This window comes from Ochotona curzoniae, unplaced genomic scaffold (genome assembly GCF_017591425.1).
Source record: "Ochotona curzoniae isolate NIBS_2020 unplaced genomic scaffold, NIBS_Ocur_1.0 scaffold_2476, whole genome shotgun sequence".
Taxonomy (NCBI): domain Eukaryota; kingdom Metazoa; phylum Chordata; class Mammalia; order Lagomorpha; family Ochotonidae; genus Ochotona; species Ochotona curzoniae.
The window spans coordinates 13,707,845-13,779,933 of NW_024467095.1; the positions used below are offsets into that span (position 1 = coordinate 13,707,845).

A 72,089-nucleotide genomic window follows, 5' to 3' on the forward strand; every position below is an offset into this window, starting at 1 on the left:
AGTTTAAAAATCAACACAAAAGATTAATCATACAGAGTGTTGGTTTTTGACAAGAGGAACTAAATTGACAAACTTTGACCAGAAAAAGAAAAGATGAAAAAATTCTGTAAAACATAAATTCAGAGAAGAAAAATACGATATCACAACTAAAATCACAAAATACAAATGTTCCTAGGGTTCTACTATAAATAAGATCAAGATAACTTATTAGAATAATCTAATAAGAGAAAATTCTCTGGCACATTTAATTTATTAAAGCTGAACTATGAAGATATATAAAACCTGTTAAGTAATAAGTAAAAGAGTTGGATCAGTAATAATGAAGATTTCCAAGATGAAACAACAATTCAGTATCTTCAAGATCAATTTTGTCGAAATCATAAAAAAAAAGAACAAATACCAAGTTGTTGATTTGAAAGCATGCTTATATCAAAGAGTCAAAGAGAAAGAGGGAAGGGGTTTGGGGGAAATAGAGAATGAGAACTCCCATTTTCTGATTCCCTCCCCAAAATGGCAGCAAAAGCCAAAAATAGGCCAAGTTGAACCCAAGAGCCAAGAACACCATCTGGGTCTCCCATGTGGGTGGTATGGAACCATGTACTTTGGTCAATGACTCCTGCACTTTCAGGCATATTAATAGGAAGCTACATAGAAATAAAGCCGCAATAACTTAGACAACAAGGTAAATATGGGATGACATCACAGCAAGCAGCAGTTGAAACCTTCTGCCACAAAGCCAGTCTCACACCTGTTCTCTAACTATTCCAAGTATTGAACAGGAAGGAATCCTTATGGATTCAAACTAAAAAGATAATTTCTCTGACACCAAAAGCTGGCATGAGCGTGCATACACACACACACACACACACACACACGCACAACATGAGGACCAATGTTCTTGGTTAACACACATGCACAGATTGTCAACAAAAATATTATCGGACCAACATCAGTTTATAATCTGCATCTAGTGAGATTTAGCTCAATGATTCCAGAAGTATTTATTCAACATATGCAAATGTTAAGTATGATACATCCTATTGATTGTGCCACATCAGGCTGCTACTCCTCCTGATGGTCCACAATGTCAAAAACCAGTTCTGCTTTGATATTCCTAATTTACACGTAGGTAGGCAGAAGGTTATGGCTCAAGTACTTTGAAAATGTCACCCACATGGGAGACTTCGATTGAATCTGGGCTCTTGTATTTGTCCTAGATATTGCAAGCATTTGGACAGTGAACTGATGATAGAATCTCTCTCTCTGTCTAACTCTTTGTCTTTCAAACAAATAAAAATGAAGAAATGCCTAAATTTTTAAATTCAGAAAAATACGTTTTTAAAAAGTGGTGACAGTCCACGGCTCGACTATTTGCACATTTCAGAGGGAAATATTGGCATATTTCATCTTTGATTGTGACGATTAACTAAGATTGCTGTACCTGTTGAATGAGAAACATAGGCTTGCACAAAGACCTGACTGAAAAGCAGGCTCCCATGTAAGTCACGTAGAGAACAGCTTATCCAGCTGACAAAGAGAGATGAGCTAACTCTGAGTCATGATAAGAAGTGCCGGGAGCTGTGCAAAAATGTTTGGGCAGCTCAAGGCCAATAGCTGAGTCTCTTCTGTATCTCCTTGCTTGCTTGTTCCTGCTCTCTGTCTAAGCTGAGGTCAAGAGAAAGTAGGGGTTTGGCCACTGGAAGGAGATCTCAGCTGATGCCCTCTAAAGTAAAGGTGACTTCCTTTCCACAAGTGACTATGGAATCTCTGATGGTCTTATTTCTACAATAATATTAGTCATCAGTTGAGAAAGTTGCTTTCCTATTTTCTAAAATATTTTACTGAGTAAACATCGAATTTAATAAAAAGCTTTAATCAACTACTGAACAATCATGGCTTTACTTAATTTATTCTGTTAACATTTGTGAGTTCATTTAGCAATGCTCATCTAGGATGTAAGAGCAAATGGGAATACTTTCGCCCATTAAACCATGAAAATGGCCCCTGCACTAGATGGAAATTTAAAATGCAAGTCATGATGATTTGACTTTTGGAATTAGGACACTTGTCTCAAGACAAGCACTGACCCCAGGAACCCTGTGAAAGATTACACGAGTAACTTGCATTCCCTCATATTAGGGTGTATTTCTTGTGCCTCTCACCAAAAGTAAAGCCCCCCAATTCATAGTGTCCATTCTGCTGCTATCTGGACAGAAGCAACCTTCCAACTTCCCAACAGAAAATCCAGACCCTGAGGAAAGACAGAATTTGATTTTCTGCCAAAGATATTCTCCTAAGGAATATGTCCAGAGGTGATGCAGACCTTCCTTCTTTCATCCGTTTTGTTACAGCTATTCCCTGAGCATTTGGCCATGGTTCCCACTAAACGTCACAGGTGTGTGATGACTCCTTCTGTCCCTGGGTCACACACTGAGGCAGAGCATGAAGCAGACAAGTGAGGATGTTAGAATGATCTGGGGAAATCTCTGAGTCCAAATACCTGAAGTGTGGATTACTCTCCCAGACCCTAAATGTTGCCCCACATACTCATATTTTTAAAAAGGCAACTCAGAAACTGAAGCTCCAAAACACATCTTTGCAAGCATGTTAAATGAAACATTTCCAATGAACACACACAATACATCCAGAAGAAGTACATTCTACTCTGAGAAATTTCTTTACCTAAAACTACAAAAAATAATAATCTTTAATTTTCTATTCTAAATCTTCCTTATAAAAATTTGACTCTTAGATTTGATCTTCTTATTGACAATAGTATGAAATAAAATTCCAATAGTTTTAACACAGCGGAGTGTCTCTCAGGTGGTATGAGTGTCACCCAACCAAAAAAGGAAGCAGGAAGCAGGAAGCAAGCTGTGCTGAAAGGTATATATGGCCTCCAGAAGACACATTCCTTAACTCTGCAGAGAAGCCTCTCTGCTTCCCAGGAGACCTGACCAATTGACTGGAGTCATCTGGGTGAGCGCTTTCTTACTGTGTCCAGAATGTGAGTTTGCTGTAGATGGTGAGGAGGCTGGGAGCGAGTGTGGTGCATGCCAAGTCGTTCCTTTGTGTGTTGGAGCCGGGAGTTGGGTGTCAAGCTTGTCATAATATGGTGTCTTATGTCCTGTAGGTAGAACGGATTGCTTGGGTGATTTACTAAGGAATGAGATTTGTGGGTCCTCAGTGTGGAGACTGAAAGGCTCCAGGTTGCATGGCCATGTCTGGTGAGGGCCATAGGCTGCTTGGCTTTGTGAGGAAAAGCAGAAGAGTGGGGCCAGTGTGTAGAGAAGAGAATAAGAGGGTAGACTTGGTTTATAGAAATGTGCTTGTGCAATAAGTAATCTAGTCAAAGCAGTGCAAGGATCCCATCACTTCTCTGAATACTCTCCAGTATTGTGAGAAAGGCACAAACTTCTCTTAGGAAAATAAACACCCCCTTCCAGGCCCATCAGCTGTCAGTATGTGGCATAGAGAATCAAGTATCAATTTGAATTTCAGAGGGGTCAAACTAAATTCATATCACATTTCATTCCATGAAGGAAAAATGAGCTATGGGGCTGTTTTACCTGTACTTGCTTTCCTTGTGGGGACCAAGAGTGTGACAGAAATGTTCTTGTTGATTCTTTGGTTCTTGACTATCTTCACACTCTGTTTCTCCCTCTCTTGTTCATATCTGAGTCCTTCCTGAATTGCATCATACAGAATGTAATTTCAGCTCTTGTTCTCATGACAAGTGTGGTTATAAGGGCTCTGAGAGATTTGGAGACACGTGCCTAGTTATCCTATGGTGGAATCGACTATGACATAAGAGATGGAAGCATTGGCTGTACGTCATGATGGATTTTTATTCAGTACGTGAATTGTGGCAGTAGCAAAAACACATCCAAAATAGCAATGATATTTTTAAAAGGACTGCCACATTGATATTTTCCATTTCCTGAAATAAGAAGTCAGTACATGGAAAGACAGGATTGTGTTGGCATTTCTCTGGATAGGTAACTCTGTGGTTTTCCTTTAACTATCTATGTGGAAATGAGCAGAAGGCATTGTGTCCAGGCAGGGTTTGAAGCCCTAATGCCATTCACTTGGCTCAGAGAGTCTCAAAGACCACAACGTTGTTTGCCTCACCATATTCTACACTCCTCAGAGAGCCATCTCCTCCCATCAAAAGGAACACTATTGGTCTGAACATGTTTCCATTTGAACTAACAAGAAAAACACTGCTGATCACTGCAGATATTTGAATTCCCTAGTAAGAGTTGTTAAACATGTACTTAAATTTCCTCTGGCCTTTGCTGTACACAGGTTATAGTTGAAAAACCCATATTTGAATCCCCATTTGTAGTGGATTCCAGAGGTTCTGCTGTTTTCTTAAGCTGGGGTGTCTTCACAGTGAGGGCATCTCAAGTGGCTGTAAATGCAGTTGTCACATGTTTCCCTGTCATTCCTTGAACACCCTTTGTCCGGGTTCTTCTCTGTCTCTGGGGACATTTTAAAATGGGTTAAAAGATTCTTCATATCCCCCCTTTGAAATTTATTCCCTCATTTGAAAGGCATAGTCACAAAGAGAGAGAGAGACTGTGAGAAAGAATCTACCGTCTTCTGGATCTTTGCACAAATGTCAACAGCCAGGCTGGACCAGACTGAAGTGAGCAGCTTGCAACTACCACCAGACTGTAACAGCACTGAGCCTGTGGAGGTGACCTTCTCTGTTCTTCCTCCAAAGTACCCAAGTACTCAGCCTCTTTGGAAAGCATTCTCCCACTCTGGCTCATTGTAACTAGCTTAGCGCCAAAAACTGTAATGTCTTTCCGAGGCCTCTTGCTTGTCAAAATGAGCAAATAAGGCTCCTGCTTGTCGTCATCCGAGCAGTCAGCTGATTGGCCTCACTATGGTTCATTGCCTCCATCAACCTGGATTTCAAAATGGACCACCTGTGTATCAGGCTCAAAGGCCCTCAGGCCAGTGCTTTCTGCAAGAAGGACTCTAATGTCAGAATAAATACAGAAGCTGTTTCAACTGACATCTTAGAGATTTTTACAACTTAGTAGTCAGAGCAGGCAAAAGTTCAAGGAAGGAAAGCATAGAATTTCACAGAAAAGGAACTGACAGAGGCTAGAACCTGTAGGTCCTGCTCAGATTTCCAATGGCTCAGGTTTTGCTGACCAATAACACAAGACAAAGTTGGGAAGAGTATGAGGAGACAGATCCTGAATCTTTAGCACCAGGTTGAAAGAAGCACTCACTTTCTATACATGGTACAGTACAGCTTTGTGCGTTTACTCTGAAGTGTGAGAATGAATGAATTATAGCATAAAATTTGGCCCTCTGTGACAATGCAGTGGCTAAATCCTTACCTTGCATTTGCTGGGACACTTTTATGATCTGCTTGGTTTCCTAGCAGCTTCACTTCCTATCAAGCTGCCTGACTGTGGCCTGAGACAGCAGTGGGGACAGTCCAAGGTCTTGGGACCATACTCCCACATGAGAATCCTGGAAGAGGTCACTGGTTCCTGCATTCAGCTCTGCCTGGCTCTAACTACCGTGGCCACCAGCAGAGTCAACTGACAGAAGATGTTTCTGTCTGTAGTTCCTTCTTTCTGTAGATCAACCTTTCCAATAAAAGTAATTAAATAAGGGAAAAATTTACATGTGAGAATTAAAGACTGAGAGATAGCAAATGATTTAGCTTAACAATAAGTGCTGAGATACAAAATTGACTTAGTAGCAATAGAAAAAGAAATCAAAGCTTCTGAAAAACTGTGACTAAATGGACATTCAAAGTGAAGAAGACACAGAGGTTGCGATTTCTAGGCTTCAGTGTACACTTTCCTTCTGAGAAGCCACTAAAAACGATAGAAGGACCAGATATTGATTTTGTTATCAATGCTTACAATGCACAGATATTAGCCAGGCACAAATTGTGTCAATTTTTGCATGAAACCAATTACAAGTTGAATGTGTATATTGCCTGTACGCATGGAAAGTAAAAGATCGATTAATTTTTCCTAGAGAAACAGCCGAGCAAGTAGAGATCAGCTTCCTACAGTCACAGTGTGCTGTTGTAATGCTCCACATGTAGACAAAATAGAGCATTGTGTCCATTAGAGGCTCCAGGCTGGTAGCAAACAACGGCGACCAACACCATGCATTGCAAGTGAAGGACAGGTTCAATGATGCTCTCATGGGCAGCCTGGGTGTGGTGGAGAAGAGAGCAGATCAGTGGAGGACAGTTGGTGGAGGAGAGGAAAGCGAGCAAGGTGATATATGAGTAATGAAAATGCATCAGGGGAGTTTGATTCCTATGAATCTCCTACATGAAGAGTAATGGAGACTGAAAACCGGTGGGAGGTGGCTGCGTGTGAGTCATGAGTCTGGATACAGGTGCTGCAGGGAGGGACAGTGTGGAAGAGGGGGAAACTGATGCTTTGATCCTCTTTGTTCATGTACTGAGTGTTCTGTATCTTTGCTTAACTTGTAGCTGCTGATAAAGCATGGCAACTACTCATGACGCTGACTTTCAGGCCCTCGTGAAGGGAGTGACAGCCTGGAATATTCCTCCAGATCTGCCCTCTGAACTCCTTCTTACTAGAGAAGCTGCCTTCCCAGTGTTGGTGAATGAGGAGGGCCAGGTGGTCATTGCTGCCTCGTCCTACTACCAAGGCCGCCTTGTGGTCATGGGCCATGAAGAGTATTTAATGCATGCACCCTTGGCTCCGTTTCTGCTCAATGCAGTGCGCTGGCTCTGCAGTACCCCTGGTGCTCCCGTTGGAGTGCACCCCTCCCTAAATCCTCTTGTAAAAATCCTGCAGGACGCTGGGATAGAGGTAAAGGAGCAGGAAGAACCTAATGGATCCCTGGGAGCTTACTGTCTTGACCCTTACTACTACATCACACCCGAGAAAATGATCCAGTTTGTGGAACGAGGAGGGGGCCTGCTCATTGGGAGCCGTGACATGGACTGGGCCTCGACGGTTGGAAATGATACATTTCTCTTTGAATTCTCTGGAAACCAAATGGCAAGTGTGGCTGGGGTGCACATCACCAACTCAACTGTGCTCAGACACCAGTGGGTGGTCTCTCAGACAGTGCCCACCGTCCCTCTCCACATCATGTGAGTTCATCCATGTTGAACAGTAGGCTTGTTCCCTACTGTTAAGGGCCTTTTCTGTGTAGTGGAAGAGATGTTGGCCACTTTGGAATGGAATCATTCCAACAAATACAATTTTTACAATAACTTGCCCTAGGCAAGGAGCACTGTCTTCTCTTTCTACTATGAGTTGAGTATGAAGTGCTTAAAGGTAACACATTCTTCTTTGCATAAACTTCTATGTTCATAATGATTTGAATGGGTAGAAAGAGATTGTTGGTGAGGGAGAGTAGACAAAGTTCACAAAATGAAAAGAAGTATTTCTTCTGCTTGGTGTTGTATCTTTCCCACATAGTGCAATGCTGGCAGAGTAGGTAGGAGCCACTGAATGAAGCTGGGAACTATGCAGTCTAGGGACAGAAGCGTGTGAGTGACAGAGCCAGGAGCCATCTTTCAGATCCCTTTCCTAGGTAGAGCAGGATGGCTTATGCCTTGAAATATTTGAAGGATACTGGACATGTGATTAGAGGAAATGAACTGTAACAGTTCTAAGATCTGAATTCTAAGGAAGGTACTTAAAGTTCTCTCTCTCCTGCCCAACTTCTCTATACAAACCATTCACTGAGTTAAATTATATATTTATGTTATATCAATTGTTCTTTAGTTTTTTATGCCATATAATTTTTGAAAAAATTTTAATGCAAGAAGTTAGAATGTAACAGTTACATTAGATTCTAAGTGGCACAATTTTTGAATTATAACTAATACAGGACAGTTCCCAGGATTCCTTAAAAATACTGAGATTTTGAGGTGAATTATACATAATGTAAGAATATCTGAGAATAGGAAGCAGACTGATATGAAATGTACTGATTTAGCAATTACATATCTGTCTTCATTTACTCAGATATTCGATATATATTCCTTGTCAATTTCTGTTTCACCAAGACTTGAAAGATCATTGCTGTTTTTATGTAAGTTATCATATTTGTAATGATCAGTATGTGACTAGCATGTGAATGATTGTACTTTTTGATTATATGGAATGTAACCATTGTGCTGAACTTTTATCTTGGTTACATTTTTTACAATTGGGATCCAAAATTTTTAGTAGCTGTGATCTTGACATGACATTAATACTTATTAGGGCATCTTTTAATGTAATATCTAATCACCGTAATAAAAAGTGAGCTTGCCTTTTCTCAGGATTGTATAGGAATGTTTCCAACAATCCATTCTCCTATAAATTTCCTATTCATGTAAAAAAGCATGTTTTTCCTACTTATGATTTTATCTTCCTGTGCTTGTTTAAAATGGGATTAAATGTTCACAAATACTTTCTTGATTTCTGTAGGGTTAGGAAAGTTGTTTCCATTCATGTGTTGGTGCTCTGCATCACATATTCTCTGGAATCCAAGTTCTTAACCACTAGCATGTTACTCCCCAATTAGAAGATGGAACTCAGAGAGGTGCTTGGAATTTTGTGCATACTTTACTTACCAAATTATTTTTCACTCATTTTAACAATATCATTTTAACACAACTATGACCATGTGAAACTACACACAACTTTCTCACAACTTCTGGACTGCAATGTAAAATAAAATGCAATATAGTACTGACATATGTTGATCTTATTATAGCTCAACATAATCAGAAGAACTTGACTAAGCATTGCTCTTGATATACTATTTACAGATACTTGAAAGTTTCAAATAATCAGTCTAGAGCTTTAACAAATAATGTTCAGAATTTCATGAACTTTCCTTATTTTTCTATGTAATTGTGTGCCTATATTTCAAGTGTAAGGCATCAAAACAGATAGGATACATGTGAGAGAATAATGTGGATCTCCAAGCTTCATTTATTTCATATTTTTAGATGTCACATACATAGCTTATAAATCAGAACAGTGGAGGTATGTCTAAGACAGGAGATCATTCTGTAAAATATGTCCCTGGGAGGATTTATATGCACATTCAAGTTATATTGTGTCTATGAATAAAAGTGCCAGAGTTCTATGATATTAGTTATTCCTAGTGAAAACACATTAAAGATTTACAAAGTAAGATTACAATATCATTCTCCCCTGCTCTTTCATAGTTTACTCTAAATGTACTCAGGACTTATGGGGTCTCTTTCATGCAATTTGACACGCATGTCACTAATGGAAACTAATGCATGAAATTTCTCTTTTCCAGGTGTCAGGATAATGTCACAAAGGATCAACAGCAGCTCCTGCAAGGGATCACAGAGCTGGACTTCAGTACAGGGGGAATACCCTCACAGCTTTTGGTGCACGGGCCCCTGGCCTTTCCCCTGGGGTTTGATAGCTCACTCAACTGCTTTCTAGCAGCTGCCCGTTATGGCCAAGGCCGAGTGGTGCTATGTGGCCATGAGGGTATGATAACTAATGAGAGAATGGACAAGTTGATGACTAATGCTCTACTCTGGCTGAAAGGGCACCAGAAAGGGAAGATTGCGGTGAATTCCAGGGTGAAAAATCTAGGGCTCTTGTTAGCAAAAACGAACTTGCAGTGGATCATCACAGACATTAACTTTCTGACCAGTGACCTGAGTGTCTATTGCTGCTCCTCACTTGACAACATGGATGTGCAGAAGGTTGTAGACTTTGTTGCAAGAGGTGGAGGTGTACTGATTGGCAGCCAGGCTTGGTATTGGGGGATTAGAAACCCAAGTTCTAACTGTATGGCTCAGTATCCAAATAACAAGTTCCTTAAGCATGTTGGTCTAGGCATTTTAAGGGAGAAAGGCAACAGAGGCTGTTTCCCAGTCCCCAAGCCTGAGATCCTGAATTACCATGTTCGAAAAGCTCTCTCCCAGTTTGAGTCCATGCTGTTTGACAATGGGAAACTTTTGGAAGACAACTGGCTGGAACAGCTGAAAAAAGACTGTTCCTATATGCTTCAAATCCCACATGATGGGATTCCCATCTATGAGTCTGTGCACAAAAACATCCTGAGAATCATCCAAAAGGGTTTACCAGTTGTACAGAAGAAAAACTCGATTGTCAGGGGTGGCCTTGAGGCAATATTGAAATATCTAGCAGAAGGACTGGTCAAAGCAGGAACTGCCAGCTCTGTCTTGCTCAATGAATTCTCCTCTCTACCGGCCATGGGATCTCCTGTCAGCATTGAGATCAGCACAGGTACGCAAGGCAGAAGAGCAGAGCTGGGGATGGGAAGGGACAGTGTGGCTAGCCAGGTCTACTGCATTCCAGAAGACTTTCCAACAGAAAGAACATTCCTGAGCTTCCGATGGAGTTTTTAAGATGAGGTCTGTAGGACTTCTAATTGATTCTGAGGTAGCTGAGTTTTAGGATTGACTGGGTGAGTTAAGGTGTGCAAGGGTGTCCTAATAGCTCTGGCACAGACTGTGTGAATACTCTGCGGAGGGTGAGCCAAAGAGATGGGAAAACAAACCTTTCCTGTGGTTCTTATCAGACAACAGCGATTCCTGGGTGAGCACTGGACTCTACTTACCTGCAGGAAAATTTGCTGTGGTGACACTGCCCAAGGAAGCTGTTGCTGCTCAGTTGCAGGTAAAGCTTTCTGCCCTGTATGAAGCTGATCTTTGGCATTGCCTGGTTGTATTTGCTACTACTTGTAAGCATTTCAGGGAGGAGGGATTCTCTCAACAACTCCAGGAGACATTTAGAGTGGGTATCACCTTCATCTTACGGATTGAAAAGTGATCCGTGCAAAGCAGAAGCTTTGAGCAAAGGTAACAGGCAAAACCCATAGCGACCATGCAGAATTTGGCAGGGCACACATGACAGAAAATGTTAGTTCCCTTATAGTTTTTGTCTTTTCCCCATATCAGAGCTTTTCTAGGAGTCTTTGTTGCAGCACCTGAAATAGGGTATCAATGTACTGCACTATGGGTGAGGTCAGGTCCACAGCAGCAGATTGTGAATGTGGCCTTTTTGGAGAGGCCACAGGCACAGGCAATATCTGCTTTGAGTTGTCATCTCTCAGGACTCATTAGTTTAAACTAAAGAGAGGACTATGCAAACCCTGTGTAAAACAAGGATACTGAGACCTCAGGAGAATCCTCTGGACAGTGGTCAAGTGATTGCTGTACTTCCCCTCAAAGAGATGTCCTCAGTGTGCTGTGCTTCTGCACTCCATTGCTGTAGACAAGGGAGGATGACACACACACTTCCAATCATCACCATAATGACTCCTCTCCTCTCTCCCTGGTGGACTCTCACTGTGACAGGTACAGGTTGGCTGCCACACAGATGACATCAGTGATGCAAGCATTTACTATCGGCCTCCTGTGGTGACACGCAGGTACATCTTAAATGAAACAAAGACTTCCATTGCTTGGCACTGGGGAGGTCTCCTCTACATCCTGGTGCCCAGAAACTACAACCTGGGCACTGTGCTGGTCACCATCAGTGGGGCAGCGCCGGCTCCATACTTCAAGCTGGGTGAGTAGGGGCTTCCTCTTCAGGTGGGACTCAGGGTAGAGAGAGGCAATGAGGTGGACAGTGGGGTTTAGGGAAGGAGGCCAGGAGGCTGACAGCCAGGAGGAAGGGTTGAGACTGGGTCTGAAAGTGGGTGGGACACCAACATTCTGAGAGATTTCACATTAGGATGAGCAAAGCTAAAAGACTTGAGAGAAGTTTGTAACAAAGAAACATTAATTAGTTGTGAGATTATCACTCATTAAGTCTGAAGTGCTCTAACTGAAATCTAGAAGTTGTTGAGCTTATTATATGATCTTTATTTCTAGGGAAGACTTCCCAGGAGGAGTGGAGGCGCTGTCTCCAGGGAAATCCAGCTCCCTGGGGTGAGCTGGCCACGGACAACATCATCCTGACAGTGCCAACGGAAAAACTCAAGGCTGTGACAAACCCCGAGTCCCTGCTTCGACTCTGGGATGAGATGATGCAGGCTGCAGCCAAGCTGGCAGCCAAACCTTTCCCCTACCGCAGACCTGAGAGGATTGTCACAGATGTGCAGAATACAGTGGGTGGGTACTCCATGGAAATATTCTGACAATTTCTCTTACAGTTGAACTCATGTAGTTGATTTGCTACCAAGATCATTCGAGGAGACACTGCATTAATCTACTGATGATCCTGCAAACATATTCTCAGGAGAAAAGCACTTAGATTTCCCAAGGGACATTAATGTGATTACATTAAAAGCACAAAATTTAGAAGCTGCATATGTAGTTTTGTTCAGATAAGATACTTGAACAGGTAGGACTTGGCTAGGGCAAGTTGCAAAATAAAGGGCACCATAGTTTTAGCAGGATTAAGAGATCTTAAATTTCTTCAGAGAACTTAAGGAAACACAGGTATTTGAGAAAAAAGTGTAAATTGGTTGTTTTGTGGAGGCTTTCCAAATGATGCCATTTAGTGGACTAAGGAAATACTAAAGTGGGAAGAATCTCACTTTTTTCCACTTACATATTCAATAACATGATTCTGAAACACCCTTCACAGCTAAAATGAAAAATGAATCATGACACTCACCACTACAGTTAATGTACACAGAATCTTCCAAGTCTAGTGGAGGGGTCACTTCTAAATTCCATGCCAAAAACTCAGAAGACCAGCTGCATATAACATGCACAATGGATAATTCCACATAGCCTTCTGAATAACATTAAGGTATTCAAACTATTGCAGGTCTTTGGGATAATGGGGTCGAAGAGTCCACAGTGAATATCAGCACGTGCTTAGAACTTGAATTCTGTTTCTTAGGTTTACTGCATTCTGGATACCCCATCATGGCACAAATGCGAATTCTGCCAAGACTCATTGATGAGACTGCTATAAGGTCATCAGGTGTTTGGGGTGCTACTCATGAGCTGGGCCACAATTTCCAGCAACCCGCATGGCAGTTTCCTCCACATAGCTCTGAAGCTGACTGTAACCTGTGGAGTATCTACGTGCACGAGGAGGTTCTAAAAATCCCCAGGGAAAGGGCTCACTCTTCCCTGAAGCCTGAAAGCCGGAGGGAGAGGATCAAAGTGCACCTGGGCATGGGAGCCCCCCTGAGCAACTGGAACACATGGACAGCTCTGGAAACATACCTTCAGGTACTGAGCGGGAACGCAAGGAGACTGGCACCACTGAGTCATTTGCAGTTGACTCCCTGTAGTTGGGAACATTCTGTTGTTCTCAGGATTATCACAAGCCATTTATTTGTCCCTTGTCCCTTGTCATGTTGAAATTTGTCCCGAGGGCCTGAGCGACCAGCACTGTATGATGGTGTCTCTTGGTGGTCCATGTTCAAAACCTAAATTGACAAATGCAAAGAAGAAAAAGTCCTATGCCTTTCCTCTTCTCCACCCCAGAGCTTATAGTTGAAATTATGAGAAATTCACCGTTATGAACTAACAATAGTTTGACAAATATGAACAGAGTCTTAGAATAGCCAGATATAAATTTCTTCTCCTGAGCCCTTATTGAACTCAGCTGATAATGTATATCATCTTTTTCTCTAAACATAGTAAGAAGTCATATTCTAGGAACCGGGACAAGTAGATAGTTCTTCATGTATATCTCCTTCAAGCTCTAAATGTGGATGAAAAATACACAGAGTTTTTAATAGCTTTTTAGAATGCCTTTGCCATTTTCATGTTAACTTTGAAACTCAATCATAAAGTGGAATATTATCTTTTATTTTCAAGTTCATATACTTAGTATTAATTGACAACAAAATCTTTCTATCCACATTATATTTATTCAGAAATCACCAAAGAATTCAGGTTCATGGTCAGACTTTCATTTTAGGTAATGTAGAGATGAGATTGTCTAAGCATGATGCCCTACACAATTGCTTTGTAGAGATGGAGACAAAGAAAATCACTAATCTGAATGAAAGCTATGATAAAAGCTGGTTTACAACCAAGCATCACCATGTCATTTGAGACGTAGTGAGTAGGTGGTGACTTCTGTAGACCTGAGTCTTCATGTCTGCCTCTTCTTTTCCTTTTCAGCTCCAAGAAGCCTTTGGCTGGGATCCATTCATCAAGCTCTTTGCAGTCTACCAGACTCTTTCCAAGTTCCCTCAAGATAATCCTGGCAAGATGAATCTATGGATGGAGAAGTTCTCTGAAATAGTGCAAAAGAATCTGGTTCCTTTTTTTAAAGCGTGGGGCTGGCCTATCCAGAAGCAAGTGGCTGACGGCCTGGTCTCCCTGCCAGAGTGGCAGGAAAATCCCATGAAAGCCTTTATACCTTAGAGCTAAAAGTGAGGGCATGTGGGAATGTTCTCTCTGGAGCAGTGTCATCAGTTAGATACACCAAACCCTCCTCACTTAATTTCAGCCTTGGTTTTCAATATTTTTTCGGAATGATCCCAAGTCATTTCAAGAAAATTACCTGACAATTCACCTTTCAAAAAAGATATACATAAATAAAAATTGAATACTTAGAAATTGAATACTTACCTTAGGTAGAATCAAATGGGCTTCCAGGATCCTGGCTTGAGCTTAGCCCAGTTATAACAAATTGGTAATGTACATTGTACCACATAGAACACCATGATGTTTTCATTGGACTTCAATGGCCATATTTATAGGTTCTATTGTTCCGAAGATTTCCTTGCTTAGCTTCCTTTTACAGTATGGAAGTACCTCACAATAGGGTACATTGCTTGTGCTTCTCATCAAAGGCCAAACACCCAAATCACAAGGAACAGTCTGACTCCATCTTCCTCTAGCTATGCAACAAATCCATGATCCACAACCACAATAAGTTATTACATGTTCCATCTTTGTTTTCTTTGGAGGGCTCTCGTAAGATAGGAATTGCTTGTTCCTTCAATATTAGAAAATTTCAGGAGACACTGTGTCTCAAAGGTTTTATAAGAAAGAGTTGCTTGTGTTTACTGATCATCTTTCCTTGACATTACTCAATTATCAACCTTCATCTCAGTTCATTAACCTATTCATCTCGATTTTCAAATGCACTGGCTTCAAGTTTTTGACATACTTTATTATTACTTAACTAACCACTATATCATGTGTAATTTGTCTATTAGGTATCTGTTTCTTCTTTAAATTCAAATATTTCCACTACCAAGTTCACCACCAATTCTTCTTTCCAGCATTAAAAGATGGAAAAATAGAGTAAGCACAGTTTTAAACAGAGGGAGAAGCATTAGCCAAGCTGAAGCAGAGAGGGTGCATTCCTGGGACATAGGACAGGACATGCCAACGGCAGAGCAACACCTGGAGACCCACTGATGTGACTAATTGGCAGAGACAGCAAAGAGAAGTTGCAGTGACCAGATACCCAAGTTGCGATCAGCTACCTGAGCTCCACTAGCAGCAGGTGGAAAGCAGATAGATGTACCAGGTACACTAAAGGTGAAACCAGACATATGCTGATTTGCTTAATCCACCCATGAACAGAAGTAAAAAGGCATAGCCCAAGCTACTGGATGGAGGACAAGGGTAGATTTCACAGTGCAGACACTCAACCCGGGCCTATTGGGCTCCATTTTGTCTCCTGAGGAAAACACTGTGGGGCTGCAAGGACCAAGTGAGTTGCACATGCAATAAGTCAAGTGAAAAATCATTTCTGGCTCAGTGCATTGCACTGGGCCCACAGATCAAATAGTCCCCACTTGGCATCCTACAGGAACCATTCAAAATAGGTCTGAGTATGCCCCAGACCTAACAGCCATCACATTCCAGCAAGAAGAAAAATATTTGCATTTCACCAGCACCATGGTCAACCCTGTGATTTATGACAGCTGGTGTTTCCTTGATGCTGGGTACTGCTTAAACAAGGAATGGGAGAAAGAGTGAGTAGGCAACAGTGTGGCCATAGCCTGGGATTGCACTGGGTGAAGAGTGGTGAGCCAGGAGCTGGGGCCATGGAGACTGCGACAGAAGACTAGCACAAGAACCTGGTAATCAAACTCGCTGGAGTAAGTAGAGCAAGCAACTCGTACTGATAGAGAAACAGAAAAGAAAATCAATGGAACAGAACAGAAATCCCCCCAGAAGGCAGCCCATACTCCTACAGAAGACTGATTTTTAACAAGAGAATGGAAGATTACCTAAGGAAACAGGTCGGTCTCTTCAACAACGGCTGATGGAAAGACTGGCTATCACTGTGCATAAGTAACAAACAAGACCTCCACCAGTCACTTTATCTAGTCCGTATTTTCAATAATATTTGGTTTTGACACCTCCTAATTACATTTGAAATTATAAAGTCAATTCACAATGTAAGACTAGCGCAAATAAACAACTAGGACAATGACATTCCTCAATAGGAGATGAATTCTGAAATTATTTAACCCTATAGATTATCGTGTGAATTGTCTTTAAAAGGGCAACTTTCCTGACAACAGACCAATGGCTAAAATGATCAGTCCTCCACCTCCAAGTGCCAACATCCCATAAGCATGCTCATTGTGACCCTGCTGCTCCAGTTCTCATCAAGCGATGTGCTTATGGCATAGGAGGGCAGCAGAGGGTGGGCCAAAGCCTTTGGACCCTGTACCTTGAAGGGTAGATTGACAGGAGAAGGTAGACTTATTTTACTTTGTTTTAGAGTTCTTTAAATATCCTATATCTTGGTTCCCTATGAGTTGTGTAGTGTACAAAGACTTTCTCCTACTCTGTTTTTTTTTTTTTTTTACTTTATTGATTGTTTCCTGTGATGCACAGAAGCTTCTGAGTTTTGATGTATTCCCATTTTAGTGTTTTGTAATTTTTGATGGAGTTTGACTTATACTAGAGAGGATATATGATACTTCTCTTGGGATTTACTCATTTCACTTAGCACATGAGTGAACAATTGGGATCTTTTGGTTGCAAGTCGTAAAATTTCATTGTTCACTTGCACATGTATCAGCAAAGAGGTGCCCTAACACAAAACATGTGCATTCGGCCAGGGCACACACCCACGGAATCTTATGTCTGAAACCAGAAGTCTTAATGTGCCTGAGGCTAACTACAAGAGAAAGCACATGGTGCTTTCTGACACATAACACCATCAGTGGGCACACTCAACCCAACTGACTCAGCCCATAAGAATAACCCAGACAAGCATGGGCTCCTCGGGGACAGCAGTCCTGAACATTTCATTACCTCATTATGATGCTTAACACAGATTTTTGTAACAAATACATCACCCAGTAAAGAAGTATTGTGCTTTTAGTAATTTTCTATGATATTTTACTGAGCAAACTAGAATAAATAATAAATATATTAAATGATAATATAATAATAACAGCAATAAAATAATAAAATAATAACAATAATAAAATGCAGAATCGCAACTGAAATTATACCTAGTGTTTCCTTTTTGATGCATTAATGTAGATAAATTCATTAATCATGTTTCTAATATTAAATCCATTTTGAGTTAGGGTAAACCCACCTGTGCTACATAGAAAACACTGTTTATTACTATGATATTTTCCTTGACATTTCAAGGCCGTATTTTCAGGTTCTACTATCCTGTAGATTTCCTTTCTTAGTTTCCTTTCACAGTGTGAATACCACACAGCAGTACTTTGTGCTGCTCACCAAAGTCAACCATCTAATTCACAAGAAGCAGGTTGGGCCAATCTTCCTCTAGCAATGAAACAAATTCCTGATCCACAACCACAATAAGTTATTACATGTTCCATCTTTGTTTTCCTTGGAAGACTTTCATAAGAGAAATTATTTGTTCCGTCAACTTGCTTCTTAAATATTAGCTTTTAAAATAAAAGGTTTTCAAAAAACTTTTCCTTCTCTCTTTACTCACGCAAACACTTTATTCTAACTATTGGACTCCTGATAGTGTAAGAAATCTTAAGAGAAAGGACAATAAGAAACTCACATGCTGTCATCACCTCAAACAAAGCTAGCCAAAATATAATCAACTGATCTTCAGAATTAGCACTCTTCTAAATGAAAAAACACCAACACCTAGAATCTTATGAGTCACCAAGGACTAGCTTGCATTGTGTCACAGCAGTGTTGCTTTGTGCTCCTCACCAGAGAAAAGATCAAATAGCAATGACGAGCAGCATCCAGTCTAGCCCTAACTGATTGACAGCAGTATTTCAATTGCAAGACATAGAATCAAAAACAACATGAAAGCTCAAAGAACGAACTTCCTAAAGGAACACTCTTACAAACATGTACCAATACTCATCTACCTTACTACTACTGTTCCTTGTGTTGAAGGCTGTATCATTCACATTTACAAAAGGTTCACACTAAATGTGCCTCACTCCCTACCCACAGAGCAACACTCTCACGTGAAAATAAAGAACACAAGTGGAAAGAACTGAAAGGGTCTGAAGTCTGGATTACAAATTTGAACCTTGTTAGACCTGGACTATGAATGCATTACAAGTAGACCAATTACAATCTCAGCTGAAAAACGGTATCTACAGGACTACCATAAGAGGAAAAATGCCCTGTTAACACACACACACACACACACCCCTGTAAGTCAGGCATTTTTACTCCACATCATGAAATTATTTCACTAGAAAATAAAACAGTCTTTACAAATATCTGCTTCTATTTTATTGCTCTGCATTTTCCTTAGCAAACTCTTGAGACTCCTTGCAAACATTACGCTCCATTCAATATGAAGTAAAGTAAAATTTCATGAAACCTTAAAGAGCACCACAGCATTGTCTGTCACCACTGGAGTGTTCCGGGAAGCAGCACAGCCAAGCACCACCCTCCCAAAAGGAAGCAGGAAGCAGGATACGCTGAAAGAGGCCTTGTGCTCAGCATCATATATATTAGGCCTCCCGAAGATCCCCTCATGCTTCTGCACACATTCCTCTCCCTCCCAGAGACTTACACAATAGTCTGGAGACATCCAGGTAAGCCTCACTAGCTATTTTCAGGAATGGGAGTTTCTTGCTATGCACCATGGAGGGAGGGAAGGACAAAGTGGTTAAGCAAGCCCTTTCCTTGAATAAGGAAAGAGATCTATGTCCTAGGGTTGCTGGCAACAGCATATTTTCTTCCAATTTCTGCAGCTACAACTGCATTTCTGGGTGATTTATGAAACAAAGAGGTTGGCCCCAGTTCTGGAGGCTTCAAAATCCAAGGTCATGTGGACACAGCTGGTGAAGGGTGCAGGCTCCTTGAGTTTCTGCAGAAAAGGCAGAAGATGGACCAATGTGTACAGAAGTGAGAAGACAAGAGGACGTCATACTGAGGGAAAACTGCCCTCAAAGTAATGAGTTCAGTCCAAGTAGGGCAAGAATCTGCTCACTTGCTTGACAGTGACTGAGCACTGTGAGATAGGCATTACTTTCTCTTAGGAAACAAATCGCTTGTGAAAGGCCTGTCCTGCTCTGAAGAATGTCCTGTTGGGCATCAAGTTTCAGGCTGAGATTCACAGTGGACAAGCCATCTTCAAACCGGTGTCCTTACACTGAAACAATATGGACTACTGGGTGCTTTTACTTGTGAAATATAAGTGATACGCATGCTTTGACCCTGGGAAAAAATTCATGGGAGGGGTATCCTTGCTGTTTCTCTTTGGTTTTTTATTTTCTTTGAACTCTGGTTCTCTCTTCTGTTACTCTTGTGTGTCCTCTTAGGGTTATCATGGCAAGAATCCAATTTGCCATCGTAAGCAGTCAGAGCATTGAGCTGCAGGTAATTTCAAGAGACCACATCAGGTTTCCCTGAAGGTAGCTAAACTATGTGCTGGGAGATAGAACAGCCATAGGTCATTATGGCTCTTGATCCTGTGGGTGAGCTAGGAAGCAGCAAAGACCATCCAAAACAGTACCAAAATTCTCCATATGGATTTGCACATTCAAATGCTGTTCCAAAACATTAAGAAATGGTGCTTCCATTCACCAAATAAAAAATCAGACCATTGTGTTTGTATTTCTTGATAGTTTACTCTGCCATTTGCCTTTTAATTGCTCCTGGAATCATGCAGATGATACTCTGGAGCTCTAAGCCCACTCAGGAGGCCCTGGGAGTGTCGAGGAGCACAAATGTCTTCACATAATCCTTACTCTGCAATCCCCAAAGGAAAAAGAAACATGACATAGGATATCTGCTTTAACAAAAGCAATCTCACTGCTCTGAAAATACTGTCTCTGGGAAGTAACAGGGAAATCACTGTCTGCTAAGCACTGGATGTCTAACAATCCCACCTCAGAATTCTGCGAAAGTACTAAACATTCCTCTGCCCTTGGTTCATACTGGCTGTGGATTAGATGTCCTGAGATTCCAGAGTGCTTTAGGCCAGGCATGAAGGACATAAATCCTCAGCCAGTGTAACAGACATAGAAATAGAAGCCAAAGACAAATTTTGGAATATGTGGGCATTCAGAGTGCATAGGGTATATACCAACCATACTTCATAGGCTGTCAGTGTTCTCTACTTTTCTTGGAAGTCAGCAGGGATCAAAAAAGTGTCCGAAGTTGGCGTTGTGATCACAAGCACCAATCCCTGAGCAAACTATCTGTACCTGTTGATTCTATAAATCTTCACGCAAAAACTGCTTCAAGATTGATAGTGTATGCCCTCCATGCTAAGAGGAAATGTAAGCATTGAGAGCAACTGTTGAGCAGGCAGAGAAGAGTTCAGTTTGTCACTGAATGATCAAAGAAAAGGCTTTATCACCATTGGAGTCACTGATGCCGATAGTGAATAATGTTGAACGTTTCCATGCATTAGATTAGAAGGCCAGGTGTGAATGGACTCTGATGGCCAGCCTGGGGCTTGTGGACAGGAAAGTCGATCAGTGGAGTTCATCTGGGTTGGTGGGGTTGAGGAAAGCTAACAAGGTGCTGTGTGAATAATGAAAATGCATCAAGGGATTTTGGTCCCTAGAAATCTTGCACATGAAGAGCAATGGAGACTGAAAGCGCAGTGGGAGGAGACTGCAGGGTAGTCCTGAGTCTAACTGTAGGCTCTGCGGGGCAGGACAGACAGTGAGCCAGAGAGGGTGCCTGATGCTTTTATCCACTTTGTTCATTAATTGACTATTTTTGTTTTCATTAATTGATTGTCTTTGCTTGACTTGCAGCTGCTGATAAACCATGGCGACAACTCATGATGCTGACTTTCAGGCCCTCATGAAGGGAATAACAAGCTGGAATATTCCTACAGGGCCTCGTTCCTCTGACCTCCTTCTTACCAGAGAAGCTGCCTTCCCAGTGTTGGTGAATGATGAGGGCAAGGTCGCCATTGCTGCCTCCTCCTACAGCAAGGGCCGATACGTGGTCATGGGCCATGAATGGTATCTTGAGTGTCCATGCTTCACTACATTGCTTGCCAATGTAGTGCGCTGGCTCTGCAGTACCCCTGGTGCTCCCATAGTTGTGCACCCCTCAGTGAAAAACCTTGCAGAAATCCTGAAGCTTTCTGGGATTGAGGCACAGATCCAGGAGGAACCTCCAATGGAGTCTGTTGGCGTTTACTGCCTCACTGCCTTTATAAGCAAAATGGAACATAAGCTGACCCAGTTTGTGAAAAGAGGAGGTGGTGTACTCATTGGGGGCCAGGCCTGGGCTTTTGCAGATGCTTATGGTATTGAAAGTTTGTCAGAGAAGTATCCTGGAAACCCCATTCTAAGTACATCTGGAATTTTCATCAGCCAGACCGGCATAGACAGAAAGCAGTGGGTGTTCTCTCAGAAAGTGCCCACCATCCCAATCTATGTCACGTGAGTAATGGTTGTTCAAGGGGATGTGTTCCATGTTAAAAGTTGACTGTTCCTCATTTTTGAGACCTTTCAGTCTTGCTGTGGATTAATTTGCCACTATGAAATGGATTCAGTACAGACTACAAATGCAAGTATAAAAATGACTTGTTTTAAAAAAAAATGACTTTCTAGCCAACCTTTTTTCCACTATGACTTGAGTATTTAAGGCTTTAAGGGCAAAATATTCCTTTATTTACACATGTTTCCCCACCCTCACCATGGTTTTGAATTATTGGAGAGATGTACAAGTAAGCATATTAACATTCTTTATTCCTTTTCTATCTCTCCTATGTATAAAAACCTACTATATTTTTGGCATAGGTGGATATTTGCTAATAATCAACCTTTCAACATTAACATATCAATGCATATAAATTCAAGAGTATTTTGACATGCAGCCCCCAAAACATGAATAGATACTTCCAAATTAGGTGTGTTTGAAATTGACAGGTACAGAAAAATTGCCATTTCGAAGACTGTACAAAATTGTGCTCATATCAAAAATACAGTCACAGACCTTGGCAACCACCGATGTGATAAATTTTTATTTGATATTGTTTTCAGCTTAGAATATGAAAAATATAATTTGATTATTAAAAGATCTTATCACACAGTTCCATAGGCTCTAGGATTTCCTCTTCCCCCTCTCCAACATTTCAGAGTTGACAAATTTGACATAATTGTCCTGTAGCATAATCACTGAAACCCCATGTATATAAAGGACAAAATTTAATCGTATAGAAAAATATTTTAAAGCACAGTGTTGATACTTTCTTGGCCAACACTGATAAAAGAAATGTGCTGAATATTTTTCTCCATGTAAAGTGGCAGAAGTATATGAAAGGCATATTTAAAAAAATTATAAGTCAAATAGAGTTTGGAGCTCTAACATGAATAATTTAGAATTTTATACTCTGTTTTACCTCTGTGTCCATATGTGTACATGCACCTAGCATACAATCCTTCCAAATTCTTTCCCATGCAATTTATTTATGTTTAATTGAAAGACATATTTTACAAACAGAGAAAGAAAGGCAAAAAAAAAAAAAAAAAACATGCCTGTGGCACAGGTTCACTCACCAAATGGCCGCAATAGCCAGAGCTGAGACAATCCAAAGCCAGGAGCTTTTTTCACTTCTCCCACCTCGGTGCATGAGCCCACGGTCATGAGCCAAACTCTTCTGCCTTTACAAAACATAAATAAGCAATAAGCTGAATCAGAATTGGAGCAGCCATGGCATGAACCACCATGCCAGTCAAAAAGTGCCAAATTACTAAGAAAAATATTTTCTGGATCAATTAGACAGACTACTTTGCAAAACTTGTGTGTTTCACATTTTTAACTGTTAAGCAACTCATAAATGAGAACAGTCAATAGTGTATTCACTGAGACAACCAATCATCCTGGAAAACATCACCGGAAGAATCTGCGTGCACATTTGAGACATACTGTGTCTCTGTAATTAAAAATCTCACAATTTTATGGCATTAATTGTTCCTAGCTAAAACTGATCTGAACATGAGAAAAATTAAAATATCACCCCTTTCCTTCTGATTGAGATTTATACAAAATGAGCTCACGTTGTAGTGTTCTCTTCAGCTCTATGGTCCCTCACTTACCAAATGGGCACTAATTTGGGAAATGTTTCTTTTCCAGATCTGAACACATCACCAAAAGGGACCAACAGCAGCTGCTGAAAGGGGTCACTGAGCTGGATATCAGCAGAGGACAATGTCCCTCAAAGTTGTTGGTGCACGGACCCCAGGCTTTTCCGCTGGGGGTAGATTACTTCTTTAACTGCTTCCTAGCAGGGGCCCGCTATGGCCACGGTCGAGTCATGCTGTGTGGCAATGAGAGCATGATGTTTGATGACAAAATGGAAATCCTTATGATAAATATTTTACACTGGCTAAAAGGGCAGCAGAAGGGGAAAATTGGGGTGCATTCACAGCTGCAACCTCTGAGCACCTTGTTAACAAAAAATAACTTGGAGTGGAGCAGCACAGACTTTCCAACCAGTGACTTGAGTGTCTTTTGCTGCTGCTCACTCGATGAAATGCATGTCAAGAATATGGAGGAATTTGTTGCAGAAGGTGGCGGAGTACTGATGGGCAGCCAGGTCAAACAGTGGGCTAAACAACACCCAGACTCTAACTTTATGACTGAATATCCAAATAACAAGTTTTTAAAGCAGGTTGGTCTCTGCATCATTAAGGAGGAAGGGCAAAGAGGCCGATTCTCAGTCCCCAAGCAAGAGCTGCTAAATTACCATGTAAGAAAGGCAATACCCCAATTTGAATCCATGCTGTTCAATAATGGAAGAGTTTTAGAAAACAGCTGGATGCAGATGCTGAAACAAGATTCCTACCTTATGCTTCAAATCCCACATGACGGGATTCCCATCTATGAGTGTGTGTACAATAAGATCATAGATATAATATCACGGAAGGGCTTAGAACCAGCATGCGAAGAAAACCCCATGAGCAGGGGAAGCCCTCAGGACATACTCACAGCCTGGGCCCGAGGACTGGCTCAATCGGGAAAGGACAGCTCTCTCTTCATTAATAGTAACTCCTCTCCACCTGCTACTAAATCTACTATCAGCATAGAAATCAACACAGGTATGCAATGGGGAGGGACAGGGCTAAGTTAAGAGGGAGCTGGGTAGGGTAGGCGGCTGGCAGCAGGCAAGTTCAACAACCTTTCAGGGATTTTCTTCAAGATGACAGTCTCTGTCATCTTGGCAACATGAAGGACTGTTTGGAATTCTAACTAGATCTTAGACACCTAAGTCAGGAAAACCTGGGATAATTAAGGCGAGCATGATTGATTCCATTGCTCTGGGAGGGGCAGTGTCAAAGACCCAGGAAGATCTCAGCCTTTCCTTTGGTTCTTCCCAGACACCAGAGATTCCTGGGTGAGCACTGGACTCTACTTACCTGAAGGACAAGTCGCAACAGTTACATTGCCCAAGGAAGCTGTCACTGCTCAACTGAAGGTAAAGTATTCTGGCCCAGTGTTAACCTAATGTTGACATTTCCTGAGCATGTTTGCTTCTACTTGCAGTGCTTTCTTTTAGATTTTCTCAACAACATCAGACAAACACATCAGGCATCCTGGTCATGTTGCAGGAGAAGGAAATGGTCACAGCAGAGCAGACTCCTGCTTTGAGCACCAGGAGGGAAGGGTGTAATACCAAGGACAGCCGAACACATAACACACAAAGAGATGTGACTTTGCTGTACCTCTTCCTCCTTTTCTCCTGCTATGGGAGCACATCTTCCAACACTCAAACTCCACTGAGGGTAGAGAAATCCAATGCACAGGCTCAGAGTGAGTTCACAAATTGACAGGAAATAGCAGAGGCAAAGTCATTGTCTGGCTCTAAACCACCATTGACAATGGCACTCATTGTATGTCAACCAAAGAGAGAAAATCTTCAAACTATACAGAATGAGGAGTAATGATGGACAGGAAGGGATATGCTAGAGCAAGTCAATGAATGAGTCCTCCATTATTCATTCAAGACCTCTCAATCTGAGGAAATTTTGTTGTCTCTAACTGCTAGTTGGACAGGTTGGAAGCACACACAGGCACATGAAATCACACACACTTGCACAGGCATCTTCCAAATGATGATGGCCCCTTTCCTGCACCTTTGATTGACTCTCTCTGTGACAGATACTGATTGGCTGCCATACGGATGACATCAGCGGCTTGGACACTCAAAAACGTGCCCCCAAAGTGACACGGGAGTACAACTTGAACAAAACCAACACCTCCATCTCCTGGTCTTGGGGGGGCCTCCTCTATATCCTTGTGCCTCAAACCTACAACCTGAGCAATGTGTTGGTCACCATCAGTGGTGCAATGCCAGCTCCATACTTCAAGCTGGGTGAGTAGGGGGATGTGATTCAGGTGGGAATCAGCATAGAAGCAGGTGTGGAGGTGAACAGAGAGTGGGCTTGTTGGGAAGGAGGTCTGGTCCTTGAGTTCAGGTAGAAGGTGTTGCATTGAGTGTTGGAAGTGGACTGAGGAAAATGGACACCCTCTTCCAGGAACTGTGAGTGGAGGAGGAGGAAAGGAATGAGACTCGAGAGGAGTTTGTAACAAGCAAAAGTTAATTAGTCACCAGGTTACCTCAGAGGGAGGCTCAAGTGCTATAAGGAATCCAGGCAAAATGGAGTGCAGCAGGTGACACAAATTTGGTTTCCAGGGAAGACTTCCCAGGAGGAGTGGAAGCGCTGTCTCCAGGGAAATCCAGCTCCCTGGGGTGAGCTGGCCACGGACAACATCATCCTGACAGTGCCAACGGAAAAACTCAAGGCTGTGAAGAACCCCCACTCTCTGCTCCAGCTGTGGGATGAGATAATGCAGGCTGCAGCCACTTTGGGGGCTGAGCCTTTCCCCTACCCCAGACCTGAGAGGATTGTCACCGACGTGCAGCTTCAATTCGGTGGGTGCTCACGGGAAACGCTCTGAAAGCTCTCTTCCGGTTCCAGCAGTGTGTTTGAAACGCCACAGGAGTCAGGGCAGGATATACACACTCTTCTACAATCTGGAGCCATGCTCTAATGTAAGCAGGAATGATATCACTTACCTCCATGAGAGGAGAGGACAGGAGGAATGAAACAAGATGACGAAGCCTCACCAGTGGCTTTGGGGTGATTAAGAATTGGGTGAGGTGTGAATTGACCTTGAGAAGTGGCATGAGTTGGGGGGCAGAACTGCTCTATAACTTGCAACAGAGCCAGGAGGACTTTTCCAAGAGGAAATCTTGTTTCTGAGTAAACAATGAAAGCCTGATTCCTAGCCTCAAAAAGTGCATTCAGCTTACCTCTTAAAAGTGAGAATCTTGCTGTCCTTAGAGATCCAAATATCAAGGCATTGATACACATCCCCGACGACGATGAAAAATGGACGATGAACCCCACCTGTTGCCTGCCTTGCACATTGACCCTCCCATGTCAGGTAGAGGGGAAGGCATCAAGCTCCATTATTGAAACTGAGGATATCACTGATGTTGCATACATGTTTGGGCTTCACATAATGTCAGAGGCTCCTCTCAGTCCTTTGCAATCACTCAGAATGCTGCAGTTCCTTTGGGATAGTGGAGAAGGTGTGCCTACCAACATTGTCAGACATAAGCTCACGTCTTGTGCTCTGCTGCTTTTTCCAGGTATCGTACGCACAGGATACCCCATTATGGCACAAGTGGATTTAATGTCTGAGCTCATTGATGAGAAGACAATAAGGTCTTCTGGTAGTTGGAATGTCTTCCACATTTTGGGCCACAGACACCGGCATGCTGGTTGGCAATTCCCTCTGCACAGTACTGCAGCCGACTGCAATCTCTGGAATGTCTACCTGCATGAAGAGGTTCTGGACATCCCCAGAGCAAGGGCTCATCCTAATCTGACTCCAGAACTTCGGCAGGAGAGGATCAGAAAGCACATGGATGTAGGTGCTCCCCTGAGGTTATGGAATTCCTGGACAGCTCTGGAAACGTATCTTCAGGTATTGAGCAGACGTGGAGGTGGGGACTCCTGGGTCATACTGTCCTTATCCTCATCACGCCTACAACGCCACAACGTCCTCACTTGTCTAACTGCTTGAAGGTGCATTTCTCAATCTAAGATTTCATGAGTGAACAGTATGATGCATAAATAACCAAAGGTGTTTTCTCAGTTCCTATTCAGCAGGACCTTCTTACACAATTGTTCTGGAAGCACATCCTTATAGCACAGCTCGATTTTAAGTGTCTGAGAGAGTCACATCTTTGACAAATGAAAAACTCTGATCTTTCTTTTCCTACACTATTTTTAAATGTGGGAGAGTTTCTACTTCATTATTAATGAATAATATCTACTGATGAAATGATTAAATTACTAGCACTCCAGGGGTCCTCACTATTCCTACCCATCTGTTTTGCTTTTCATTTCTTTAAAGATTCATTTTTTTCTCTTTTGTTTTTGGAAAATCAGATATGCATAGAGAAAGAGAGACAGACAGAAAGATTATCTGGGCCTGTTGCGATAGCGTAGTGGTTAAAGTCCTCACCATGTACGCACCAGGATCCCATATTTTCACTGGTTCCAATCCCAGTGAACCTGCTTTCCATCCAGCTTGCTGCTTGTGGTTGGAAAAGCCGTCGAGAGTAGCCCTGCGTTGGAACCCTGCACCCATCTTGGAGTCTTGGAAGAGCTCCTGGCTACTGGCTTGGGATTGACTCAGCTCCAGCAGTTGTGGTCCCTTGGGGAGTGAACCATCAGATGGAAGATCTTACTCTATGCCTCTCCTCCTCTCTCTATATATCTGCTTTTCCAATAAAACTGAACAAAACAAAGCAAAACAAAACAGATCTTCCATCTGCTGGTTCACACTCCAAATGGCCAAGACACCCAGAGATGAGCCACAAATGAAAGACAAATGGCTCCAACTTTCTGCTCCTTATGTGGATCCTGACACTGTTGGCACAGGAAGCAGTGGAGATTCTGATTTATTGTTGTCTAGATATATTTAGAAGTTTCCTTGTGGCCATTTCCCCTCATTCCTTAGTAGAGATACATTCTGTTGATTTTCTTTGATTCCTGGCACTCTGGTCTCCATTGCATCCTTCGTTGGTGTGGTTACACCTACCATTTATTGAGAATCGCCATGAGTCACACAATGTGCAAGAACAAATCCCAAGTGTGAGATTTGGTTGAGGAAGACTAAGGTATGCTACCAGTCAGTGGAGCGGGCAGTGGGAGAACCACTGATGAGAATTAAAGTCAGTTTTAAAGGTTGTGTGTAACCAAGCATCACCATATCATTTTAGGTATGGTAGGTGTGCAGTGATTTTCTAGACTACAATCTTTGTTCTGCTTCTTTCTTGTTCTAGCTCCAAGAAGGCTTTGGATGGGAGCCATTCACCCAGCTCTTTGCTCATTACCAGACGCTGTCTAACTACCCAAAAGACAACACTGGCAGGATGAACCTATGGATGAAGAAGTTCTCTGAAATAGTGCAGAAGAATCTGGTTCCATTCTTTTATGCCTGGGGCTGGCCCATCCAGAAGGAAGTGGCTGACAGCCTCGCCTCACTTCCAGAGTGGAAGGAAAACCCCATGAAAGTATATATAGTTCAGTGTGCCAATTGTGGAATTGCCCCAGTGTTCTATCTAATGTAGGATTGTTCATTGCCTACAAGAAATTAATCCTTACTTGATCCACCATTCTCCTCTATCTTATTTAGATTCATCACAAATGTTTTAAGGAGAGAGATTGAAATAGACCCTTGATCTTCAAATAAATAAAATAATACAATCAGACACTTGACTTTCAAAATAAGTCAAGCATATAGCTCTACCAGTTTTCCCTACTTCTATTTATACACTGAGTGATTTGTCTCTTTATCTACCTGTTATCTTTTCCATGGCTTTAGTGAGTGCCAAGAGCTGCACAGGCCAAGAATTAACTCCAAGAATGTCTTTCTCTGAATCCATGTAGATACTCTTTCTTCCAAGACTAGAAGCACTTTACATATTTTACAAGTATTTGGTAGGTTATTAAAACAGCGGCTGTGGTAGAAAAATACTTACTGAAAGTCATTAATACACTCATAATGGAAACTTCTCCATGTGGCATCTGGGGCTTTAAGCCCCCCTCTATTGAATAAAATCCTTTTCCTGTTGCAATAACCCCACGTGTTCAGAACTATTACAGGCTGCCCAGTGTCCTACTGGGTGCATGTTCCTATGAATCAAAGCTCTGATGAAACAGGTTAAATTTTGTGGAGTGCAGTCCATGAATAACTCAGAGGCAGGGGAGAAGGATTTGAGTTGGGTATTTATCTACATTCATTTTTAGTTTAGTCCCTTATCACAGATGACCATATACCTTCCCTCACATATATAGTTAGCACAGCCTACCAAAAGCTCTGTGGTACTGCTTGGAAAAGAATCAGTTGCCTAATGTTTTAGAGTCTGTTATAATATACAACTAAGTGATTCTATCTGTAAGAAAAAATGTGGCTAGAGAAAGAAACAAATATCCATTTGCATCACAGCCTTTTTTTTTTTTTAATCAAGGCACTGCTTCTAGATCAAGAACCTATACAGAATCTTGTGTTCTAAAGGATCAATATCATTGCCAATCCATGATGAATCAGTGCTGTTATGTCAGGTATATTTATACAATTTTCACTGTCAATCAAATAAATGTAATTTTCCAAAGTCACAGACTGATAAGAGGTAGAGTCAGAATTTGAAACAGAAAGCTGGATTCAAAATCCAGTGACCTGAATGGAAGAACATACCAGAATGTGTCTTCCTCCCCTAATTACAAAGTCGCAAGAATATGCAAATGGATGAAAAAATTAATGAATTTGCGCTTCTTCAGTGGAGTCCCTCGTATTTTAAGCTGCCCCGTGCAGCTTCTTTATGAATGCTGCTTTAATCTTGCCTATGATGGAAATAAGTTGGCAAACAACTCATGGAGCGCTCCTCTCATGACATAGGACTCCACTCCCCAGACCTGCGGCTTGACCATGAATTTTCACCTTGACTAAGTGAACCACTCAGGAATCTTTTTGATAAAAAAACCAAGGCATGGCTGGGGAAAGAATGTTTTTCTTTCTGAGTTCGTGCTTTTTGTATTGAATTATGTTAGCTTATAATTAGTAATAAAGCAATCATCTTTACCTGAAGACAGCCTGATGGACAAAGAAAACGATGCAATGGAGTAATGACCAAGCATAGCAAAGCACCCTACCCTGTGGAGAGTGTCCAAGAATCCACACAGAATAATCATTCAAGATGCAAATCAGCATCTCAACCTTTGTTTTCTGAATCAATAAATTTCTTTCTTTTGATTTACCTGCATGAGTTGAATCGTTTTCATCTGAATTCTTGCCAATCTTTCATGCCAAGCACGATGCAATCTCTCCAGAATCCACTGGCTGACATAATCCACCTTAGGGTCTCAATTCGCCCAGAACTTCACTGTCAACACAGGGCTGGGGCAGACGATCAATTTGTTTAGTCCTCTGTCCTCTGTTGCAGTAGCAGGTATCCTTTTGCAGGCTCCAATGGATTGCCATTTCCTCCATGTGCACTTGGACATACTGTCTACTGTTCTGTCTGAGCCTTTGAGGAGGCTCAGCTTTGACACATGCGCTTCATGGTCAGACCATGGAAGCTGCAATTCTCTTATGATTTGGGTTCTGGGATCAGCTGTTCAGTTGGAGGGATCCCCAAAGAGACTTCGTCTGAGATGATCCCAGACCTGAATCTTGAGCGTGAATGCCAGTATAGGGTCCGGCACAATCTGTTGTCCCAGTCAGCTTACACCTATGCTGGTGCTTGCAATTGCTGGATCAGTTCTATTTCCAGCCCTGTATTCCACTTGAACCAATGGATGTTGCTGCCCACTTCACACTTGGCCCTCAGGCAAATCAGTGGGAGCTGCAGCCTAGTTGGGGTGACTCCCAATAACCCCACTAGGCCTGCCCCTACCCTAGTTCCCATGCTTGCCAGTATGCACAGCAGACTTGTCCAGTCTGTCCCATATTCCATTTAGCTCTCTTACATGTCAATGGGCATTGAAGCCTAATTCAACCCAACCAGCCCTACTTTCAGCCCACACCCATGCTGGTGAGTGCCTTTCTGTCCAGCCACCCCAGCCCCTGTCCTAGTTTTTCTGCTCTCCAGTGGGAGTGGTAACCAAACAGGGAGGTGCCCACTATTTCCCTACTGGTGTACTCCCACTCCTGGATCATGCACTCTCCAGGTGATTCTGCAGAATCAGCCCCCGATGCCAGCCTGTGCCTGCTGATGCTGTGGGAAAATCCAACCAAACCTCATCCACTCTGATTTATGCTTGCACCGGTCAGAACAGTCAGCCCAGCCTGCCTTCTCCCTGATCCAGTTCACATAAATCCCACAGGTACTGTAGGCCTGCCTGGTCTTGTCTGCCTCATCCCAACTTACACGCTCCAGTGGGAGTGGTGGTCAAACAGTGGAGCCCTCTACATTCCTCATACCATTTCCCCCCTCTTCTTCTGGTTCTCACGTGTATTGGTTGGATGCTGTGGCCCAGTCTGGCATGGCCCACCTCACCTCTGCCTTTGCCAGTGGGTGCTGTAGGTTGGCCCAGTCCACCCCCAATTCCAGCTCCCTCGGAGGGGTGGGTGAGTATAGCCTAGCCCAGCCCAGCCCAGCTGGCCCCCTGTCCCAGCCTTAATGTACACTGGTATATGTTGTGGCAGAACTTGGCCCAACCCAAACTCTGATCTGGTGCTTGGATTCACCAGCAAGTGATGGGAACTGGTTCAGCCTTGTCTGTCCCCGACCTATACCAAATGTATCTTGGTGGGTACTCTTCCTTGGCCTGGTCTGGGCTGCTCCCTATTGTGTTTCTTGTGCTCACCTGCAGGGACTGTGTCCTGACAGAGGAGTTTCCCAAGCTCCTCCATCAGAACCTCTGTCTATGCTAGATCTTGTGCATACCGGTGGGTCCATGCGCCAGCCCTACTTAGTCCACCTCCTGTCCTCGCAGTAACAGTGGCCTTTCCTGACTGGCCTCAACCCACTCCAGTTCTTACTGTTAGATGTTTCAGCCCAGCCAAGGCTCGTCCATACCCAGACACAGCTCACACATGGCTCAGTAAAGGCAGAGACCTAGCCTAGTCCGTCCTACATCTACCCTGGTTCTCCAGAGTTCCAGATAGTGCTGGAGTCTAGCCTGACTTGGTGCGCCCAACCCTGTTCACTTTTGTGCCAAGGAAGACTGCAACCATATCCAGACTAGAATGCAACTCTCACTCTAGCCCCTATACTCACTAGAGAGAACCCAACCCAGCCAGTGTGTCTTCTTAGCTCCCCAACCTGGCCTGTAGATTGAACGTGTGCCAGTGGTTGCTCTGACCCAGCTTGGCATAGTCCTTCACCTGTCTTGGCCTTTGCCTTTGGTTGCTGTGGCCTGGCGTCCCCAGCTCATGAGAGTCAGTTGATGTGATAGCTTAGTTCAGCATGACCTGTACTCCAGCCTGATTTCTATTCTTGCTTGTAAGCTATGTTTTGCTCCACCCTGTCCAATCCACCCCCTTCCATAACCAACCCACACATTAAGCAGCCATTGGAGCTACTTTGCCCAGCTTGCCTGACCCTCAGGCCTGGACGATATGATCATCTGTGAGAGTTCATCAGTGACCCACTGTGGGAGTTTCCCAAGTTCCCCCAGTTGACCCACTCCCAGACCCAGATCTCATAATCTCATACATGCCAGTGGGTGTTAGGCCAGTGCCCAGCCCATCCCACACCCTGTTTTAGGATGCACATTCTGGGTGCTGCTGCCTTGACATGCCCAAACTGTTGTTGGTTCCTTTACCCATGAGTAATGGCAGGTTCCATGGTCACACCTAGTTCAGCCTATCACTACCCCAACTCTTGAGCTAAGCAGCAGAACTTATATTTCCACAGGGTTTGGACCACACATTCCCCACAGAATCTACCCCAGATTTGGTTCTCTCATGTGCTGGTTAGTGTCATGACCCTGTCTAATGTGACCCATCCCCTGTTCCAACACTCAATCAGGTACTGGCACCTAGACCTGCCAGACGAGCCCCCAGCTATAGCTTTTGTGTGGGCTGGTGTGTGGCACTCAGTGATGCTCTATGCTAATACCCCATCTCAGGACTACCATCTGGGCTGGTGAATCAATCTGGTCCAAATAGATTTTCTGGACTCTCCCTTCCAAACCACCAGGTCTCAGTACCCACACTTGCCAGCAATTTCTGTGACCTGTTTGCTGGGAGTCACACAGGATTCATCCCACACTTACACTCACATTGGCCTTATCCATGGATGTCCCTAGGCTGCAATTACATATCCTAAAAACCCTAGAGCTTACCACCCAAAGCCTAGGACTCGCTCACAGTGTGGTGACAGTGACCATGGCCTGAGTACCAAGCATGGGGCATGGCCTGGTTCAGGAAACACCCTGCAGCTGCCACATTGCAGAGGGCTCCTTTTGCCCAAACCCCATGGCCGAACCTTTTTTTTTTTAAATTTTGAATTTTATGGTACAATTCCATATAGGCTGTGCAATTTTGATCATACACGTGGTCAGATCCAACAAGATGGAAGTTTCCATTGGTCTCCTTGGTATCCACTGTATGTAGTCACCATTCAGTACTTAGGAGATGTTTCAGTAGTACTTAGGGAGGGGGGTGACAATAGAGACCTTCAAAGGAAATAATCACCTTCCAATGAAATTCCTCAGTTCTTGACATCTTGAGTTCTCCACCTTCACTCTCCCATATTTCTTTCATTACACACCTGAAACTCAGCCAACAGCAATATTAGAGAAGCTCTTCTCTGAAATGAAGTGTATCTGCCCTTCGCCTGATGTGTATCACCAAGTTGTGAATCAGTGGCATTCTCCTGCATTGTGATGATGCCCAAATCCTGCATGGCCTATCAAAACAACACGGGTCCTTCCAGGTCTCTCCTCAAGAGGGCGAACTAAGCACAAGCTACAGACTAATGTTACTACTGGACCTAAATCGCAAGAAAGACAAAATCGTTTTTTCTCTTTCCACACTTATTTGTCTACCTACTTACTTTATTTAGTTATAAATTTATTTATCTGTTTACTTGTTTTTATTTGAATGGAATTTTCACAGCACATGGTCCAGTGTTTATCCCTTACCATGACACATTAGCAAATGCTGGATTGAAAGTACTGTTGTGGGGACTTGAATTTGTACTCAGGAAAGAATTTCTGTCCTCATAGTTGGACACTTAAAGCATTGTGCCACAACACTGATTAGGAAAAATAAGATCATTAAAAAAAAATTATGTGATTCTGAGAAACCTGCAGAGGGAGCTCTCCTACAAGATCGGCGGAGACACTAACACAAAAATAAACAAACAAGAACCTATGCAAGACAATGTGCTGAAAAAAAGCTAGGAATTATCACAGGACTTCTCCAAAGTCCAGAAATTGGATTGGAAAAAATAGATAAGAATTAGAAAGTCAAGCATAATGCAGTTCTAGCTTATCTGTATTTCACTGAACTCACATGGAAAGAAAAAAAAAAAAAAAGACTTTATGATTCTGCCAAAAACTAAGTTGAAAAAATCCAAATTGCATTCATGATGAAGCATTTGAAGCACAGTTGCCATAATAATGATTGTAGTATATAGCTAGCAAAAGGCTTCAGCAAATATTCCCAATAGGAAAAAAATTACGGAAGCATTGGTATTAAATGCAAGAAAACAAATGTTTACTCTCAATATTATCCTCTGCACATCACTATATATTTCTGACAATGAATTAAGACAAGAAAATCAAGCCATCCAAGAGATAAAACCCCAAAACCAGGATCTTCTTCTGGATTCCTCATGGGGATGCGTGGGCCCAAGCACTTAGATCATCACACACTGCTTTGTCACCCGCATGAGCACCGAAGCTGGATGGGAACTACCGGAAATCAGACTTGTACCCTATGCTATCCCAGCACTGTGGTGACAGCTGTTACCTGCCATGCTACAGTATGGCTCTAAAAAGAATATTGACAATACTGAGTGCATATCCAGACAGTTGATATCACTATGTCAAAGGCTCACACACTTGAATAATCATCACAGCACTATTTACAGTAACCAAGATATGAAATCAAAAGAAGTGTTCACTGACAAATGACTGGATAATCATAATGTGGTAGATATATACAATGAAATATTTTTTTTTAAATCACTACTTCTAGCAAACCATAGTAGCAGACTTTGTGTTCACCAAAATTCAGTTGTGTGTTGAGAGACACATACTGACATTTTCACTTGCATGTGGAAGGTAAAGTGCATGAGCTGAAATGACGAGCAGGGTGGTGTTACTAGAGCCTTAGACGGATATATTGGTGGGGAGGGGAGGAGACAAGATGTACAGAAAAAAAAGGGTACAGAAGGAATGCATAAGCTGAAGAATTTTTAATGTTCTCCATGTAAACAGGATAACTGTGGTTGACAGCAATTCATTCAACATTTCAAATTTGTAGAGAGAATCTTCAGTGTTTCCAAACGCTGAGAAGACAGCTATGCTAATTATCCTAGTCTGATCATGGCACATGGTATACATGTAATGTAACGCCACAGTATACCTCATAACTACACTACATATAACTTGAGAAGATGTGTTTAGAATTGTCATTGATACCACATTGCAGGTATAGTGCCTTTCCTCAGGTGCCTGCTCTGCTTCCAAAATCTTGTTTACGCACACCTGGGAAGCAGAAGGGTACAGCCCAAGTACCCTAGCCCCTGTCAAGCTTAGGGTAGAATCAAATGGGCCTCCAGGATCTTTAGCCCAATTATGGAAATTTCAGTCATGGGTGGGGGTGGGAAGATGAAGCAGACGGTGGAAAAGCTCTTGCTCACTTTATGTCTCCTCACTTTATCTTCCTTTCAAATGAAAAAAAATATATATATATATGAAATGTTTACTTGTTGGCAGCTAAAAATATTTTTGCAGTAATAATACTGCAAATTGACATTTTCTTCATCTGCAAAGGAAAGTTTTGAACTTCTTTTTACTTGTTTTGCTTATATTTTAAGCAAATATTATTTAAAAGGAAAGAAAACCACGGACACACATGGGCCATATTCAGGGGTAGAGTGGCCCAGAAGAGGAAAAAGAGGAGACAGAGAAATGTCTATGTGAAGTGACAGAACGCCCCTTCCCTCTGCCAGGCTACTGGCTAGAGGAATGGTTACATGATACCTCATCCAGGTCCCAGGGGAATGGGTACAGATGCTGGGAAGAGATCATTGTTTTGAAGGTTTGCAGATACTATTTCATAGAGTGAAGGTGGCTTCCAATCATATCTCTAATCTAGCTACCTACTGCCCTGTTTCACTTCCCCTTCAGAGATGTTTAGCCTTTAATCTTAAGAGTTGCTGAAGGATGGAAATTCATTGCATGATCTGGTTCTACTTCCTACTAATTAGAGGCATAGACCTTGCACACCCCAAGTTCAAAACTCTCTCCCTGTCTCTTCTAATGCATCAAGGTACAAGCCAGAGAGTTCCAGTCAGTGCCACTTGCTGTGGCCTCCACGTTATCACAAGTGTTCTGAAATGCTATTGGCTTCTGAGAAAGTCCAGTTTATTAATTAGCATGAGCAACAATTGGAAAGCAACAATTTACACATGTCATGCTTTTTAAGAAGAAAACATCGAAAGGCTTATTGATGTTATAATTTGCATGAAAGTTGCCTTATATTAGAGAGAACATATGGTATTTGTCCTTTTGGGATTGACTTAAATTCACTGAGCATAATGGTCCTCTAGTTGGGACCATTTGGTTGCAAATGGTAGAATTTCATTCTTTTTAAAGGTTGAGTACTATTCCATTGAGTAGATGTACCTCAGTTTCTTTATCCACTCCTCTTTTGACTGGCATCTGGGTTGTTTCCATGTCTTTGTTATTGTAGATTGTGCAGCTGTAAATATAAGATTACACATCCCTTTCTCATAGGCAATTTTTATTTCCTTTGTATATATTCCTAGGAGCAGGATAGCTGATTCATAAAGCAGGCCTATTGGTAATTGTCTAAACACTCTCCACACTGATTTCCATAGTGATTGTACCAGTCTACACTCCCACCAGCAGTGAAGGAAGGTACCTTTCTCCCCACTTCCACACCAGCAAGTGTTGATAGTGAAGTTCTGAATGTAGGTCAATCCAACTGGAGCTAGGTTGGTATCTCAATGTGTTTTTCATTTGTATCTCCTGATGACTGGGGCACCTGAGCACCTGTCATATGTCTCCTAGCCATTTGAATCTTCTTTTGAAAAATGTCTGTTCATTTCATGATGTGTACAAAAACAGTACCAAAGAGACTATTTATCTTGTACATTGCCTGAAGTTTGCCTTATATCACAGAAAACAAATCAACAAATCATATTTGTCTGTTTGGAATTGACTTATTACACTGAGCATAATGGTCTCCAGTTGACATCATTTGTCTACAAATGGTAGAATTTTATTGGATTCAAGTCACCTAGTAATGTCTTCTAATAATATATTGTAAGAACTCACTAAGGAACTCTACCAATATCAACTTTCAAAAAGGATCAAGAGAAGAGGTTGAAAATCACACCAACCTAAGTGCAGCAACATTGATATGAAGATAGCAAAGACTTTACTTATTTCTTGGATCATTGACGAGGCCTTCAGTAGGAGTAGGTAGATTTACTTTTTAGATTTTTAAATCTAAAATTAAATTTTAAAAATAAATTTAGATTTATTTTTTGCATGCACATGAAGGTATATTCCTTTCACTTGCACAGACATCAGCAATGAAGTGGCCTAACATACAGCATGTAAACTCAGGCCAGGGTATACACTCACAGCATATTATCACTGAGACTAGAAGTCCTAATATGTCTGAGGCTAACCACAAGAGAAAGCATGGGATGCTTACTGACACAAAGCACCATCAATGGGCCCAGTCAACCAGACTAGGACAGCCCCCAAGCACAACCCAGACCCATGTGGGCTCCCTGGGGGCAGCAGTTCAGAACATTTTATTATCAATCATGAAGCTTAACAGATATTTGTATAAATACATTGCAAAATAAGGAAATCATACTTGGTCTCTTTTTAAAAAAGATTTATTTTTTTAATTGAAAAGTCAGATAAACAGAGAGGAAGAGAGACAGAGAGCAAGATTTTTCATCTGATGGTTCACTCCCCAAGTGGCGGCAATGGCCAGAGCTGTGCCAATCCAAAGACAGGAGCCAGGAGCTTTTTCCAGGTCTCCCATGCACGTGCAGTGTCCTAAGACTTTCAACAGTCCTCAGCTTCTTTCTCAGGCCACAAGCAGGGAGCAGGATGGGAAGCAGGGCTGCCGGGATTAGAACCAGAGCCCATATGGAATCCCAGTGCATGTAAGGCAAAGACTTAAGCTGCTTGCCAAGCCAAGCCTTCCTTCATCTTTTATTTTCTAAGATATTTAATGCACCAAGTAGTAAGTATAATAGCAAGGGGCAGAAACTAGACAACTGGAATTATACCTGATTATACTTGTATTTCTTTTTAATACATTGATAGTACAAACCTTACTTGTCATGCACATTGTAAGACATAGAAGTCACTATTCATTATTATGATATTCTCCTTTGATTTTATGGCCATATTTATAGGTTCTATTGTTCCGAAGATTTCCTTGCTTAGCTTCCTTTTACAGTATGGAAGTACCTCACAATAGGGTACATTGCTTGTGCTTCTCATCAAAGGCCAAACACCCAAATCACAAGGAACAGTCTGACTCCATCTTCCTCTAGCTATGCAACAAATCCATGATCCACAACCACAATAAGTTATTACATGTTCCATCTTTGTTTTCTTTGGAGGGCTCTCGTAAGATAGGAATTGCTTGTTCCTTCAATATTAGAAAATTTCAGGAGACACTGTGTCTCAAAGGTTTTATAAGAAAGAGTTGCTTGTGTTTACTGATCATCTTTCCTTGACATTACTCAATTATCAACCTTCATCTCAGTTCATTAATCTATTCATCTCGAAGAGAATTAATGTTGTGCAATAAGGTAAGGACATGTTAAACAGACAGAGAAATATTAGCCAATGTGAATCAGAGAGGGCACATTCCAGCAAATAGGAAAGGACAGAATAGCAGAGGAGTACCCGGAGACTGACAGGCATAGGAAAACAGCGAAAACAGTGGGGTGGTGTTCTAGGGACTGATACTCCAGCGACAGTGAGGAAACAGTGATCTGAACTCCACTGGCAGCTGGAATTCCACCAGCAACCAGGTGGGAAGGGACTTTCACTGGGAGCTCAGAAGGTGAACCCAGACAAAAAACTGCCCGTCCTGCTGGTCTATTTGAAATGACCAGGAGCAGAGACAGAGTGATAGATTCCAAACAGGCGGGTGAGAACAGGGTGGATTTCACAGCCCAGTCAACCTCCTAGAGCCAAATTAGGCACCATTTTGTTTAAGGAGGCAAAAGCTATGGGACAGGACTGTGCATGCACTGAGCTGGGAGTGAACTCATTTCTGATTCAGTAAAATACAACAACGCAGCATCCTACTGATTCCACCCAAGACAGGTGCAGGTAGGCCTTAGACCTGACTGCCAACAGATTAAGAGCTCTAGTAGTGGCACATCAGGCACCATTTTATACAGTGTGGCAAAGAATTTAAGACTACAGGGAACAACAGTGAGCTGTGTACCGAGCTCATTGCACTGCACTGATACCACAGGAAAATAATATCAACTATGGCATTGTATTGGGTCAAAATAGGTCCATGTGGCTGTAAATCTAAGAGCCAACAGGTTCCTGCCAGTTCAGCACCACCAACAACCTAGCTATAGGAGACACATGGTGTCTCCCTAATTCTGGGAATAGTCAAGCTAAAAGTGGGAGAAAGGTTGTACAGATAACGGTGCAGCCTCAGCATGATAGCACAGGAGGTGGAAACTGGTGAGCCAGGAGCTGGGGCTACAGAGACCGTGGTGGAAGTCTAACATAAGAACCCAGACCTGGAACTCGCTGGAGGGAGAGGCACAAGTGACTGTAAATTAAGAGCTTTGTACCAACTGCAATAAGTAAAATCGAGCTGTGGACCTGTGCATGACAGAGCTTAGAAACCTGCACCAAGGAGAAGAATCTGCTAGCCAGAAGTACAATGACCAAGAACAAAAGAAGAGACAAAGGCACCATGAATATTACTAAAGATTCCCCTGCAAAGGAACAAAATTTGCCAACCTCAAGAGTTAACAGAGGAAGACATCGAGAAAATGGGGAATACAGAATTCAAAACACTTGTTATAAAACTTATCAACAATGAGAAGCATGTAAAGCAGGCATTCAAGGAACTCAAGGTATATGTCACACTGGAAATGAATCAAATGAAAGCTGATAGATCAGAAACGAAGAATACAGCGGAGCAAATTAAAAGTACAGTGGAGAGTTTCCGAACTAGAATGAAGGAGGCAGAAGAAAGAATCTCAGAATTAGAAGATATTTCCTGTTACCAGGGTGAAACAAACAAAAATTGGAAACAGAGCAGGATCAGGCCAAAAAAAAGTATCCAAGAATTGAAAGACACTATTAAAAGGCCAAATATAAGAGTTACGGGAGTCACAGGAGGTGCAGAAAGAGAAGCTGGGTTTGCAAGTGCATTTAATAAAATTATAAGGGAAAATTTCCCTAATCTAGAGAAAGAATTGGGAAACAACATCTAGGATAAGCACAGAACTCCCAAAAGGGTTGACCAAACGTGATCATGACACATGATAGTCAAACTCTCTTCAATCAAACATAGGAAAAGATCCTTAAATGTGCACGTAAAAAAAAAAAAATCAACTGACATATAAAGGAATGCCAATTAAACTCACAGGAGATCTCGCTGTCGGCCCAAGATAACATATCCAGCAAAACTTTCCTTTGTCTTTGAAAATGAAGCAGAATTCTTCCACAGTAAAGAAAAGTTAAAAGAATATGCCTCTTCCAAACCTGCCCTAAAAATGATACTTAAAGATGTTCTTTTGACAAAGAAAAAAAACAGTGCCCACTAAAATGCAAATGCAAAGAACATCCCAGTAAAAACAAAACGAAAAACAAACAACAACAACAACAAAAAAAAACAGAAGAAAGACTAAATCAATGAAGAAGCCATTGCTAAAATGACAGAACCAAATTACCACCTATTTGTATTAACCCTGAATGTAAACGGCTTAAACACACCAATCAAATGTCATAGATTAGTAGACCAAATTAAAAAACAAAACCCGGGCCCAGCGCAATAGCATAGCAGTATAGCAGTTAAAGCCATTGCCTTGAACGCGCTGGGATCCCATATAGGTGCAGGTTCTAATCCTGGTTATGATAATAAAAAGAAGTAAAATTAACAAAAATAATTCATACATGATTTAAAAAACAATGTTACTGAGGCCAGAGTGAGAGGATAAAAAATAAAGCAGCCTGAGATGCCTCGTTCCATATGAGTGGCAACACTGCATATGCGATGACTTCCACTTCCGGTCTATTTCCCTGCTAGGGGCCTCAGACAAGCAGCAGCAGAAGCAATAAACACAGGAACTGAGTAAATGATTGTCGGCCAGCTGGTTCACTCTCCAAACAGCCACAATGTCAACACTGGACAAGGTAAAAGCTGTTAAATTCCATAGAAGATTCCCAGTTAGGTAACCAGGTCACGAATACTTGAGCCATCCTCCGCTAGTTTCCAAGGCACCCGGAAACCATCAAACTATCAGAAGAAAACACAGCAAATACTCTATATGATAAAGGCATAAGCAAGTGCTTCCTAGAAAAAAGCATCAAAAGCACAATTAATACCAAAATAAACAAATGGGAATACATTAAAACTCAGAAGCTTAGTACATCAAAGAAAACAATCAACAAAGTAAAAAAAAAAAAAAGAAAAAACAAAGCCAACAGAGTGGGAGAAAGTCTTTGTACACTACACAACTCATCGGGAACCAAGATATAGGATATTTAAAGAACTCCAAAAAAAAAAAAACCAATAACAATAAATTATTACATGTTCCATCTTTGTTTTCTTTGGAAGACTTTCATAAGATAGAAGTTATTCCTTCAATATTAGAATACTTCAGGAGACACTGTGTCTCAAAGGTTTTACAACAAGAGTGGTTTATGTTTACTGATCATCTTTCCTTAGTATTACTGAATTATCAACCTTCAACTCAGTTCAACATTCACAGACAAATTTTTCATTAATCTATTCATCTGGATTTTCAAATGCACTGGCTTCAGGTTTACACCATTCTTCTATTATTCTTCAACTAATCACTGCATTATGTGACATTCTGTTCTAACTCTGCCACTATTAGATATTTGTTCCCCTGTCAAGTCAAAAATTTGCTTCAACCAGGCTCATCAAACATTTCCCAATTCAAAGAACTAATTTTGTGTTTGCTGATTTCTACTTCTTTTATATGCACACAACAGTCACTGTTAGATTGGTGGTTGTACCTCTACAGCTTTTGATGGAGGTACTACTTCATAATCATGTTGTGAAGATAATGTTGAGCACAATCTACTTCCAATAGCTTCTTAAATATGAACTTTTAAAATAAAAGTGTTTCAAAAAACTTTTTCTTTCCTCTTTACTCACGCAAACACTTTAGTCTAACTATGGCCTCCTGTTAGTGTAAGAAATCTTAACAGGAAGCACAATAAGAACTACATGTGCTGTCATCACTTCAAAATCAAGCTGGCCAAAATTTAAAACACACAGACATCTTCATACTCAAGAAGTCCTTAACTCCCTTTGGAGAGAAAATGAACAAATCATTTTAGGGAATTCATTGCTAGGAACATTGTCAATAGAGTCACGCATATAGCACTATGAATGAAATGTAAAATACGAGTCTTAATCAACTGATCCTCAGAATTAGTACACTTTTCCAATGAAAAGCACCAACTTCTATATTCTTAGGAGTCACCAAGGACTAGCTTGCATTGTGTCACAGCAATGTTGCTTTGTGCTCCTCACCAGAGAAAAGATAAGCCAAATAGCAATGACAAGCAGCATCCAGTCTAGCCCTAACTGACTGAGAGCAGTATTTCAATTGCAAGACACAAAATCAAAAACAACATGAAAGTTCAAAGAATGAAACTCCTACCAGAAGCTTTCTTACAAACGTAGGTCAAGTGTGGATATCACTACTAACGTTCCTTTTGTTGATGGCTGTACCACTCACATTTACAAAAGGTTACCCTAGATGTGCCATAGTATTGGTGATGCTTGCCTCGCTACCCACAGATACAGAAAAATGCCCTGTTGACTCAAACACACACACACACACACACCTCCTGTAAGTCAGGCATTTTTACTCCACTTCGTGAAATCATTTCACTAGAAAATAAAACAGTCTTTACAAATATCTGCTTCTATTTTATTGCTCTGCATTTTCCTTAGCAAACTCTTGAGACTCCTTGCAAACATTACGCTCCATTCAATATGAAGTAAAGTAAAATTTCATGAAACCTTAAAGAGCACCACAGCATTGTCTGTCACCACTGGAGTGTTCCGGGAAGCAGCACAGCCAAGCACCACCCTCCCAAAAGGAAGCAGGAAGCAGGATACACTGAAAGAGGCCTTGTGCTCAGCATCATATATATTAGGCCTCCCGAAGATCCCCTCATGCTTCTGCACACATTCCTCTCCCTCCCAGAGACTTACACAATAGTCTGGAGACATCCAGGTAAGCTTCACTAGCTATTTTCAGGAATGGGAGTTTCTTGCTATGCACCATGGAGGGAGGGAAGGACAAAGTGGTTAAGCAAGCCCTTTCCTTGAATAAGGAAAGAGATCTATGTCCTAGGGTTGCTGGCAACAGCATATTTTCTTCCAATTTCTGCAGCTACAACTGCATTTCTGGGTGATTTATGAAACAAAGAGGTTGGCCCCAGTTCTGGAGGCTTCAAAATCCAAGGTCATGTGGACACAGCTGGTGAAGGGTGCAGGCTCCTTGAGTTTCTGCAGAAAAGGCAGAAGATGGACCAATGTGTACAGAAGTGAGAAGACAAGAGGACGTCATACTGAGGGAAAACTGCCCTCAAAGTAATGAGTTCAGTCCAAGTAGGGCAAGAATCTGCTCACTTGCTTGACAGTTACTGAGCACTGTGAGATAGGCATTACTTTCTCTTAGGAAACAAATCGCTTGTGAAAGGCCTGTCCTGCTCTGAGGAATGTCCTGTTGGGCATCAAGTTTCAGGCTGAGATTCACAGTGGACAAGCCATCTTCAAACCGGTGTCCTTACACTGAAACAATATGAACTACTGGGTGCTTTTACTTGTGAAATATAAGTGATACGCATGCTTTGACCCTGGGAAAAAATTCATGGGAGGGGTATCCTTGCTGTTTCTCTTTGGTTTTTTATTTTCTTTGAACTCTGGTTCTCTCTTCATGCTTCATAGGCTGTCAGTGTTCTCTACTTTTCTTGGAAGTCAGCAGGGATCAAAAAAGTGTCCAAAGTTGATGTTGTGATCACAAATACCAATCCCTGAGCAAACTATTTGTACCTGTTGATTCTATAAATCCTCACGCAAAAACTGCTTCAAGATTGATAGTGTATGCCCTCCATGCTAAGAGAAAATGTAAGCATTGAGAGCAACTGTTGTGCAGGCAGAGAAGAGTTCAGTTTGTCACTGAATGATCAAAGAAAAGGCTTTATCACCATTGGAGTCACTGATGCCGATAGTGAATAATGTTGAACGTTTCCATGCATTGGATTAGAAGGCCAGGTGTGAATGGACTCTGATGGCCAGCCTGGGGCTTGTGGACAGGAAAGTCGATCAGTGGAGTTCATCTGGGTTGGTGGGGTTGAGGAAAGCTAACAAGGTGCTGTGTGAGTAATGAAAATGCATCAAGGGATTTTGGTCCCTAGAAATCTTGCACATGAAGAGCAATGGAGACTGAAAACGCAGTGGGAGGAGACTGCAGGGTAGTCCTGAGTCTAACTGTAGGCTCTGCGGGGCAGGACAGACAGTGAGCCAGAGAGGGTGCCTGATGCTTTTATCCACTTTGTTCATTAATTGACTATTTTTGTTTTCATTAATTGATTGTCTTTGCTTGACTTGCAGCTGCTGATAAACCATGGCGACAACTCTTGATGCTGACTTTCAGGCCCTCATGAAGGGAGTCACAAGCTGGAATATTCCTACAGGGCCAGTTCCATCTGGACTCCTTCTTACCAGAGAAGCTGCCTTCCCAGTGTTGGTGAATGATGAGGGCAATGTGGTCATTGCTGCCTCCTCCTACAGCAAGGGCCGATATGTGGTCATGGGCCATGAAAGTTACCTAATGTATCCACCAATGGCTCCATTTCTTGTTAATGTAGTGCACTGGCTCTCCAGTACCCCTGGTGCTCCCATAGTTGTGCACCCCTCAGTGAAAGAACTTGCAGAAATCCTGAAGGTTTCTGGGATTGAGGCACAGATCCAGGAGGAACCTCCAATGGAGTCTGTTGGCGTTTACTGCTTGGACGCCTACACTCACTACATGAGCCATAAGCTGATCCAGTTTGTGAAACGAGGAGGTGGTTTGCTCATTGGGGGCCATGGCTGGTTTTATGTAACGAGGCATGGACTTGAAAGTTTTTTAAATGAGTTCCCTGGAAACCAAGCGATCAGTTTATCTGGAATTTTCATCAACATAAACTACATGGACAGAAAGCAGTGGGTGTTCTCTGAGACGGTGCCCACCATTCCAATCTATGTCACGTGAGTAATGGTTGTTCAAGGGGATGTGTTCCATGTTAAAAGTTGACTGTTCTTCATTTTTGAGACCTTTCAGTCTTGCTGTGGATTAATTTGCCACTATGAAATGGATTCAGTACAGACTACAAATGCAAGTATAAAAATGACTTGTTTAAAAAAAAATGACTTTCTAGTCAACCTCTTCACCATGAGTTGAGTATTTAAGGCTTGGAGAGTAGAGTATTTTCCTGTTTACATAGCATATCCCACCCTTGCCATGGCTTTGAGGTTTTTTTTGTTGTTGTTGTTGCTGCTGCTGTTTAGTTTTTTTTTTTCAATTTTTATTTATTTTATTCCTTTTTAAATATTCTTTATTTTTTATAATGCACTCATTATGGTCAGACATTTTTCTCGTTCTCACCTGACACTCCCCCCATGTTTTCTTTGTGTGGTAGCAATGTTTTAGTTTCTCAACAACAGTTACAAATCCATCCTTTTCTATTTAAGTGTATCCTGACATTGTAGGTATAAACAAGGTTATAAATGCTAACATTCTACTCTCTCCTCTGAGTCATTGACCTAGTGGTCTATTTGTATACCAGACTTGAAACAGTCATTAGTAGAGCTAAGAAATGAAACTGATTTCTGAGAAAAAGAAAATAAAACATTTCCATATTCTCATGTTTCTCCACTCAGCATTTTCAAAACATCCTTGATTATTTAGTCACCTACATTTATAAACTAAACTCTTGAGTTTATTGATGAAGAATTGTGAAAAACAGATTTGGGTCAGAATTATATTCAAATTAGAAATTATTTTAGTAGAAAATCTTGAAACACTAAATATATCTATGAAAGATTAATTTATCTAATAATCCTTGCATGTCATGTTTTATATTTTACTGGAAATATTTGCACAACTCTTGCTTTTTTTATATTTTTAACCACTATGAATTATAAAATTGTCACTTTTAACTATCAGATCCTGATTAATGGGATAATTATTGAATATTTTATTATCTTGAGATTAAATATCTTGCTAAACTTTCTTTTTGACTGTTAGACTTTTGTAAACATAATCCTAACACTAAATTATAGAATTTTCATTATAAAATTGAGATTGTGATCTATTTTTAATTAAATACAGTTATCTGACTTAGGACTATTTATGTCTTCTCTTTGTCGTTATATGTTTTTGCTTTTGAAAAAAAATTATTAATGTAATGAAAACTGCTTTTGTATTTTACAAATGTACAGCTCCCAGGAGACAACCACTTCCCTCACTCCTCTACTGCCCCTTCAACCTTTCCTCCCTCTCTTCTCTTCAGCAGTGTTTGCAAAGACATAATTATAATCCACTCTATAGTCACAGGCTTAATTCACCACTGGCCATAACATTCGCCAATTAAATGTGGGAAGGCCACGGTTCCACATGAGAGTAGACACAGGGAAAAAATGACAATCATATTCCAAAGCACCGTTTCATGCCTATACATTTTTTTTTTACCCTGCATTAGCTGCTACATATCAAAGAAAACATGTTCACCTTTTGAGATTAGCTTATGTCACTTTTTTGGTGGTTCCCAGTTCCATTCATTTTATTACCAAAAAAAAAAAATTAATTGCCTTATTGTGGCCTTACAGTATTTGCTAGTTACATGTATACCACATGTTCTTCATTCAGTTATCAGTGGTGGATATCCAGAGTTATTTCATTTCTTAGCTATTTTGAATTGAAATCCAAGAAACAGGAATCTTTCATGTGCTGATTTCATCTCATTTGAATGATTCCCCAAGAATGAGTGGTCTGGGTGCCATCTATTACCATATGCAATGCATCTATTTTCAGGCTTCTGAAGAATCTCATACTTTCTTCCATAATGGTTGTGCTAGTCGACATTCAAACCAACAGTATGTTAAGGTAGCTTTTCCCCCACATTGCATCCAACATTTTTTTTTTTTTATTCTCTGGTGATAGCCATTCAAACTAGAATGAGGCCATTGCCCTGGTGGCTACTGATCATGAACATTTTTTCATGTGTTCGTTGGCTGTTTTTATTTCATGCTTTCAAAAATGCCTATGTGTGTCCTTGGCATGTGCCTATCTTTTAAAATGTAATTATTTATATATTTATATAAAAAACAGAGTTACAGGGCACATCACGGTAGCCTAGTGGCTAAAGTCCTTTCCTTGCATGCGGCAGAAACTGATACGGGTTCTTGTTCATGTCCACTTCCCATCCAGTTCCCTGTTTGTGACTGAAGAAAGCAGTTGAGGACAGCCCAAAGCCTTGACACCCTGCACCCCCACAAAGGCCATTCAACTGATGAAAGATCTTTATCTCTGTCCCTCCTTCTCTCTGTAAATCACACTTTCCAATTAAACAAAACTTAAATAAATCTTTAAAAAAATTATAAAAGAACAACAGGTAGAGGGAGTGGGAGGGAGGAAGAGAGAAAGTTAAGAGCGATCTCAATTAATTGAAATCTCAATTAATTCAAGATGGCCACAGGGTGAGGACTAGGCAAGGTTAAACCCAGAAGGAAGGTCTTTCATCCAAGTTTCCCACATGGGTGCAGTGGTCTAAGCACTTCTGCTATGCTAGGTTGTTTTGTCAGGCCATTACCAGGTAGTGGGATCAAAAGCAGAGCAGATGGGATTGAAAATAGCACCCATAGGTACGCCAATATCACAGATGGTGCTTAAATGAGCTATACCAAGATACAATTTCACATTTCTATTTTTTAAGGAATATTTTTGTTTATTTATTTGAAAGTCTATGCTACAGACAGAGAAGTAGAGAGAGATGCAAAAAAACATGTTTCATCAACTGATTTACTCCCCAAATGAACACAACAGCAAGAACTGGGACAGAATGAAACCAGGAGCCAGGAGCTTCCTCCAGAGCTCCCACCTGGTCCCTACGGCCAAGATGGGCCATCCTCAACTGTTTTCCAGAAATGTAACTGGGGAAGTGGAGCAGAAGTGCAGCAGCCAGGAGTTGAACTGGTGACTGTGTGGATAACTGATACTGTAACAGACAGCTTTACTCAACTTCTGAACCGGATTGCTTGTTTTCTTTGGTTGACATTTTTGAACTCTTTATAAATCCAATATGCAAGTTTTCTGCTACTGACAACTTCAGTTTTTACTTTGATTTTGTTTTACATGAGAAAAAAAATTGACAAATGCATTCATAACACCTATAGAAAAAAACACTGGAATTTCTTAGATGTATTGTCATTCTGTGTCATATATAAAATACCACACTATATCGGAGTTTAAGAAGTCTCTCTCACTCCAACATCATCAAGTGTTAAAATGAGTGATGCTTTTGGAGTATTTTGAGTACTTTGCTAACTTTGTAGCAATTATTTCTCAAAACTTTGGATTGGACAAATTTGATGTAATTGTGTTGTATCACAATTATTGAAACCCCATGTTCTATAAGGCTTTATAGATAAAATTTCATGTTATAGAAATATATGTTAAAACACACTGGTGATATTCTCATGACCAACATTAACTGATAAAAGAATGCACTGAATATTTTCTCCATATTAAAATGCCAGAAGTTTATAGAAGGCTTTTATTTTAAAAATAAATCAAAATAGAGTTTGGAGCTCTAACAGAGACGATTTAGAATTTCATACTCTGTTTTACCTCTGTGTCCATATGTGTACATACACCTAGCATACAACCCTTCCAAATTCCTTTTCATAAAATTTATTTATGTTTGGGCCTGGGCGGTGGCGCAGTGGTTAAGGTCCTCGCCTTGCACGCCCGGGATCCCATATGGGCACCGGTTCTATCCCGGCAGCCCCGCTTCCCTTCCAGCTCCCTGCCTGTTGCCCCGGGAAAGCAGTCGAGGATGGCCCAAAGCTTTGGGACCCTGCACCTGTGTGGGAGACCTGGAAGAGTCTCCTGGCTTCAGATAGGCATAGCATCGGCCGTTGAGCTCACTTGGGGAGTGAATCATCGGATGGAAGATCTTCCTCTCTGTCTCTCCTCTCTGTACATCCGCCTTTCCAATAAAAAAATAATAAAAAAAATAAAAAAATTATTTATGTTTAATTGAAAGATATATTTTGCAAACAGAGAAGGAAAGGCACAAAGACATGTCTGTGGCCACAGGTTCACTCACCAAATGGCCACAACAGCCAGAGCTGAGCCAACCCAAAGCCAGGAGCCAGGACCAAGAGCCTCTTTCACATCTCCCACCTGATTCCATGGACTCACGATCTTGAGCCAACCTCTTCTGCCTTCACAGAACACAAATAAGCTGAATCAGAATTGGAGCAGCCATGGCATGAACCAATGACATAAGGGATACTGACACTGCAAGAAATGAATTACCATAATACATCACCATGCCAGTCAAAAACTAGCAAATTTCTAAGAAAAATACCCTCTGGGTGATTTTTGCAGACTACTTTGTAAAACTTGTGTGTTTCACATTTTTAACTGTTTAGCAACTCATAAATGAGAGCAGTCAATAGTGTATTCACTGAGACAACCAATCATCCTGGAAAACATCACCGGAAGAATCTGCGTGCACATTTGAGACATACTGTGTCTGTGTAAGTAAAAATCCCACAGTTTTGGACCCAGCACGATAGCTTAATAGTTAAAGTCCTCGCCTTGCACGTGCTGGGATCCCATATGGGCGCCGGTTCCAATCCCGGTGGCCCTGCTCCCCATCCAGCTCCCTGCTTGTGGCCTGGAAAAGTAGTCAAGGAAGGCCCAAAGCCTTGGGACCATGCACCAGTGTGGGAGAACTGGAAGAAGTTTCAGGCTCCTGGTTTCAGACTGGCGCAGCACCGGCAGTTTTGGTTACTTGGGGAGTGAATCATCAGACGAAACATCTTCCTCTTTGTCTCTCCTCCCCTCTGTATATCTGCCTTTCCAATAAAAAATCAATAAATCTTAAAAATCTCACAATTTTATGGCATTAATTGTTCCTAGCTAAAACTGATCTGAACATGAGAAAAATTAAAATATCACCCCTTTCCTTCTGATTGAGATTTATACAAAATGAGCTCACGTTGTAGTGTTCTCTTCAGCTCTATGGTCCCTCACTTACCAAATGGGCACTAATTTGGGAAATGTTTCTTTTCCAGATCTGAACATATCACCAAAAGGGACCAACAGCAGCTGCTGAAAGGGGTCACTGAGCTGGATATCAGCAGAGGACCTGGTGTCTCAAAGCTGTTGGTGCACGGACCCCAGGCTTTTCCGCTGGGGGTAGATAATGTATTTAACTGCTTCCTAGCAGGGGCCCGCTATGGCCACGGTCGAGTCATGCTGTGTGGCAATGAGAGCATGATGTTTGATGACAAAATGGAAATCCTTATGATAAATATTTTACACTGGCTAAAAGGGCAGCAGAAGGGGAAAATTGGGGTGCATTCACAGCTGCAACCTCTGAGCACCTTGTTAACAAAAAATAACTTGGAGTGGAGCAGCACAGACATTCCAACCAGTGACTTGAGTGTCTTTTGCTGCTGCTCACTCGATGAAATGCATGTCAAGAATATGGAGGAATTTGTTGCAGAAGGTGGCGGAGTACTGATGGGCAGCCAGGCCATACAGTGGGCTAAACAACACCCAGACTCTAACTTTATGACTGAATATCCAAATAACAAGTTTTTAAAGCAGGTTGGTCTCTGCATCATTAAGGAGGAAGGGCAAAGAGGCCGATTCTCAGTCCCCAAGCAAGAGCTGCTAAATTACCATGTAAGAAAGGCAATACCCCAATTTGAATCCATGCTGTTCAATAATGGAAGAGTTTTAGAAAACAGCTGGATGCAGATGCTGAAACAAGATTCCTACCTTATGCTTCAAATCCCACATGACGGGATTCCCATCTATAAGTCGGTGCACAACAAGATTGTGAATATAATCAAGCAGAAAGGCTTACCGCCGGTGAATAAAGAAAATCCCATGAGCAGGGGAAGCCCTCAGGACATACTCACAGCCTGGGCCCGAGGACTGGCTCAATCGGGAAAGGACAGCTCTCTCTTCATTAATAGTAACTCCTCTCCACCTGCTACTGAATATACTATCAGCAAAGAGATCAACACAGGTATGCAATGGGGAGGGACAGGGCTAAGTTAAGAGGGAGCTGGGTAGGGTATGCGAATGGCAGTTGGCTAATTACAGCATTTCAGTGTTCTTCTTCATGAAGACGTTTTCTGTCCTACCAATAAAGTGTTTTATCTTTGTTTTTATTTTTGATGATATTTACATAGTTGACAAGGGTGGGAATGATTGAGGGTCAGGGGAAAACAGATGGGACCACTATTACATTTTTTTTTCTTCATGTGTTTGGTGGAAGGGGGCAGATGAGTGGAGAACCCACACCCAGCTTTCCAATGCCCCAGTACCAAGGGCTGGGGAATAGCTTTCCAATATTAATCCAGGGTCCCCAATGGGGAACCTGCTCAAGGGCAATGCGCAAATTGTTTTAATAGTTGTGAAGTGCTGTTAATTTTGTGACTTCAAAGATGAGGAAATGTTTCGAACTTCCATTAGCTGTCATAGTCAATCTTTGAGTCTCCATTCAGCAAGATAATTGCTGTCATCGCTTGGTTGGTGTAGTTGTCCTATTTGCTCTGACTTCCTTCCTGTGCTAAGGTGTCAGGCATCCTCTGCAGGTCCTAATGGGCTGCAGCCCTGCCATCCAGTGTCCATTTTTCCACTGAGGGTGTTCAGTTCTGGCATGTGCATTCTACAACAAGACCACAAACCCTGGAAGGCAGTACTTATGTCCTCCACCCGCACCAACCTGTGGAATCTCTCAGAGCCCCTGGGAACCCACAGAACAAGTCCTTACCAGCATGTTGTCAGGAGGCAAGTGGGCGCTTCACTCAGTACCAGAGGACTCCAAAGGCCACAGATAATGGGCCACACAAAAACCTCCAACATCAGGCTCAAAGACCTGGCACCCACTATGCAGGTGGGACAAAGGAACCAAGCTACGTGACTAGGGCCCTGCTAAGCACCTGCACTAGGGGTTCAGAGATATGGCAGCCAGAGTGGATCCACGCCACTCCTGAGGCCAGGCGACCAAGGCACCACCAGAACTCATACCAAAAATTCAAGGATGAGGAACCAACCTGCTAAATATCTTATGAGAAAAAAAAATAGAATAGACTAGGAAAAACTATGCTAAAAAATGATATGCTTAACAAAGATTTAACAATAACCAGGCTTAAGATGCCCACAAGCTATAAGCTACTTTTCTCTTACCAGTGTAACACTTGCCCAAGTACAATGTAACCTAGGCTGCTTCCTTCCATAAACTTTCAACATTAAAGACTATTTGGAATTCGAGATAGATCTAGATTTAAGCCAGGACAACTTGGGATAATTAAGGCGAGCATGATTGATTCCATTGCTCTGGGAGGGGCTGTGTCAATGATGCAGGAAGATCTCAACCTTTCCTTTGGTTCTTCCCAGACACCAGAGATTCCTGGGTGAGCACTGGACTCTACTTACCTGAAGGACAAGTCGCAACAGTTACATTGCCCAAGGAAGCTGTCACTGCTCAACTGAAGGTGAAGTATTCTGGCCCAGTGTTAACCTAATGTTGACATTTCCTGAGCATGTTTGCTTCTACTTGCAGTGCTTTCTTTTAGATTTTCTCAACAACATCAGACAAACACATCAGGCATCCTGGTCATGTTGCAGGAGAAGGAAATGGTCACAGCAGAGCAGACTCCTGCTTTGAGCACCAGGAGGGAAGGGTGTAATACCAAGGACAGCCGAACACATAACACACAAAGAGATGTGACTTTGCTGTACCTCTTCCTCCTTTTCTCCTGCTATGGGAGCTGTGCTGCTTCTTCATCTCTACTGAGGTACCATGATGAAACATGATGCACATCTTCCAACACTCAAACTCCACTGTGGGTAGAGAAATCCAATGCACAGGCTCAGAGTGAGTTCACAAATTGACAGGAAATAGCAGAGGCAAAGTCATTGTCTGGCTCTAAACCACCATTGACAATGGCACTCATTGTATGTCAACCAAAGAGAGAAAATCTTCAAACTATACAGAATGAGGAGTAATGATGGACAGGAAGGGATATGCTAGAGCAAGTCAATGAATGAGTCCTCCATTATTCATTCAAGACCTCTCAATCTGAGGAAATTTTGTTGTCTCTAACTGCTAGTTGGACAGGTTGGAAGCACACACAGGCACATGAAATCACACACACTTACACAGGCATCTTCCAAATGATGATGGCCCCTTTCCTGCACCTTTGATTGACTCTCTCTGTGACAGATACTGATTGGCTGCCATACGGATGACATCAGCGGCTTGGACACTCAAAAACGTGCCCCCAAAGTGACACGGGAGTACAACTTGGACAAAACCAACACCTCCATCTCCTGGTCTTGGGGGGGCCTCCTCTATATCCTTGTGCCTCAAACCTACAACCTGAGCAATGTGTTGGTCACCATCAGTGGTGCAATGCCAGCTCCATACTTCAAGCTGGGTGAGTAGGGGGATGTGATTCAGGTGGGAATCAGCATAGAAGCAGGTGTGGAGGTGAACAGAGAGTGGGCTTGTTGGGAAGGAGGTCTGGTCCTTGAGTTCAGGTAGAAGGGGTTGCATTGAGTGCTGGAAGGGGACTGGGCAAAATGGACACCCTCTTCCAGGAACTGTGAGTGGAGGAGGAGGAAAGGAATGAGACTCGAGAGGAGTTTGTAACAAGCAAAAGTTAATTAGTCACCAGGTTACCTCTCAGGGAGGCTCAAGTGCTATAAGGAATCCAGGCAAAATGGGGTGCAGCAGGTGACACAAATTTGGTTTCCAGGGAAGACTTCCCAGGAGGAGTGGAAGCGCTGTCTCCAGGGAAATCCAGCTCCCTGGGGTGAGCTGGCCACGGACAACATCATCCTGACAGTGCCAACGGAAAAACTCAAGGCTGTGAAGAACCCCAACTCTCTGCTCCAGCTGTGGGATGAGATAATGCAGGCTGCAGCCACTTTGGGGGCTGAGCCTTTCCCCTACCCCAGACCTGAGAGGATTGTCACCGACGTGCAGCTTCAATTCGGTGGGTGCTCACGGGAAACGCTCTGAGAGCTCTCTTCCGGTTCCAGCAGTGTGTTTGAAACGCCACAGGAGTCAGGGCAGGATACACACACTCTTCTACAATCTGGAGCCATGCTCTAATGTAAGCAGGAATGATATCACTTACCTCCATGAGAGGAGAGGACAGGAGGAATGAAACAAGATGACGAAGCCTCACCAGTGGCTTTGGGGTGATTAAGAATTGGGTGAGGTGTGAATTGACCTTGAGAAGTGGCATGAGTTGGGGGGCAGAACTGCTCTATAACTTGCAACAGAGCCAGGAGGACTTTTCCAAGAGGAAATCTTGTTTCTGAGTAAACAATGAAAGCCTGATTCCTAGCCTCAAAAAGTGCATTCAGCTTACCTCTTAAAAGTGAGAATCTTGCTGTCCTTAGAGATCCAAATATCAAGGCATTGATACACATCCCCGACGACGATGAAAAATGGACGATGAACCCCACCTGTTGCCTGCCTTGCACATTGACCCTCCCATGTCAGGTAGAGGGGAAGGCATCAAGCTCCATTATTGAAACTGAGGATATCACTGATGTTGCATACATGTTTGGGCTTCACATAATGTCAGAGGCTCCTCTCAGTCCTTTGCAATCACTCAGAATGCTGCAGTTCCTTTGGGATAGTGGAGAAGGTGTGCCTACCAACATTGTCAGACATAAGCTCACGTCTTGTGCTCTGCTGCTTTTTCCAGGTATCGTACGCACAGGATACCCCATTATGGCACAAGTGGATTTAATGTCTGAGCTCATTGATGAGAAGACAATAAGGTCTTCTGGTAGTTGGAATGTCTTCCATATTTTGGGCCACAGACACCAGCATGCTGGTTGGCAATTCCCTCTGCACAGTACTGCAGCCGACTGCAATCTCTGGAATGTCTACCTGCATGAAGAGGTTCTGGACATCCCCAGAGCAAGGGCTCATCCTAATCTGACTCCAGAACTTCGGCAGGAGAGGATCAGAAAGCACATGGATGTAGGTGCTCCCCTGAGGTTATGGAATTCCTGGACAGCTCTGGAAACGTATCTTCAGGTATTGAGCAGACGTGGAGGTGGGGACTCCTGGGTCATACTGTCCTTATCCTCATCACGCCTACAACGCCACAACGTCCTCACTTGTCTAACTGCTTGAAGGTGCATTTCTCAATCTAAGATTTCATGAGTGAACAGTATGATGCATAAATAACCAAAGGTGTTTTCTCAGTTCCTATTCAGCAGGACCTTCTTACACAATTGTTCTGGAAGCACATCCTTATAGCACAGCTTGATTTTAAGTGTCTGAGAGAGTCACATCTTTGACAAATGAAAAACTCTGATCTTTCTTTTCCTACACAATTTTTAAATGTGGGAGAGTTTCTACTTCATTATTAATGAATAATATCTACTGATGAAATGATTAAATTACTAGCACTCCAGGGGTCCTCACTATTCCTACCCATCTGTTTTGCTTTTCATTTCTTTAAAGATTCATTTTTTTCTCTTTTGTTTTTGGAAAATCAGATATGCATAGAGAAAGAGAGACAGACAGAAAGATTATCTGGGCCTGTTGCGATAGCGTAGTGGTTAAAGTCCTCACCATGTACGCACCAGGATCCCATATTTTCACTGGTTCCAATCCCAGTGAACCTGCTTTCCATCCAGCTTGCTGCTTGTGGTTGGAAAAGCCGTCGAGAGTAGCCCTGCGTTGGAACCCTGCACCCATCTTGGAGTCTTGGAAGAGCTCCTGGCTACTGGCTTGGGATTGACTCAGCTCCAGCAGTTGTGGTCCCTTGGGGAATGAACCATCAGATGGAAGATCTTACTCTATGCCTCTCCTCCTCTCTATATATCTGCTTTTCCAATAAAACTGAACAAAACAAAGCAAAACAAAACAGATCTTCCATCTGCTGGTTCACACTCCAAATGGCCAAGACACCCAGAGATGAGCCACAAATGAAAGACAAATGGCTCCAACTTTCTGCTCCTTATGTGGATCCTGACACTGTTGGCACAGGAAGCAGTGGAGATTCTGATTTATTGTTGTCTAGATATATTTAGAAGTTTCCTTGTGGCCATTTCCCCTCATTCCTTAGTAGAGATACATTCTGTTGATTTTCTTTGATTCCTGGCACTCTGGTCTCCATTGCATCCTTCGTTGGTGTGGTTACACCTACCATTTATTGAGAATCGCCATGAGTCACACAATGTGCAAGAACAAATCCCAAGTGTGAGATTTGGTTGAGGAAGACTAAGGTATGCTACCAGTCAGTGGAGCGGGCAGTGGGAGAACCACTGATGAGAATTAAAGTCAGTTTTAAAGGTTGTGTGTAACCAAGCATCACCATATCATTTTAGGTATGGTAGGTGTGCAGTGATTTTCTAGACTACAATCTTTGTTCTGCTTCTTTCTTGTTCTAGCTCCAAGAAGGCTTTGGATGGGAGCCATTCACCCAGCTCTTTGCTCATTACCAGACGCTGTCTAACTACCCAAAAGACAACACTGGCAGGATGAACCTATGGATGAAGAAGTTCTCTGAAATAGTGCAGAAGAATCTGGTTCCATTCTTTTATGCCTGGGGCTGGCCCATCCAGAAGGAAGTGGCTGACAGCCTCGCCTCACTTCCAGAGTGGAAGGAAAACCCCATGAAAGTATATATAGTTCAGTGTGCCAATTGTGGAATTGCCCCAGTGTTCTATCTAATGTAGGATTGTTCATTGCCTACAAGAAATTAATCCTTACTTGATCCACCATTCTCCTCTATCTTATTTAGATTCATCACAAATGTTTTAAGGAGAGAGATTGAAATAGACCCTTGATCTTCAAATAAATAAAATAATACAATCAGACACTTGACTTTCAAAATAAGTCAAGCATATAGCTCTACCAGTTTTCCCTACTTCTATTTATACACTGAGTGATTTGTCTCTTTATCTACCTGTTTATCTTTTCCATGGCTTTAGTGAGTGCCAAGAGCTGCACAGGCCAAGAATTAACTCCAAGAATGTCTTTCTCTGAATCCATGTAGATATTCTTTCTTCCAAGACTAGAAGCACTTTACATATTTTACAAGTATTTGGTAGGTTATTAAAACAGCGGCTGTGGTAGAAAAATCATTAATACACTCATAATGGAAACTTCTCCATGTGGCATCTGGGGCTTTAAGCCCCCTTCTATTGAATAAAATCCTTTTCCTGTTGCAATAACCCCACGTGTTCAGAACTATTACAGGCTGCCCAGTGTCCTACTGGAAGCATGTTCCTATGAATCAAAGCTCTGATGAAACAGGTTAAATTTTGTGGAGTGCAGTCCATGAATAACTCAGAGGCAGGGCAGAAGGATTTGAGTTGGGTATTTATCTACATTCATTTTTAGTTTAGTCCCTTATCACAGATGGCCATATACCTTCCCTCACATATATAGTTAGCACAGCCTACCAAAAGCTCTGTGGTACTGCTTGGAAAAGAATCAGTTGCCTAATGTTTTAGAGTCTGTTATAATATACAACTAAGTGATTCTATCTGTAAGAAAAAATGTGGCTAGAGAAAGAAACAAATATCCATTTGCATCACAGCCTTTTTTTTTTTAATCAAGGCACTGCTTCTAGATCAGAAATCTATACAGAATCTTGTGTTCTAAAGGATCAATATCATTGCCAATCCATGATGAATCAGTGCTGTTATGTCAGGTATATTTATACAATTTTCACTGTCAATCAAATAAATGTAATTTTCCAACGTCACAGACTGATAAGAGGTAGAGTCAGAATTTGAAACAGAAAGCTGGATTCAAAATCCAGTGACCTGAATGGAAGAACATACCAGAATGTGTCTTCTTCCCCAATTACAAAGTCCCAAGAATATGCAAATGGATGAAAAAATTCATGAACTTCCACTTCTTCAGTGGAGTCCCTCGTTTTTTAAGCTGCCCCGTGCAACTTCTTTATGAATGCTGCTTTAATCTTGCCTATGATGGAAATAAGTTGGCAAACAACTCATGGAGCGCTCCTCTCATGACATAGGACTCCACTCCCCAGACCTGCGGCTTGACCATGAATTTTCACCTTGACTAAGTGAACCACTCAGGAATCTTTTTGATAAAAAACCAAGGCATGGCTGGGGAAAGAGTGTTTTTCTTTCTGAGTTCGTGCTTTTTGTATTGAATTATGTTAGCTTATAATTAGCAATAAAGCAATCTCATCATCTTTACCCGAAGACAGCCTGATGGAGAAGGAAAATGATGCAATGGGGTAATGACAAAGCGTAGCAAAGCACCCTACCCTGTGGAGAGTGTCCAAGAATCCACACAGAATAATCATTCAAGATGCAAATCAGCATTGCAACCTTTGTTTTCTGAATCAATAAATTTCCTTCTTTTGATTTACCTGCGTGAGTTGAATCGTTTTCATCATTTTTAATTTTTTTATGTTAAAGTTCCCCTCAGCCATTTCTTTTCCCTTCCTCCACATGACACTGATCCCCCCCTATATTGTTACTATGCTGTAGTCTTTCAAGAACTGTCACATGTACATCATCCTGACATTTAAGTGCATCCTGGTGTTGTAGGTTTAGGGAATGGTAGAAAGTCCAAGGTCCAATTGTCACCGATTGTCAATTTAACCCCTTTTTCAAGTCCTGTCCAGATTGCCCTTTTAGCTGCCTGGCACTCATGTTTATTGAGAAGACTTGCTCACATATACCCCTGTTTTCATGTCTATTTCTTTTTCTCCTACAAGGTAGACCCATGTAGAATATGAGCAACTACTGCAATAACACAGGCCAAGCTGCATTTGTAATAAAGTTGTCAGTTTTCAGTAATCCCCCTTCCCTGAAATTTCATGTTTCTGATAGCATCCTTTCCTTTCCTTTCTTGTTTTTTTTTTCTGATGTTTACATAGTTGGTTATTGTGAGACGGGTCCATGGTTACAGGAAAGTTTGTGAGACTGTTTCTAAATTTTCTTTTTCTTCCTCCTCTATCTGGGAAGACTGTAGATAAGGGGAGAACCCACACCCAGCTTCGCAACTGCCTCAGTACCTGGGAACAGGTCTTCAATATGGAGTATGCTCCAAGGATTCCTCTCAATAGTTTTGATAGTTCTGAAGTTCTGTTGATCTCTTCACTCCAAAAGTGAGAAAATCCATCAAAGCTCTGCTGGCCGACATAGTTCCAGTTAGCATCTCCATTCGCTGAGATAATTGCTGTCTTGCTTGGCTATGGTAGCTAACCAGTTTGTTCTGCCTTCCTTCCTCTGATATGGTACTGGATGTCCTCTACTGGCTCTAATGAACTACCATATGCTTCACGTTCATCTGGGCATGCCGTCCACTGTTCCATCTAAGGCACTGAGGAGGCCCAATTCCGACACATGCACTGCACCGTCATACCACAGATCCTGTGATTGTCCCCATGGTTTGAGTTCTGAGTACAGTGGTTCAGTTTGGGGGATCCTCAAAGAAACCCTGTCTGAAGCTATCCCAAACCTTACTGACTCCTTTGTATTCTTGCCAGTACGAAGTCTGACTCAGTCCATCACCCTATGCATACGCTGGTATTTGCAATTGTTAAGTCAGTTCAATCTCCATCATGTCTCTCTCTTTTTTTCTTAAAGATTTATTTTTATTATTTTTTTTTTATTGGAAAGGCGGATGTACAGAGAGGAGAGACAGAGAGGAAGATCTTCCATCCGATGATTCACTCCCCAAGTGACCGCAAGGGCCGATGCTATGCCGATCTGAAGCCAGGAGCCTCTTCCGGGTCTCCCACGTGGGTGCAGGGTCCCAAAGCCTTGGGCCATCCTCGACTGCTTTCCCGGGCCACAGGCAGGGAGCTGGATGGGAAGCGGGGCCACCGGGATTAGAACCTGCAACCATATGGGATCCTGGTGCGTGCAAGGTGAGGACTTTAATCACTAAGCTATCGCGCCAGGCCCTCCCCCAAGGTGAAGACTTTAACCATTTAGCTTTTGCGCTGGGCCCTCCCCTAGCGTTTCTTAAGGATCTTTTTCCTGCTCAGGGTTAAACTCACTCAGCAAATTGTCCAGGCAGGTTTTTAATTAAAGCTCTGCTGTCACTTCCTCTTGGGATTTTGTTTAGTGCATCTGCCTCACCCTCTTCACTCTCTCTTAGTCATCTCTCTTTCCCTTAACTCCCACTTCACATGCTCAATAATGAGGCCCCAGGAACTGGTTCAAAGACTGCTGTGAAACTTTTAAAATTAAACCCTGGAGATTTTAAGGCTGGTAATTGGAATGCATGGTTTGAAGTGAACTAAAATAACAATGCCAACAGGATGACATAACCCGTTGCACACAAGTCGGCTGGACTCTGGGCACTGAAGCCCTTGGAAGGGGTCTACTTCCAATCATTGGCCATCCTGCCTCCGGAGCAGAAGATGTTTTTCCTAAAATGTTTAACAAATAACCCAAATTAACATCTGTTTGAGCAATTAGGATGTGTTGACTTTTTTATTGTTCGCATAGGTTGCTTTGATGACTATTATGGAGATAACGCCTAAGAATTTCTGAAAAGTTTGTCAAAAAGTATTTCTTCAGATGGAATTAGGAAATGAAAGCACAGATATGCCAGGAGGTATATATGGTATATGCCAGGAGGCATGCCTTGTGTTCCTGCCACACACGTAGGAAACACGGAGTTTCTGGCTTCTGGATTCAGCCTGGTATGGCTCTGGCTGTTGTGGGGCATTTGAGGATGATCTCTCTGTCACATCTGGATGTTAGTCTCCATTTCACAGCTGCTGTACATCCCCTTAAATGAAAAATCATGATACATTATCACACATTAAGCATTTTAACACCTTTGCTGAATATTAGTGTTTCTTCCTCTGTGAAATGTCAATTCTGGCCGTTTACCCATTTAAAATAGGATTTGTTGTTAATGTCAAACATTTAAGTTTTTTACATGTTAGGCAAAGCAATCTTTAGTCAGATAACTTAGATGAGCATTCTCACTCTGTACACTACTTCTTAATGCAATTTTTTTCTTTGCTGCACAAAAACACTGCTTAACATAATCCTTTTTCTCTGCTTTTCCTTTGTTATCTGTTCTTTCACAAAAATTATGTTTTTGGTTTTTTAAATTGTTATTATTTTTCATCATATATTTTGCATTTTTAGGGATTCACCTTTTACCCCCTCCCCATCTTCCTCCGTGATTTCCATTGCCACCCATTTTTCTCCATATTATCATACGATTATATTTTTATATTATATAACTGTATTGTTAAATAGTCCTTTAGTAACAGCTACAAGTTTAATATTCTATTATTTAATTATATCATGGATTATAGACACAGAGAGAAATAAAAATCATTTTCTGTACTGATATTTGAAATTTTCTTAATATTCTTTTCTGGTTTTTTTTAAATTTCAGACTTTTTATTTAGGTGTTTGATCCATTTCTAGATGATTTTGGTATATGGTTGAGAGATAACATTGTGATGGAATATGAAATTTTAGTCTTCTTTATATAGGTATCCAGCTTTCACAGCACCAATTTATTAAAGAGATTGTTCTTTCTCCAAAGCTTCTTTTCAGCAATCTTGGCAAGAATCAGTTGGTTTTAGACATGTAGATTTCATTTGGAGGTTCCTGGGATAGAACTGACTTTTTTCATTTCTTTATAAAAAGAACTTTATTAGGTCTGGTATAATGGCTCAGCTAGCTAATCCTCCACCTGCAAGTGTATAATGGGATGCTGAATCACCTCTAAGTAGATGCTGATATTTCCCCTCTCCCTCACTCCCTTCCTTTCTTTATATTCATTTAATTTTTGCAACAGAAGACTAAATCATTGAACAAACCATTGCTAAAATAATAGGATCAAATTACCATTCATTCATAATAACCATGAATGTAAATGGCTTAAATTCATCAATCAAATGTCATAGTATATTGGATTAAAAACACAAAACCCATCTATGTGTTGCCTACAGGAAATACATCTCACCAACAAAGATCAGTAGAAACTATATCTCATGGATTTTGAATTTTTGTTTTTAGCTTCATTTCTTCAAAACACCTTTTTTCCCTCATTATTCAATGAGTCATAGATCATACAGTAGCATCATTTTTTTTCAAGAAGGTTCTTGATTTTCTTTCTGATTTCTTTAGTGACGTATTAGTCATTCAGTAGCATTTTATTTAACTTCATGGCATTGTACATTTCTTTTTTTCTTCCTGTTGTTGATTTTGTTCTGTGGTTTTTTATTTAAGGGGATGTATAGTAACTGTGTAAGGAGACTATCATATCCAGTGGCATTTTGTTTAACTTCATGGCATTGTAAATTTCCACCTTTTTTTTTCTGTTAATGATTGTGTTGTGACTTTTCACGTGGGGGTATTTATAGTGACTGTGTAGTGGAGACTGATACATCCAGATGTGAAGGTACGGTGCAGTGTGTGACTACTTCCAGACTGAGGATGGACTCCCAATGAAACTGTTGGATATGTCTTGACAATATGGGATGCTGGACTCTCTACCATTGTCCGTGCCTGCAAAAATGGACTTACAACTTTTTTGAGGAATTATGCTGCTGTAATGATATGGGAGAACTCAGTTAGGGGTGGGGGTGAAGCTTGGGGAAGAGGCAAGGGAAATCCCAGGGCCTATGGAATTGTATCATAAAATGATAACAATTTTAAAATGAAAAAAGAGAGCAAGCAAAAAAAGAATATAACACCTTAAAAGTAGAGAACGTTGGCTGAATACTTGCCATGTCTCAGACATCTTGCCAATATTCCATGAAATCTTCATAACAACTCTTGAGTGGTGATATGGTTGCTATTTTCTCTGTTTTATAGGGAAGATTGAGAAATAGAAACGTTAGTAACTTGCCTAAACACTCACAGCTCATAAATGACCAAGCCAGGATTCAAAGTATCTCATTCCAAAATCCGTATGTGGAATCATCACACACAGCACCAGTTTATAGCCATAGATGACTAAACTGGGGCTTAGGGAATTTGAATAACAAGGCCAATGGCACATGGAAGAATTGGAAGCAGAACTCATGTTTGTGCTTCTCTGAATCCTAAGCACTTCCTGTGTTGTTATGATAGGCTGCCTCTTTATGAGCAGAACCAGTAGAATAAGAGAAGTAAATGACTTTTCATCCCTAGAATTAATAATGAGTGATAAAGAATATTATGGTCATAGGAGTAGAGGAGGATCAGGAATATAGTTAGAAAATATAGAGATTCGCAACAAGAATCCCCAAACTGTGAAAGTATGGCTGGTGGGACAGCTACTGGCTCTTTTCCAGTCCCCACTAATGCTAGCAGATGTAACACAGAGGAAATGAGACTAGACTCCAAAGCCAATCACCCTTTCTGCAAATACTAGTTCCACTACTTCCTAGGTTTATGTGTGAAGTTGGGCTTTAGTCTCTTCAATTTAGAAATGCTAAAAATAATGTTATTTGAAGAACTCAGTGATTCCTTACTGTGATTACTTAGTCTTATAAAAAGGAAGAGTGATGATATTCCAAGTGCCTCTTCCATCAGATTTGTATCTTTATCAGCTGTCTCTTATTCTACCACCAACAATCAGTCCAACCTAAGTTCTTCATCCCGATGGCCAGCCTGCTCTTTCTTGCTATCATTAACCCCAACCTCTCAGCAAGGCCAGACGAGGATTAACTTCCATTAGGAAAATTTAAGTAGATGGAACTAGACTTCCACTTTATCCTCCCCCCCCCCCCCCCCCGTCCTGTTCACCTTTTTGTCTACTAGTTACATACCTCTATATCAGTACACACAGCTGCCCACTTGCATGTATACTGTCCTTCTTTGCTCTAACAGGTTTTGGAAACTATTTCACCAATTCTGCCAGAACTTCACAGTATTTCACCTGAAATACTCTCAGTTATTTATTTGGAAGCCTTTTGACAAACACTATTTCCTTAAGATTTTTGTAACTCAATTAACAATTTTATCAAGAATATGAAATCTCACTTTTCTCTGCCTTCTTTTTGTTTATTTTTTTGTAATCTACTTGCCTGAATGAGTTGCAACTCCTCCTAGTGTGTTCACTTCTTTTTTTAATTATTACTTATTTTATGAAACAGTTCCATAAACTCTGGATTTTCCCTTGTCTCCTCCCCCAAGACCCTCATCACTGATTCCTCTCATACTATTATAGTAATATAGTCCTCCATAAACAGTCGTAAGTCTGTCATTCTGCTTTTAAGTGTATCTTGATATTGCGGGTATAGACAATAGAAGAAAATCCAGCATCCTATTGTCAAGATGTATTTAACAGTTTCATTGGGAACCCATCTTCGATTTGGAAGTAGAGATGCATAGTGCATTGTATCTTCACATCTGGATGTGATAGTCTCTATTACACAGTTACAATACAACCATTAAATGAAAAGTCATAAAACAAAATCAACAAAAAGAAGAAAAACAGGAAATTTACAATGCTATGAAGTTAAATAACATGCTACTGAATGACCAATATGTTGCTGAAGAAAATCAAAAGCATTCTTGAAGAAAACAGGCTACTGTATGACCTAGGACTCAGTAAAGAAATTAATAAGAAAAAAAAACTTTTTGAAGAAGTTAAAATAAAAACAAAACTATCAAAACCCCTTGAATGTATCACAAGCAGTATTAAAAGGGCTACTGAGCTCATATTTTGCATGAAGGTTGCCTTATATCAGAGAGAACATATGACATTTGTCCTTTTGGGATTGACTCATTTCACTGAACATAATGCTTGAGACAACTGGATACCAGCCTGCAGAGGTAAGAGCCAAGACCCACACCTGTCACCTTATACAAAAATCAGCTTTAAATGGATCGAAGGCCTAAATAATCACTCAGAAACCATCAAACTATTAGAGGAAACATAGGAAGCAACCTGCAAGATCTAGGCATTGGTAAAGACTTCTTAGAAAAGTTAGCCAATGCTCAGAGAGTCAAGGCCAAAAGAAACAAAAGGGGCTACATCAAACCAAGGAGCTTCTGTACAGCAAAGCAAGCAAAGTGAAGAAGCCAACCAGCAGAATGGGAGAAAGTCTGCACACTACACTACTGATAGGGGACTAATATCAAGGCTTCACAAGAAACTTCAGAAACTCAACAACTGCAAAACAACCTGTGAAGAAATGGCTAAAGAAAATGAAAAGATATTTTTCAAAATAATACATTCAAAAGGCTAATAGACATAATTTTTAAAAATGCTCAGGTTGCCTAGCTGTCAGTTAAACACAAAAGAAAACCACATTGAGGTTCCATTTAACTCTGGTGAGACTGGCCTACATTCAGAACTCTCTTAACAACATTTGCTGCTGTGCACGTGGGAAGAAAGGTACCATCCTTCACTGTTGGTTGGAGTGTAGGCTAGTGCAATCACTATGAAAGTCAGTATGGAGAGTGCTTAGAGACCTGAAAATCAATCTGCCATGTGACCCAAAGGAATGAGACCTGCATTTGAGAAAGAGATTTGTAATCCGATATTTATACCAGCATAATCTGCAATAGCAAAGACATAAAAACAACGTATATGCGCATCAAAAGAGGAGCTGATAAAGAAACTGTGGTACATCTGCTCTATGGAATGTTTCTCAGCCATTAAAATGAGTGAAATTCTACCATTTACAACCAAGTGGTCCAAAACAAAGACCATTATGTTCAGTGAAGTAAGGCTCTGCCTTGTTTTTATACTCATTTTTTTCTCCGTCAATGGAGACCAAGAAAGGAGCTAGTCAAATGACTAAGACTGAAGAATCTGAACAGCCAGAAGCCATATGGCAAACATGGTTTCAGAAGTGATAAAAATGATTGAGGGTGAAAATACATATCAAGTTGCTAGCTTCGGAGTGAGCAAGCACAAATTTCAGTGGAAGGCTCAAATTTTATGAATATTTTAAGAAATATTCTCTTTGGATGGCTTTGATGTTCTCAGCACAACTGTATCAAATGAGATGACATATGTAAACTCCTAAAACAAGATTTGTCCGCCACAGAATGGCCCTAAGAGACTTTACCATAGTGCAGTAGCCGTAGTAGTAATAAGAAGACACCTAACATCTACAGGATGTTTACTATGCTCCAGCAACTTCTGTTAGCTAGTATAGTTGTAACGGTGCTGGAAGTAACATCAGTGCATGGGAGCAAATAAACCCTGTGCTTGTGGAGTGATCTGAAACACATCATGGTAAAAGTTTAAAAAAAGAAGTAAGGAAGGAGAAGCATGGATGGGATAATGGACAGGAGGGAGGATAAGGCAGGGATTATCGTTATGTACCTAAATCTGTATTGTGAAATTTATTCACTTTATATAAATAAAACGATTTAAAATATTTAATAAAAGTTTACCAAAAAAAAAAAAGAATTTCTGTCTAAAATTGAAGTGAGCAGATAGAACATCGAGAAAAACATAAGAAGGTTGATTGGCAGAAATTCCATGGATATTCATCAGTAAATGAGCTAAATATTATCAAGTAAGCATTTATAGCAACCTACCTGAATCTTGGAAAAAGGTGGTCGGTGTCTGGGAGGTAAGGAAGCTGGTGGGACAACTGGCCCTCGGATAAGTAAACAGCTCTACCACACTGTCAGGTACACAGCTGGTTAAAGAGAACAATGAAAGACATCCTAAGGGAGGGTTGGTGATACTTCAGCATGATGCTTAAGAACCTCCCTGCTACTACTTTAGCAAAGGCAGATCTACAGAGAGAAGGAGATACAGAGACGAAGATCTTTCCTCTGATGGCTGAGTTTCCAAGTGGCAGTAATGGCCAGAACTGAATCAATCTGAAGCTAGGAGCTAGGAGCTTTTTCTGGGTCTCCTGCATGAGTGCAGGGTCCCAAGACTTTGGGCTATCCACAACTTCTTTCTCAGTCCACAGCAGGGAGCTGGATAGGCAGTGGAGCAGTTAGGACATGAATGGGCATCCATACGGGATCCCAGAACGTGAAAGAGGGGATCCTATGGGTTCTTATGCTGGGTCCAATATAACATGAATGTTAATGGCACTGGAAATTCAACAGAAAATGAATGACCAAAAAATTAGAAGCAAGTATTGCTTCACTAAGTATTTGATTATGGAACTTCAATGAGATTAAAAATATTGCCTCATCTCCACATTGCACAAAAGTTCTTGCCAGATATCATCAATGATGGTAAAATTATTCTCAGAAACTTTCAGAAGATTGTAATATGGCTTTCAGGTATTAATGGTGATCCAACTAGACCTCAATTGAGAAGACTGGATAATAAGAGAAACAACAAGTCTTGGAATGATATTAGTTAGCACCAAGCAATCATGTTTTTCCCATTCCAAGATTTTTTCAGTGAAGAAAGAGAAAAATATGAATTTGATGAGACTAAAGTTAACAAGGAACAACAAACTTATTGATATGATAGTGTGCAGCATTCTTAATGTGAAAGGAACAGGTGTGTGATAATCACACTCATCTAAGTTATTCTTAGCGTAAATATTTCTGGTTTTTGCCTTTTCTTCTTTCAAGTGCTGAAAAAGGAAAAGCAATTTAATAATCATTGGCATATGGCACTAAAATATAATAGGATATGCATTAGTTCTCTACCTATGTTCTTACATCTACTACTATTGCATTAATTTATATGTAGGGACTTCTGTGTCCTAATTTTTTCATTCAGCATATTTTAAGGTTCGTTCATGCAGATATACTTCTTTCTGACATTCTTTCTGTCTTCTGCCTGGTGTCAATCTGCGTATCCATTCCTCTATCAAAAAGCATTCAAGTCATTGTCAATTCCTAGCTGGTTCAAACTATATCAGAGTGAGTAAACTTCCAGGAGGTTGTCTTTTGTGCGCTTTCACAATAGTGTCTGGAGGGGTGTACACAAGAGTGAAGTGGCAGACACAGAATGTGAACATGCTGGTTATGTCACCACTGTTATTAAGCTGTTCTAAATGACTCCATTCATGGACATCCCCACCTGCAGTACAATTTTTACAATTTTAAGCAAATTGCAACTAACAACTGTGAAAAGTGTTGTACTCTGAGTAACATGGACAGGAACATGAATTCAGTGCCATCTAAATCTTGAGCCCAATATTGCCAGTCTCCAGTGTCTTTTACTTGAAGTTGGACCTGATCTGATTACTGATTTTGCTTAAATCTCTTGAAAAAACAGGATAATTTTACTTTTATTTCTTAGACCAATAGCACTTGATCTTGAAAGCCTAATTTGCAAGATATTGTCAAAATGAAGACCAGTATCCATATCATAACTGATAATTATAGAACAATAATTTGCATAATTATTAAAACATTATTATCTCTGAGTTTAAAAATGATTTTCCACAAGGGGAGTGGAAAGGGCAGATGAGCCATCTTTTCAATAGCAATTCAAAGTCATTACTGATTACTATTCTAACCAAGCCTTTGTTTCCTCTCAGATCAATTAGGCTTTTATTTTTAGGTATGAGTCTATTGCATGTATGAATACTTTTTCATAATAATCTTTAGTGTCCACCATACCTACTTCAATTGATACCTTTTTGATTTTTACTCAGTTTTACACTTTACCTTGTAGAGAATTTCAGAAATGTATCAGTCTTTGTGGAACTTTTTCAAAAACTAATATAATATTTTGAAAGAACATCTTTTTTGTAGCTATTTCTTCCCTATGTCATTGACTTTACTGTGTTTCAATGTCGTTTAGTTCATCATTGACAATTTGGACTTACTCCATTGCCTTTTTCTATCATTGATAGTTCTAGAAATATTTCAGAACTTAAATGAATTTTTCCTCCATAAATCCGGACATTCACTTAAAACAACGATTTAAAAACTTCTTCTCTGCAGGAAATCAAGTTAAAACAGTGTCTTTTCTCCCGAGAAGCACAATCCCCACCCCACCCCTGTTGATTTGTCTGCACTTGGTGACAAATGGCTGAGGAATGTACAGATGATGTAAGTATTTGCAGTCTCTGTTCAAACACATGACTCCTACTCTGAGAAACCTCACAGAACCCTCCAAGAGGACACAGAGGTGTCATAAAACTGAGGAATCCCCAGGACCGTGTAAGGAGTTCTGCTTGTTGACACAACTCTTCAGATACAGCTTCTAGCCAAAGAAAACACAATGAAGAAACCTCCAAGCTCGTGTCACTGGTACAATTTGCTTTAGTTCAGGTCTTACACATCCTAATGTTCACGTCCAAGATCCACGTGGCACTGTTTGCAAAACGCTGAGCCATGACTATCCTACTGTTTGTGAATGATATCACCATATCCATGATGACTCTTAATCACTAAAATACCTGTTCAGACCATATTTTTAACCTAACAGGAAAACATTAGAAAACAAATGACGATACAAGGACTCTGTATGTTATGAAATCTCTTGATCAGCAAACGAATAAGATGAAATTTCAGTTAGGAAAATAAGTTGACCATGGATCAACCATTAAAAGTATAAGTGATATTATGTAGCAAGTCAGAGTTTATAAAGTGTTTTCATGAGATTTCATATAGAATATCAAAATGATGTAAGTGGACACAGACTGAATAATATTCCTTTTCAGTCATGTAAGTGAAAAGTCACACAAGTTAATTTACTTGCTCAAGTACATATAATACAACCCCCCAAAATGGCAAATCTGGGATAAGAGCCTAGAATTTGAAAACCAGTAATTCTATTTTCAGCCCTTTCTTTCTCCATGGGGATTAAGTTCTGCCCTCATTTCCACTTCTGTCTTCATTGATGAAGAAGAAGAGATGAGAAAAACAAAGATTCAATTCTCTAAATGATGATCAATCAACCATCTATGTCATCTTTGGTAGAAGTATTGAGTAGGTAAGGACCAGCATGGTGGCTCAGAAAGCTAATCCTCCACCTGCAGCACCAGCATGCCTTATAGACACTGATTCTAGTTGCCGATATTCCACTTCTGATCCAGCACCCTGCTTATGGCCTGGGAAAGCAGCAAAGGATGGCCCAGGTCCTTAGACACCTGCACCCGTACTGGAGACCTGGCTCCTGACTTCAATCAGCTCCATTCTGGCTGTTGTGACCATGTTGAGAGTGAGCCAGTAGATGGAAGATTCTCTCTCTCTAAATCTATACTTCAAATAAAAATAAGTAAATGAATCTTAAAAAAAAAAGAATTGAGTAGGTACTAGAGTAACTTTCGCACTTAGAGGAGAAGTCACTCTGCTATGTCATAGAACTGTTTTCCATGTAAATATAGCTTTGTAATATATATGTGCAAACTGGAAGGTAGACAAAACATAAATCAATGGTTGATGTGGCTGAAAAATAGAAACCAAAATCTTCACAGATTCCCCTTCTGATCTACTCATCTTTGTAAACTTCTAACATTGGAGTATCCCTAGTGCTCATTGTTGAACCCTTTCTTTCCCCTAACTATACTCATTCCTAATCTAATATTACTCGGTTTATTTTAAATAACCTAACATTGTTATCTTCACTTCTATATCCGTAATTTGGACTTCTTCCAGAAACTGCAAAACCTAAGCCCAACTACCATTTAGATAGGGCCACTTGTTACAGAATAGATTTCATGAATTTAACATATAACACATTAAACATCTAAGTTTGGCCTTCTAAAATTCACTTCACATGAGACTTCCTCATGACAGTTAATAATATCTGCACCTTTCCTGTTTCTCAGACAAAAGAAAAAAAAAGTTGTTAAGATCCCTACTCTGAAAAAAAAAAAAAAAAAAAAAAAGATCCCTACTCTGCTCCTAGAGCCTATATCCAATCTCTCTGGAAACTCTGCCAGCACTGCATTTAAATGTGCAGAATCCAATCACGTTTCACTACTTCTGCTAATCTATCTGATCCCAGTCACATGCTCGTCACCACGATTATGAGAACTGCCTCTAACACAGTCCCCTACAGTCTGTTTTCAACACAGCAGCTGGAGTGATCCTCAGGCATCATTCATTCCTCAGGCTCCAGTCCCTCCCCATCTCACACAGAATGAAAGC

General features: G+C 41.3%; 3 protein-coding genes across 3 annotated transcripts; all 3 read left to right on the top strand.

The window, feature by feature from the left end:
- Positions 1-6,497: 6,497 nt before the first annotated feature.
- LOC121170680 (TRPM8 channel-associated factor 3-like) lies at positions 6,498-14,320 on the top strand. The gene is made up of 7 exons (XM_041001926.1): positions 6,498-7,117; positions 9,295-10,262; positions 10,558-10,655; positions 11,336-11,549; positions 11,855-12,094; positions 12,834-13,171; positions 14,075-14,320. The coding sequence occupies exons 1-7, from the start codon at positions 6,498-6,500 to the stop codon at positions 14,318-14,320; spliced, it is 2,724 nt and encodes a 907-aa protein (XP_040857860.1).
- A 6,801-nt stretch (positions 14,321-21,121) lies between these two features.
- Positions 21,122-28,958, top strand: LOC121170681 (TRPM8 channel-associated factor 3-like). The gene is made up of 7 exons (XM_041001927.1): positions 21,122-21,747; positions 23,444-24,408; positions 24,688-24,785; positions 25,469-25,682; positions 26,004-26,243; positions 26,967-27,304; positions 28,671-28,958. The coding sequence occupies exons 1-7, from the start codon at positions 21,122-21,124 to the stop codon at positions 28,956-28,958; spliced, it is 2,769 nt and encodes a 922-aa protein (XP_040857861.1).
- Positions 28,959-45,440: 16,482 nt separating this feature from the next.
- LOC121170682 (TRPM8 channel-associated factor 3-like) lies at positions 45,441-57,821 on the top strand. Its single transcript, XM_041001928.1, has 7 exons — positions 45,441-46,066; positions 51,164-52,128; positions 53,505-53,602; positions 54,334-54,547; positions 54,869-55,108; positions 55,832-56,169; positions 57,534-57,821. The coding sequence occupies exons 1-7, from the start codon at positions 45,441-45,443 to the stop codon at positions 57,819-57,821; spliced, it is 2,769 nt and encodes a 922-aa protein (XP_040857862.1).
- The last annotated feature ends 14,268 nt before the right edge of the window (positions 57,822-72,089 follow it).

What these genes read in the sequence shown, in the direction of transcription:
- LOC121170680 (XM_041001926.1), top strand. Translation starts at nt 6,498, where the DNA reads ATGGCAACTACTCATGACGCTGACTTTCAGGCCCTCGTGAAGGGAGTG. An exon ending in CTGTTGCTGCTCAGTTGCAG is followed by an intron (nt 10,656 to 11,335) that starts GTAAAGCTTTCT and finishes TCACTGTGACAG; the next exon opens with GTACAGGTTGGCTGCCACAC. An exon ending in GGCTCCATACTTCAAGCTGG is followed by an intron (nt 11,550 to 11,854) that starts GTGAGTAGGGGC and finishes CTTTATTTCTAG; the next exon opens with GGAAGACTTCCCAGGAGGAG.
- LOC121170681 (XM_041001927.1), top strand. Translation starts at nt 21,122, where the DNA reads ATGGCGACAACTCATGATGCTGACTTTCAGGCCCTCATGAAGGGAATA. An exon ending in CGACGTGCAGCTTCAATTCG is followed by an intron (nt 26,244 to 26,966) that starts GTGGGTGCTCAC and finishes TGCTTTTTCCAG; the next exon opens with GTATCGTACGCACAGGATAC. An exon ending in CTCTGGAAACGTATCTTCAG is followed by an intron (nt 27,305 to 28,670) that starts GTATTGAGCAGA and finishes TTCTTGTTCTAG; the next exon opens with CTCCAAGAAGGCTTTGGATG.
- LOC121170682 (XM_041001928.1), top strand. Translation starts at nt 45,441, where the DNA reads ATGGCGACAACTCTTGATGCTGACTTTCAGGCCCTCATGAAGGGAGTC. An exon ending in CTGTCACTGCTCAACTGAAG is followed by an intron (nt 53,603 to 54,333) that starts GTGAAGTATTCT and finishes TCTCTGTGACAG; the next exon opens with ATACTGATTGGCTGCCATAC. An exon ending in AGCTCCATACTTCAAGCTGG is followed by an intron (nt 54,548 to 54,868) that starts GTGAGTAGGGGG and finishes TTTGGTTTCCAG; the next exon opens with GGAAGACTTCCCAGGAGGAG.